The following is a 59284-nucleotide window of genomic DNA, read 5'->3' on the forward strand; positions in this document are numbered from 1 at the left end:
GCGCAAAGGTTATAAATATTTCATCACCTTCATAGATAATTGTTCCAAGTTTCTCTCTGTTTATCCAATGAAATTCAAAAGTGATTCGTTTGCATGCTTCAAACTTTTTCAAGTTTTCTTTGAGAGAGACGGAAAGAACAAGATTCTTTCACTCAGAACTGACAACGGAGGAGAATACATCTCAAAAGATTTTGAGAACTATCTTGCCACCGCTGGAATTAAGCATGAACCCGGCCCACCTCATTCCCCGGAACTAAACGGTGTAGCGGAACGTACAAACAGGACAATCAGCAATCTTGTGGCTCGTCTTTAATCCATGCAAGACTCCCCAAATCCTTTTGGGTTGATGCACTTCAACACTCCCTTTACTCCCACAACTTGATCCCCTGCAACACGCCCCAAGGGTTTCTTTCTCCCACCACGATCCTTGGACGCAAAGAAGTCGATTTCAATTCTCTGCATCCCTCTGGCTGCCTAGCTTGGTACAAAGTCCCAAAGGCGGAAAGGAAGAAACTTGATCTCAAGGGTCGCGCATCTATACTTCTCTCATACCTATCAGACGGCAACGGTTTTTGTCTCTTCAATCTAGAAAAACATTCAGTCATCAAGTCAAGAGATGTCATCTTTGACGACTCCTCCTTTCTGTATGGCACCACACTCCGTTCCTCCCTGGAACCACTCCCGGTGGAGATCTCCTGGCCCCAACCCAGCACCTTGTCACCCACGCTTCCGACATTATTGCAACAGTCCTCTCAGGAGACACTCCCACTACATCAACCAGCTGTCCCAGACACTCCATCCGCTCCCAAGCATCATTCTCCTGCAAGACCTCTCAAAAAGATTTCAACACCGGATCTCCCCCCTCTAGACGTACCTCTTTGTCCTCGCTTTGATCGCCGCCTGACCGCATCCATTCATGCACCAGGCAACGCTCCTCGTGAACCCATCTCTATCAGCTCTGACTTGGATACCTCTCCAGTTGAGCATCTATCCCCGGACATTTCCATCATTTCCCTTCCTCCCCTTTTAACTATACCTGATCGCTCTTCTTTGCACAGCTCTCCATCAACCACATCTCCCAAATCAGATGCCCAAGTCCCCCACACCAATCCATCTCCTCCCTTATCTCCAAAACCCCCGTCCCCACCTACCAAACCACCTTTGCCATCTCCTCGCCCCCCATCTCCACTCCCTAGGCAACGCTCCGGACGCGAACGCAAGGCTCCGGATCGCTATGGCACATGGTCAAAAAATGCCACAGTGAAAAATGATATCAACACGCCAAAAACCTGGCGCCAACTTCTAAAATCACCCAACAAACACTGATGGCTCAAGGCCGCCGAAGACGAATTTGCCACCCTTCTTGGCATGCAAACTTGGCGTCTTGTTCCCAGACCAGCCAAACGGAAAATTATCAAATCTAAGTGGGTATTCAAAGTCAAGCGCCGACCTGATCAAAGCATCCAGAAACTCAAGGCTTGTCTTGTCGCCATGGGTTACACTCAAGTACACGGCCTTGATTACGACAAAGTCTTCTCTCCAACACTTTGCCTTGAAACACTTTGCCTTATATTTAGCCTCCTAGCATGCCAAAACTGGAAAGGCCGTCAGGTAGATTTCAAGACTGCCTTCCTCAATGGTGACTTGGATAAACCTATCTATATGGAACAACCCCCTGGTTTTGAAGACTCTCAACACCCAGACTGGGTCTGTGAAGTGAATTGATCACTCTACAGACTCAAGCAATCCCCACGACAATGGAACATCAAGCTGCACAAGGCCCTTCTAGATCTTGGTCTCTCCAACTCCAAATATGATCCGACTCTCTACTTCAAGGTCGTTGGAGGCTCACTTGTTGGCGCTCTAACCACTCATGTAGATGACCTGGCTATTGTTGGCGAGCCCTCTTTTGTTGGCTCTCTGATCTCCTCCGTTGGCAAACACTTTGAAATTGGGGCAGACGAAGATTTACATCACTTTCTCTCCATCAGGATCACCCGCAATCTTCCAACACTTCACGTGTTCCTCAATCAGTCGCACTACATTACCAAAATCTGTCAACGCTTTCTTGACGGCAAACATGTATCAGTACCAACTCCAACCGACTGCAACTTCAAAAACTTAAGGCGTAAAACACAATCAGATCCTCCATCGCCAGGTCCATACAATCAACTTATTGGCTCCCTAGTGTGGGTGTCACAATGTACCCAACCGGACATCTCATTTGCGGTTAACCGCCTCTCACAGCACCTGAAAGACCCCTTGTCCGCTCATTGGTTTGCCGGCCTTCGTATCCTAAACTATTTGGCTTCAACCAAGGACCTGAAACTTCGCCTGGGGGGTCAACTCGAATGCTCCGGCTTCTCCGACTCTGACTGGGCTGAGGATTGTGATGACCGCCGGTCCACCTCCGCCTACACTTACCGCATTGGGGATGGCGCCATCTCCTGGAAGTCCAGAAAACAGGCAACAGTTTCCTTATCCAGCACCGAAGCGGAATACAAAGCTCTCTCCAACTCTTGTAAGGAGGGCCTTTGGATCTGACATCTCCTCAGCGAACTCCATCTTCGACCAGACACAGCAATTCCCCTTCACATTGACAATGAAGGAACCGAAGCCTTAGCAAAAAATCCTGAACACCACGCAAGAACCAAACATATCCACGCGCGCTACCACTTCATCAGAGAATGTCTTCAAGAAGGAGAAATTTCTCTTCTCCATGTCTCAACCAAAGACATGTTGGCTGACATGTTGACCAAACCACTTCCCCGTGTCTCTCTGGAAAAACACCGTCAGATGTTTGGAATTGTTAAATAACGCTCCTATCCCTAATCCTCTGCTTACCTTCTCCATATCCCCTCCACTCATTTTCTCTCCTCTCCCACTCTACTGAAGACATATCCCTTTCTTCTTATCCACAAATCTTATTTCCTTCCTTCAGTTTATCTCTCTGCTTTTCTTTCTCTCTATCTTTTTTTTTTTGTTTCACATGTATGCAGCAAGGGGGGGTGTTAAGATAGTCTAGGCTTAGTCTCTCTTTTTTTCTTTTCTGTGCTACACACATGTTTCTTTCATTTCACACACATTTCACCTGATGTATGTAGTGTACCTGAGACCGCGGGCGTGGAAGGCTCCTTTCCTCATCCTTCCACACTTCACGCTGTGGTGGCCCCTCTCGTGGCCAGCTATTCAGGAGCATCACCGCCGCCAGCAGGATCATCAAGACTCAAGTTTATTTTCACTTCCCAAGACTCAATTTCCACGCTGGGGTGGACAGAAATCCGTCATTGGGTCCCGCGACTCAATGAAAGTTGATTAGGTAATCCGACATTGGGTCCCGCGACTCAATGAAAGTTGATTAGGTAATCCGACATTGGGTCTTGCGACTCAATGAAAGTTATGGTGCAGTCCCGACTCCCCAGGCCTCAAGATCTCTTCTCATCACATTTCCACCTTCAACTGGCTCCCCTATCTCTCCTTTTCCTTCTGTCCATTTTCCCATCTCCCTTCCTTCTCAGTTCCCCATGCCTCTTCAGCTTTCTTGGTCCTAACACAGCGCCTGATGTGGGTTTATTTCCTTGTTTGTTTCTGATTTCTTTCTCTTCTGTTTGTTCTGCCTGTCTTGAGTGTTTTCTGTTTTCTCTTTCCTCTTTTTATTTTCCTCCCTCTGGTTCTTTTCTTCCTGACTCATCACGCTGTGTTTTCCTTAATTTTCCCTTGTGTTGTTTCCTTTCTTCTTTTTTATCTTGTTTGTTGTGAGTGTGTGCGCGTGTAGCGCGCGGAGGATGTGATGAAATGTATGTGACATGTCGCCCGGAGTCCAAGTTCAGCTCGAACTTGGATGATGGGTGGCCATGGCATTCTGATCCCCGGAATACGGACCATCACTGAGCTTATAGATCCTATCTTCAGAGTTTCAACTTACGGGCTCCGCCCGCCGATCATCCTTCATCAGAGTTTTCCGGATCTTTTTCCTTCCTCTTCCTTAAGATCACATCTCCCTTCCCCTCAAACAAAACAACCGCCGCCGAGGATCCAAACCCCCGGCGAACTTCTCAAAACCACCCAAAACCCAATAGCTATCCCTGATCCCCCCCATTTTCAGCGCTCATCACCACGGACCACCCAGCCACGAGGGCAGCCTAAACAGCACCCATCCCCTCACACGACTGCCTCCGCTTGTACGGACAGGAGTCTCTCATTTGGTCCCCCGAGCCGGGATCGAACCAGCGACCTCAAGATTTACAGTCTCGCACTGTGGTTTTGAGGCGCTCCGAGCGGTTCTAATTCTATCCTTTCCTCTCCCATCTTCCGCGGAGTCTTCCGGAATCGAGGCTGATCTTCGTTTTGAACATTCCGCTCCGCAACCTTGTCTATTCCGCTCCTCAACTTTGTCTATTCCGCTCCGGAACCTTGTCTATCCCCCCTCCGCAATCGTCGAGGTCCGATTTTCCGCTGTTTGTTCCGCTTGAAGCGGAGTCGTCGAGTCCTCGTTTCATTGGATCAAGTTGTTTTGGGATCGGTCCGAGATCGCTTCAAGCAACACACGTCGAGATTCAAGAGTCTTTCTTTCTGCAATCTCTCATTCTCGACCGGCGTCCCCTCCTCCGCCTTTTATCTCGAGTTGTGTTCCGCATCCTTCTTTCGACCAACCCAGAACTCGGCTGATCGACTAGAAGAATCTCCAGCCCCTCTCCTTTTCTTGTCTTCAGATCTACGGTCCCCACCTCCCTCTTCCCATTTCTAGAAGCTTGACCGGACGTCTATATCGCCCGGCCATCTCCCTCCCTTCTCCCTTCGTCACCAGGAGCTCAGCTGAGCCTCCTAATCGTCTCAGCAGGCGGACCGAGCTCTCTCTTGTCACAGGCAGCTCGTACCAGTATCCTCAGCTCGATTCAGGACCCGACGGCAATCACGACCCGCTCAAGTGTCCTTCTTCCATTCTTTTTTTTTCTCTCTGGTGTCATAAGTGGGGCACAGGAGGATCAAAGTAAGTCCCCTCCAGTCGTGCACCTCCGAAGGCTACTACTATTGTCATTGTCGCAACATCACATTCGCCACATCTGTGAGCCTCGAGCACTGTTCCGATCTCTCTTTGCAGTGTCCGCCTTCCCCAGCTTTTCAGGATGGCAAATGTCGAAGTGGCGGGAGCTCCGCCGAAGTCCACGATGGTCAGAATCGCGCCACGGAATGTTTGGTGCTTTGATGAATCTGATGGCGAAGGTTTTCTCAAAGCCTATGAAGCTGCGGCAAAGTCAAGTGGCGCCTCCGAGTGTGATAAGGAAGCTGCTCCGTGGTCACTTCGAGATCTCAAAGATTTACTCCTTTGGTGGTCTGCGAAAGAAGACATTTCCGCCGCACGGGACTACCCAATCTTTTCTCAAGCCTTCAATTCGATCGTTTCGTATTTATATCGTGAAAATCCGGCCCACGTGGAAAGAATCCCAGCGCTATGCTCTCAAGCCTTTTCTCTGGTTTCTCGACGATCACTAGCGGCCAGGCTAGCGTCTCCGGTGGAAAAAGACAAGACCTGGGTTTTCCATTGCAGTGCGGGAGAAGTTATTGACGATGTTCCGTTGTCTTTTGTGTCCTCCAAACCAATTGTGGAAGTGGGTCAATGTAATCTTGAGCATTCAAAGCAATCAACACTAGAAGCATCGCAGTCCATCAGATCACTCAATTCTGTCTCCAACACTTCAGAAAGAACGGAGTCGGAGCTAAGCCGTCTAGAGGAATTTCAAGCATTGGAGAGGAGGTTGAAGGAAATGATCTCCGTCACCGCTCTCAATCACACCGTCCGGCCCCTGCTCATCTGTTACTATTGCCATTGCAACGGGCATGGATTCGGACACTGTCCTGATCTCCAGCGGGACAAGATGGATGCCCTTGTCAAACAGAAGGGAAAGCTTTTCTTCCTTCCCAGCGGCACTCCCGTTCCCTTCGATCCTAGTCGGCCGATCCGCAGTGTGGTCATCTCCGCACAATTCAACTCCGCAGCGCTTCAGTCACAGAGGGGTCAATGGGGTCCCTCTGAGAAGAAAGGCTCCACACCCCGGACAAATCGAAGGCCACAGATTCACTCGTTGCCCTCCATCTTCTCCGCCCCCGGCGTTGCCCGGTCAGCCGTCTCACCTCCGCCCACTTCCCCGGTGTATCATTGTTTTTCTAGCCGCGGAACTGCAAGTACCGCCCATTTGGATTCAAGCACTCCGCCATGTTCTGTCGGTTCTGTACAGGCGGTGGATAGAGTTCTTAGGAAGATCCTTGATCTGATGGTTCCGGGGTTTTCCACTTCCGCTTTGGCCAACAACCACCTTCCCAAGAGTCATACCACCAAGAGGAAAAAGGCAAGAAAAGTGATTCCGCGGAGGCATAGAGGAGCGAAAGTAAGTTCTCTCCAATGTGCACCTCCGGAGCGTGATGCTACCATCTCCATCAAAACCCTATCTCGTGCCACACTCGTGAGCAATGGACAACCTTCCACCCTTGTTTCTCCAGGTGGAACAGACCCGACTCACTGCGATAACCTCCGCAAAGAGGTTAAACTATCCCCACCAATCTTTGATTCCCTGCTCCGCCCAGTGGCGGAGTCTTTGATCCCGCCTTCTCGCCTCCGAAACAAGGTTAAACTACACCCCCGTCCTTCTTTGATTCCGATTCCCAATCTCTGTTCCGGTCGCCGACTCCGCCAGGAGGCGGAGCATCTGATTCCTCCTCCTACCCTCCGAGACGAGGTAAAACTATGTTCCACCCCCGATCTCAGCTCTCAGCCCCGCCAGATGGCGGACCCATTGATCCCATCTTCCGCCCTCCGAGACGAGGTTAAACTATGTTCCAGCCCTTCCCCGACTCCAACCGCCGATCTTTGTTCTATTCGCCAACTCCGCCGGGCGGCGGAGCAGTTGATTCCGCCCTTCAGCCTCCTAGACGAGGTTGAACTAGCTTCTCAATCCGCATCCAATCTTATTTCCGAGTCAATCCATTCTCTGAATCAAAAAACCGTTCCAGACCATCTCCGCACTTCTCCTACCCTCCGAGACAAGGTTAAACTATGTTCCACCTCCTATCCGACTGCTGCTTCCAACCTCCGCTCTAGTCTTCAGCCCCGCCAGATGGCGGAGCATGCAATTCCGATCTCCGATCTCTGTTCTAGTAGCCAGCTCCGCCAGGCGGCGGAGCATTTGATTCCACCTTCTAGCCTCCAAGAGAAGGATCAACCAACCCCTTTTCTATCCAGCATTTCGGAGCCGCCCTGCGCGCTCAATGATACCGTTGCATCCCCACCATTTGAGCCCCTCTACTTGACAACCTCAGAATCCTCTTCAATCTCGACTTCACCTCGAACCCCCGCTATGGCTCCCAGTTTTGCTTCACCGCTCTTCCCAACGCGCTCCCATCTTTCCATCCAGATCCCAGTTCTGCCTCAATCCTCCAACTCAACTCCATCCGAGCTTTCTGATCTGACCCCTAGCAACTCTCAATCATCCCCCTCATCTCCGATCCACAAGTGGGGTGTACTGGGCTCTTTCCATTTGGTTGGTGGAGAAGTCGTGGTTTGTCGTGGTTATTCCCGTGGGGGCATTACTGACCAGAAGTAAGTCCCCCTCCTTAGTATGCACCGTAGGGCTTCTCTACACTGTTTGTAAGCATTACGTCGCCACGCTGTGAGCCGCCTTCGGGATCTCTGTTTGGGTTTTCTTTCCAGGTTTCCGTCTCTTTCTTTGGCCGCATGGAACGTTGAAGGAGTCTGGGGACAGACTCCAAGTGGTGGGTGGATGTGGTGGCCCCTCTCGTGGCCAGCTATTCAGGAGCATCACCGCCGCCAGCAGGATCATCAAGACTCAAGTTTATTTTCACTTCCCAAGACTCAATTTCCACGCTGGGGTGGACAGAAATCCGTCATTGGGTCCCGCGACTCAATGAAAGTTGATTAGGTAATCCGACATTGGGTCCCGCGACTCAATGAAAGTTGATTAGGTAATCCGACATTGGGTCTTGCGACTCAATGAAAGTTATGGTGCAGTCCCGACTCCCCAGGCCTCAAGATCTCTTCTCATCACATTTCCACCTTCAACTGGCTCCCCTATCTCTCCTTTTCCTTCTGTCCATTTTCCCATCTCCCTTCCTTCTCAGTTCCCCATGCCTCTTCAGCTTTCTTGGTCCTAACACAGCGCCTGATGTGGGTTTATTTCCTTGTTTGTTTCTGATTTCTTTCTCTTCTGTTTGTTCTGCCTGTCTTGAGTGTTTTCTGTTTTCTCTTTCCTCTTTTTATTTTCCTCCCTCTGGTTCTTTTCTTCCTGACTCATCACGCTGTGTTTTCCTTAATTTTCCCTTGTGTTGTTTCCTTTCTTCTTTTTTATCTTGTTTGTTGTGAGTGTGTGCGCGTGTAGCGCGCGGAGGATGTGATGAAATGTATGTGACATGTCGCCCGGAGTCCAAGTTCAGCTCGAACTTGGATGATGGGTGGCCATGGCATTCTGATCCCCGGAATACGGACCATCACTGAGCTTATAGATCCTATCTTCAGAGTTTCAACTTACGGGCTCCGCCCGCCGATCATCCTTCATCAGAGTTTTCCGGATCTTTTTCCTTCCTCTTCCTTAAGATCACATCTCCTTTCCCCTCAAACAAAACAACCGCCGCTGAGGATCCAAACCCCCGGCGAACTTCTCAAAACCACCCAAAACCCAATAGCTATCCCTGATCCCCCCCATTTTCAGCGCTCATCACCACGGACCACCCAGCCACGAGGGCAGCCTAAACAGCACCCATCCCCTCACACGACTGCCTCCGCTTGTACGGACAGGAGTCTCTCAACGCTCACTCACCTCACCTTGTGCCCGTTGCTCTCAGGTACAGTAGTTTCTTTCTCTCACTTATCATCTTTTCTATGTTTCTCTTTTCTCTTCTGCTTGTGTGTAATGAATAATCCTTCCACACTTCACGCTCACTCACCTCACCTCGTGCCTGTTGCTCTCAGGCCTAGTTCATCTTATCATGTCGTCACGCTTGACCTTCTCCTTCAGAACCCAGGCGCGGCAGCCGAAAGGTTTGAAAAACTTGATGTTCGGGTGCAGCTTCAGGAAGAGTGTTATCGGTGCTGAGCGCGATTTTGAGAGTGAGGGTAGCGAGTTGGTTATGGCTGCAGCGGTGATTACCGCCTCGCCCCACCACTTGGCAGCCAGATTGGCCTGCAGCAGAACACAGCGTGTCATCTCAATGATTGTCCTGTTCGCGCGTTCCGCGACACCGTTATGCTGAGGGGTGTAGGGTGGAGAGATGTTATGTTGTATACCCTCTTGTTGAAGAATTTTGCCAAGGGCCTTGTTGCAGAACTCCCCTCCACCATCTGTCACACTCTTCTTGACTTGATTTCCCGTCTGCTTTTCAAATTTTGTTTTGAAGTCTATGATCGAGGAAACCGCATCTGATTTTTCTTTGAGAAGGCTGATGTGAATGTAGCCGGTATGCTGATCAACAAGCGTAAGAAAGTAGCGAAATCCGCTGTTTGTGGCTGGCCAAATAGGGCCAACTAAGTCGCCATGCACAACGTCAAGAGACTGCTCAGTGGGGGAGAAATGACCCTTGAATGGTAGTTTTACCATCTTTCCTTGCATACAGGCTGAGCAGGCAGACCTTTCCCTCGTCATGTTTTGATTGCCGATGATTGCTCTGATCCTTGCTGCGCTGGCATGGCCGAATCTCTGGTGCCATGTCATGAAAGTGTTGGTTGGGGCAGTCACAACGGTGCTGAACAAAGCTTGCGTTGGTGGGATAACGCCTTCAATGCAAAATAGGTTTTCTTTGGTGTTGATTAGAAGACTATGTTCATCGTTCAGCTTGACTATCATTCTTCCATCCTTGTTGGTGATTTCAGCTTTTTCCTTGATGAGATGTGCAAATGAGACGAGATTGGTGGACAAGTTTGGGACATATGTTGATATAGTATATTAGCATTTCCTTATGTAGTATGCTTCTAACCTATACACCCACAACTTAGCCTATATTATACATGTATAAGTCTAGTTGTTCTCTTTACTGTTATCCTTCCTAACTGAATGATGATTTTACTTTGACTTACTGTGCTCGGACTTTGTCCTCAACACCTTGTCAAATCTCTCTTAGTCTTGTGTCACCCCAGTTACCCTCAACAACATAGAGGGCATTGCGCAGGATGATTGTTGGCCTGTTATTGAAATTTAGCCTCACAGTGCCTTGTTGGGTTCCAATCATTTCCGGATTTTTGGTTCCGGACCCTGTAACAATTGGAATGTTCACGTTGAATGAATCAGTGAAGTAACCAATTGAGTTGAACATGTGCTGGCTTGCGCCAGAGTCGAGAATGACCGAGTCCTTTTTGACTTTCTGCAATTAGGTTTGGTATGCAAAGCTTTGCGTTGATCCAGATCCAGCAGTGGTGGTGTGCATATTGGTGGCCTTTCTCTTTGTTGGACAAAGTTCTGGGTGTAGCGTCCAACATAGCTCTTCTGGATGCGCAGCGTCCAGATTGTGTCTTCCTTGCTTGCATGCGGCAAACGGTCTCTTTCTTGGGTTTTTTGTGGTTGAGAGTGCCGTGCCTGCCGGTGGATCGGATCCGGGCCCATTTGAGATCATCTTCAGCTTTGTTACTTGTTTGTGATTTGCAATCAATCTGAGCTTGTCCAAGAGTAGAAACGGGTTCGCCAACGTTTCCATGTCACCAAGAATTTGCTCCATGACCATGGGTCTTCTTTTGGTGATGGTTTCTATGATGCTGACACTTATGAGCTTGTTCATAACATTTAGCCCGATTGTGCTGATTTCTGCTAGCGCGGCTTTGACTTTGATGATGTACTTCAGCAAATCGTTGTTGTATGAGATTCTCAGATATTGTGACCATACTCTGTATATTCTGTAAATCGTGGCAGTGGCGTAGTTGTTCTTTAATCACATCCATATCTTGTGGGGGTCGCGACCGCACATGCTGCTGAGACTAGTCAAGATTTTGGGAATGATCTTGGAGTTTAGGTTAAGCCAAGCTTTGAGTTTTTGTTCCTTGATCTTCTTGTCTTTTGATTCCGAAATGTCTTTCTTGACTACAGACCAGAGTTTCTTGTATTCCATATATGCACTCATTGTGTTTTGCCAATTCACATAATTACTGCCGTTGAAGGTGGGAATCACTATGATGTCTTTTTCTTCTTTGGTTTTCAAAATGACTGCCGCTCCGGAGTTTGGAGCGTTGGCTGGAAGAAGTGATCCTTGGCGAGTAGCGGATGGCATCTTTGATCCTGCTCCTAGTTGCTAAGGTTGGGTTGAGGTCGTTTGAGCTATTCAAGACTGTAAATCTGTAAGATTAATTTCTATGTTAGAAACTAGCCACTTAAGAAGTATATACATGAAATGGTATGACGCTGAGAGTAACCAGTGAAACATTGGTGAGATGAAAAGATTAAGCAATATTCACCTAAGAGTAGGTGAAGAAACCTTGCTACTGAGCTGGTGTATGGAAATACGGGGAAGGAGCACAAGTTTTGGGAACTGGAAGGGATTGGCTAGAGACAGGAGAGTTAAGAGTTCTGGGGCAAAAGCATGCAAGGTATCAGCATGTTGCCTGGTTGCTTCTTAGCTAAGATGAAGAGGAAGTACCTCTTGTAGTCTGCACACTCATCTTGACGGTTATCCGTTAGACCAACAATGGAGCTGCCTGTTTAGGACTGATTGATGTGGCAACACCTGTGTTAGATATCTACGCACATTGCGGTGAATGATACTAATAGAAAGACTCACTCGTTGTTTGGTGAACTTATGCGAGTGGTTAGGCTTGAAGGGCTGGTGGTTATTCTGGTGGAGAGTGAGCCGAGTGAGTTAGGCGATGGTTAGTCTCGATGCCTCAACTCCTGGCTCGAACAACTCTCTTAAATACTCACAGGTTTGAATCTCCGAGACCTGCGGCTGCCCTGACGTTGCTGAGTTCTGAGCTCGGGTATTGCGCCCTTGGGTTCTTGTTGCTCATCTGATCTGCAGTAGCGGATGTGAGACATGTCAGTCAATTGACTGTCGCTTGTGTCTAGAGGGATGAAACAAGCGGCTTACGTTGCAGTGCATCAAAGCTTGTATCTCCCCTGCGTCTCTTGGCGCCTTGCGCAGCGGAAAATGTATTCCGACATTTAGCACAGATGATCTCTGTTACTTGATTCAGTAAACTCCGAGGTTTGATTTTCTTGGATAATTCATTTGTACCAGAAGAAAAGGTCTAACATAACTCAGATTGTATGAGATGATAGGCAAGAAGCAAGGCTTTATGCCAAGCAAGTTTTTAAGGTTAAAAATGTTGAAAGCAGGAAACTGTGATGGTTTGAAGAAACCACCCAGCCATCTTGGCACGCCAAAAAGGGGCGATAGCACGCAAGTCCGAACTTAACAAAGTCCCTCAAGACTTTGGGGCTGAACTCACGAAGCAAGCCTCCATCAGGAGGGACTTAGACCCTAGCACCCCAAGCTTGCATAGCAAGAATGGAATTTTGGGGTACTTTTTTGATTTTTTCTATAGCTCACCTATCACACCCACTCCCATGTGATTAGCTCATGGTCAGCAGAAGATGATGGAGAAAAGAGTAGAAATTATTCTACCCCCATTGATCTCCTCTACATTTTATTGTGGACAGAACTGTGGAACTGAGTTGCTTGAGCACAGACCTTTTCCATGTAAAATCCACAGATCCAGTGTTTTTGATGTTTTTTTTTTTGGAGTGGAGGGAATGGATTGAGATGCCTCAAATTCTCCAGGTTGGACGGGCAGAATCCAGTCTTCAACCTCAGCAAATTTAATCTCAAGAAGGTTTTGGCAGCAAGGAATTATACACTGTTGAAAATTCCTCCCATCAAAATCTAGAATCTTGCCCCCGCAAAAAGGGGCGATAAGGCGCAAGTCCCTCCTGCCGAGGGCTATCGGAGGCTTGCTTTGCAAGACAAGACGCCCGCAGCAGCGAGGGGCTTGTGTTAAGTTCGACGTAGCAAGGATTGAGATGGATGAAGCACTGGAGAGAGCTAGAGTTTAAAACGAGTGCGAAATGATCTGATAGGTGTACTGTGACGACCGACAATCAAGAAAGGAGCGGGAAAAAAAAGAAAAATCCTAATCGACTCAGGGCTCGATCGGAGACTTTATATCTTGGCCTCACATCACAAAAGCTTCAACTCAAGTCTCGCTGCGTTCTGGCGCATGCTCCGTTGGCAGTATAGAGTTTAATGGAGTCTGAAGAGTGAGAACATGGACTTCATTCCAATTTACAAGTTCTGGACTTCAAGCGCTTGGTGAATCTTCTCCCATGGTAAATCCTTTCTCAGTTGAGGGGGGAGCAGTTGTCGATACTTCCTACACAACTCAAGATCAGCTTGTTCTTTCATTCTTCTGGTTACAGTCCGGCCTTCCAACCAGTGTTGCAAATCACGAATATGGGAATCAGGTAGAGTTGCGTAGTATTTGTGATTATGGTGCTGCTTATTTGAACCGATAATAAACGCTAGCGCACAGTCCTCAATACATTCACAGACGTCCTTTGCTATGCACCCGCAGTTTGTATGACAACACCCCGTTTCTCTCAACAGCGTGCCATCACCGCGATAGACCGCGACCTTTCCACATTCGTATTGACAATCACAGTAAGCTTTCGGCATTTTGAGTATGATATGCTCGCCATTTGGGCCAATAATAATCACGTAAGCTGCCCCTGGGTCTTCATATTCAAGAATGTAGTTGATGAGCTTATCTTCTTCAGGAGTTACATCAGCTTCTTGAGCCGCCAGCCTATCTGCGGTGATTATTCTGGGTGGCTTTAAAATCGTATCTTGCGGTTTTGGGTCGAAGAGTTTTGTCATTGATTCCTGGTCTGGGCCAGGGATGTTGACTTCTTTATTTCTTTTTAAATGATGGAGAGGATCCAATTTCTGAAAGTATATCGTAGGATCACTTGTTCCTCCTGCGTATCGCATTCGCAAGTTATGAATCGGATAAGATTCCGAGAGGGAAAAAGGAACGGGAGAAGGTCTCATCTCCGCTTCAATTACGGGGGGGTTTGTAGCAAGACCACGAACGGGGGCGGCCATGGCACATCTTGGTACCAAGTAATAGCACAAAAGCGTTATCGCGGAGTGCCTTAACATCAGAAATTGTCTAATTAGTATATATGGCTAGAAGTAAGGGTTGAAGATGCTTGGATGCGGCGTACTGGGGGGAGGGCTGGTGAACAGATTTGGTATGTAACAAACTAGGGACGTTTGGGATGAAGATTGGAGCTCAGTGACATTTAACAGGGCCTGCTAACATAGGTGGTCAAGAAGTCCTTCTCTCGACGGTAGCAAAAAGTGTTTTTACGGTCGGTATGCTCCCGAGGTAATGTCCTGGTGTCCTACACCCTTATACTTGCAATCTCACAAGAATTACAGTCTATACGCAGGCAGTCTACGTATTCAGTTTCTCTTACGGCATGAATACGTAGACTGACTGCGTATAGACTGCAATTCTGGTGAGATTGCAAGTCACCAGGACATTACTGCGGGAAAAAAATGCACCCTGAGGGTCCAATGTACGCGATTTCAGAACCTCGAATATTTATGTCGGTAACCTGAACGTGTTGCAGGCGGCGAAGCTACCTCTGAACTCTAGTAAAGGTTTAAGCGGCGAGCAACATCGAACGTGGACAGCGCGCGTTTTACATCACAGTGCTTCGGAATACCACAGCCGCAAACTGCGGGCTCGTAATCGCCCTGGGGCTAAAAATTGACTGCCAAGGTATACCTCCGATGATACATACATGAATTCAGATTTCTGCCCCACTCGTTGTAGCTCGACATGAATATACTCTAGGATATGATCTTGCGCAGTGGTTTTAGTGAACTTCGCCAGAAGAGTAGAGGTTTGTCGCAAAATCATACTGCAAAAAAGTTGACGTTCCAGTCTCAGCGAGAATCGTCGGTGAGTCACTTCGACGAGATTCTTCTCTCGATATGAAGTTTCTGGTCTCACGCCAGCTGTTCTGATTCTTTGTCTTAGTCTAAAGGCAGCTTCAATCCTTCTTTCAGCATAGAAAATTCATATCAAAATAGATCCAGTGAATATATATCAAGCTCAAGTGACTCCTATGTTAAATTTTCCTTCAATAATACTACTATGCTCTGCGCTAAGCTTTGTCCCCGCTGCCCCCGTTGATCACTTAACACCAGCAGCTTCTTCAGAGAACATCCCGTGCACATGCCCAAGTGTGTATTTCCCAGTAGAACCACCTGCTCATTTACGAACAGGAGAAATGGATCATTCACAACCAGGAGAAATCCCCGGCCAACCATGCATAAATGGCATGTACCCACGTGACCCCCAACTGACAATGGATCCGCCCGAATACCTACCAAAGACCATTCCCAGAAAAGCTACCGATGAGGAACAAAAGAAGATTGATTATATTCTCAAGAATTATGAAACGGGGAACAATTTCATACTCAATAAATCTCCATATCCTACTCTACTAGCAAAACCTTATCTTCAGAAAGAATGGGATTTTGGGAGGGTCAGGGTCTATGGTGCGGATGGTGAACTATTACATGAGACAGGTCGTATTTATTTGAACCGGGTTTCAGCTACGAAGGCCGCAACAAATGTCATAAACTCATTTTTTGAGGCCATTAAAGAGGCCAGCAAGCGCAAGGACAGCAAGCGCAAGTATAAAAAGAAGTAGCCCAGATACGTCCAAGTCTGCCTTTTTAGTTGGAACCAACCACCATCATTTATAATCAGCTGCACTTAAGATAAATTGATTTACTAGGGGGGTTCACAATTGAAATTTACAAAAATTTGGAGTAGAGAATTGTAATGGTTTGGACCCATTGCGAGGTACCCGGCACCCGCGGCGCACCTGCCGGGCAGTGCCGGGTGCCTGTTTTTTGGGCTTGAGGTACCGCCCAAGTGCCTCCCCCAGATGCGGCAGAGGCTGGAGCCCGTTCCAAATACATAACACCCAGGAGCTGGGCTTTGACCAGCTCGCTGTGAGAAATACAAACCTCTCGGCGAGATGGATTTGTACCAGCTTGCCAAGAGGAATACATCCCTCGGATCCCGAAATTAGTCAGTCCTCCTTTCTGAGTTGGCAGGCTGGCGCCCCTTGCACGAAGCGCGAGCCTCCGTTACAGAGACCCTGCGGGGCTCTCCTCCAGAGAGGCTTGGTCAAGCTCGCTCGGATCCTCCCAGCGAGCTGGATTTTGATCAGCTCGCCAAAAGGAATACACGCCTCTCGGCGAGATGGATTCTTACCAGCTCTCCAAGAGGAATACATGTCTCCTGGAGAGCTGGAATTTGACAAGCTCCCGAGAGGAATACACACCTCTCGGCGAGCTGATCAAAGTCCAGCTCTCCAGGAGACTTGTATTCCTCTTGGCGAGCTGGTAGCCAAGAGGTATGTCTCTTGGCCAGCTGGAAAAAGTCCAGCTCGCCGAGAGGTATGTCTCTTGGCAAGCTGGTCAAAGTCCTGCTCGCCAAGAGAAATACACACCCCCTGGATAGCTGGTTAAAGTCCAGCTCGCCAAGAAGAATACACACCTCCTGGCAAGCTGAATTTTTACACCAGCTCTGAGAAAATTGGAGCAACTGAAATAGATTTCTTTATTAGATGCTGAGAGAAACTAACTAGATACAAGTAAAACAATTAAAACTTGTAGGCTAAATTTACCTGATTGAGGCGTGGTATTCTCAACCAAAGCTAGAACTGTGTGGAGTGGCAAAAATTGTGCGGAGATTGCAGCATATACTCTGGGGCGTCTATTTCAAATTGCTTGTCAATGCAGAGGCTCTGGTGCGGATGATCAACTGTCTGTTGTTGCCCCAAACATCCATGACGCGCTGGGTGGCGTTCTTGCAGTTGTTTTCCTTTGAAGTGGTTCACATGCCAGGGAAAGCGTTCACGTTACTGGACGTGCTTTCCCACATTCCGTTAGAAGACGACAAAGATTGGTTTGCGTTGGCCAAGCGGCGTATTCTCAACGTGCGGATGGAAAGTGAAGCGACTGCGCAAGAGGGCGGGGGCTTGCCAGTGAGGCAGACAGCTAGGTACAATTACTTGGCGAATTTCTTGACAAGTCTTTGCTACCCTGTGGGAATTGAGTCTACGGTGCAGCGCTGGATCAAGCGGATAGCGGCGAATTTCTTTGTACATGAGGGTTAGCTGTGGTTTCGGAGCGCACCAGTGCATCCAGTGGTGGTGGTGTGGCAGTCTTGCAGATTTTACACAAGGAATTGGGTCACCAAGGCGAAGCAGAAACCAAACAACGCATGCAGGCACGGTTTTGGTGGCCAGGCATTACGAGAAGCGTGTGGCAATGGGTAAAAAGTTGTGAGCAATGCCAAAAGTGTAGCCTGCAATTGCCCAAAGAGATTGGTAAGCCTACGGAGATGGATACACTTTTCAGTTGGATATCCATGGACGTGGTGCACATCAAGGCGGGAAAATTCAAGTACTTGATTGTGGTGCGTGACAATCTTTCTGGATGGGTGGAGGCGCAGCCGCTGGTGAATTACGGCGGCGAAAGTCAAGCAGTTTTTGGAAGAAGACTGGTTTGCAAGGTTTGGGTGTGTGTGGTTGATCACTGTGGATGGCGGCACGGAGTTTTGCGGCAGCTTGTGGAAATTAGTGGAATCGTGCAGCGCTAAGTTTGGCAAAGTGATGGAGTACTATCCGGAAGGTGCGGGAATGATTGAGCGTGGCCATCAGCAGATCAAGAGTGCTCTGGTGAAGCTGTGCGGCGAAGACGGTAAGAAGTGGCAACAGTATTTGCCTGCCGTGATGTTTGCAGACCAGATTTTCACTAAGCCAACTACAGGGTACTTGTCTTATGAGATGCTGTTTGGGTGCAAGCCAGTCCTGCCAGTGGACATAGAGATGTTCACGTACTGGGTGGTAGACTGGTGGAAAGTTAAATCAGTGGACAAATTGCTCCTGGTGCAAGCGGAGCAGCTGTTGCGGTGGGATTTGACTATTGCAAAGGTGGCGGCGCGCCTCAAGGAGAGTTGTGCTAAGGGGGTGCGCTATATTGGTATCGCCGCTGCTCCTACAGGCTGCGCAATTCACTCCGCAAGGGGGAATTGGTTCTGCTTTATAATTGTAGCCTCAAGTCGCAGTGCAGAAAGCTGTTTGCTAATTGTTGGAATGTTCCTTTTTGTGTTGTGTTGCAATTACCGGGCAGTAGTTACGAGCTGGAAGAACTGGAAGGGACGCCCTTGAAGCGGTGGGTGGCGGCTACTCACGTCAAATGGTTTTATGCGCAGGGTTCTACAGATTTTGACCAGACTTTGGAATCGGATGACTCTGAGGAGGAGGTTCAGGTTCTGGGCGATGCTTTGTCTTTGGCAAGCTCTGACAACACGGAAGGCACAGATGCAGCGGCAAGCAACGGAGATTTGGGCTCAGAGGTTGTGTCAGATGGAGAAGGTGTGGATCAGGCACCTCCACCCTTGCAGCAAAGTCAGAGATTGCGGACCGCTGGGGACAGTGGTAAAAAGGCTGGGGCGGGATTTGTGGCAGGCAGAAGCCACAAGTGATTATTGGTGAGGGGGTACGCTATCTGGTCTACAGCCAGGTTACATAGCCACCCCAGAATTTTTGTTACCCTATAGCAACAGTGGGCCACTACACTGCGCTAGAAATCAGCTATGTAACTGCCAATTACAGCGGTGCAGCTGGCAACATGATTTTCCAAACTCCCTGAATTGCGCAGTCCTAATTGACTGATCTCCCAGTGAGGCTTATGGTTCAATCCACACAAGGCAAACAGTTAAATTCTGCCAAACAGACCATGTTAGCTGAACTGTCCTCAAAATGGAATTTTTGCTCTGCATCTGGTGACCAGGATGTCCTGACTCCCTGATGCAACAGTCCTGCTCAACCATTTTGATCAGGGAGGCTCCTAGAATATCCTCACCAGTTTAAGTGGTTTGATGCTGCAGAAAGGGCCGCGTGATCTGCTGTTAGCTCATTTTTTGGCATAGCATAGTGGCCCACTGTTGCCTATAATCTGAGTTTGGTTTCTGTTTTGTTATATTTTTCACTGGCTTGTTGTCTATCTGTATTTCTAGGTGCAGGGTACGGGGATTTTTGTGCGGAAAAATCTTTCTGAGGCAGACCAGGTACCTTGCGCGTTTTGCAGGCTCTTGGATGGCAGATTGGTCTCTTCTCTGGTTTTTTTCTCTGGATTTCTCTCTTGGATTGTGGATCAGTGCCTTCTCTGGATTGTGTTACAGTAAAGCGGCGGAAAAAATATAAAATGAAATGAAATAAAAAAGAAGAAGGATAAAATAGAAAATAAGGAAGTGCAGGGACTAAAGTGATTCTCTTTCTGGGGCAGTAAAGGCACTAATAAAAATCTTGGTGGACTGCAGAGGATGGCGGACCTTTGGCTCACTATTTTGTTTGCCAGTCTCTCTCAATGTGGCGGTCATTTGTGCACGGGGCTCAGAACCTGTATGTATGTATTACAAGTGTTTTCCAGCAGGACAGGAATATATACAAGAGGGGGAGACAACAAAAGAGGAGCGGAAAATGAAAAGGGAAGCTAGGGAAGGGCGGAGTGAGAAGCGCGACGGGTGCGCTCCACAGGAGGGATGGTGCAGAGCTGTGGCGTAGACACCTGTACCGGGTGCGGCTTGTTTTGCAGCTCTCCATCTAGATCGCGCCAAGCTTGGAGGATGTGTTTGTTGGTGGGAAAAATGATGGCTAGCTCAAGGCGTTCGGCAAGTTGGTGGATTCTGGCGAGAAGAGTCACGTACCTACAACAGTGTTGAGTGGGTGACACGGCGGCTATGTAAAGTAGGTCGTGGTACATGCCGCAGAAGGCGCCCAGGTATTCGAGTACGGCAGTCGCGGGAAATACCACATCCTCCCAGATGGGATTGTTGGGGAAGGTGTCGTGCAAGTTGCGGGAAATTTCTTTGACTCGGCGATCTAACACCGCACCATGATTGATGGGGCGGTGCGGAGGCGGTACATGGATTGGCACGGACTGGGCTCAAGGGAGCGGACGCAGAGTGTCGGGATTTGACAATACGGCCGGGGTGGTAGTCTGCGGGGGCGCAAGGATTCGAGGTGCCTCTTGACAGGTATCAGCCAGCAGGGAAGGCGGGTTTGTAGACTCCACCGTATGGATTGAGGAGGCGCAGGCGGCTCGGGCTTGTGGGATCTTGGCATTTGGCATGGTCTGAGGCGACCTGTCAGGAGTATGGAATGGGCCGTTTGGCGCCATCTCGGTGTCCTCAGCTGGGGTGGCTGAAGCGGAAAAAGGGCTCAAAGTTAGAGCATTCACATTTGTCGGGTTAAGTTGACGATTTTGGGCAACTTAACCCGGCCGGCACTCGCATTGGTCCGGGCTAACCCCCGGCTAACAAGCCCCAGGCTTGATTTCTGGCTAGAGCCCGCTAAATTTAGCAAGCCTTAGCCTGAAATCAAGCCTCAGGCTGGGGCATTTTGAATATGCAATACTTAGCCTGGAAATCGCAAGGTTAACCTCCCCGAGCATTTCGGGGAAAAGAAAGGAGAGATAAAGACAAGTACATCCACACGCCAGCAAGATCAATCACGCATCCTACGATGGGACAACATCCAAACTTTTTGCCTTCCGAGGACGAGATCTTGGCGCGCTGCTGGATTGAGATATCGAAGGACACAATCTTAAACAATTCGCAGAAAAAGGATGAGTTTTGGGTCCGAATCACAAAGAGCTTCCACAAACGCACGCACACCACCGGTAGTGACAGCGCTAGACCAAAAACAACACTTTCAAACAGGTACGTGGCTAGCTCATATCTATCATATTTTGCTGCACAAACTAAAGCATTGGTTTAGGTGGGATCTCCTCCAAAAGGGTACCGTCAAGTTTTCCGGTTGTTACAACAAGATAAAGAAAAACCCACCCTCAGGAACGACCGAAGCAGACATTCTGAAACAAGCAAAAAAAGCGTCCTATGACAAGACTCACAAGATGTTCACCTACGATACAGCTTGGGCCGTTCTCCGATACCACGAGAAGTGGAGGGATGCCTCCTTTCCTAGCAGTACCAAAAAGAGTGCACCGTCGACACCTGCACCGTCGACAACCCCTGCACCTTCTTCTGAAGCCCACGCGAACACTCAAACAGCGGCATCTGACAATGCTGAGGATCCCCCTTTGAGTCTTAATGAGATGGCACCCCGACCTGTGGGTATCAAACAAGCTAAACAAAAAGCCGCTGACAACCGCTTATCCGAGAAAAAACTCAAGATTATGGAGAAGAATGCGGCTGAAGGGGCAAAGCGAAGCGCCCAATTCAAGAAAGCAAATAAATTACAAGAGCAAACAAATAAAATATCTAAACTAGAGGCCGAGTTGAAGTTGGAACAAATGAACATGTCAATTATGGATAAGGATCTCTCTACTCTTACGGACCCCTACGCAAAGGAGTACTTCATGACCAAAGAGAAAGCAATAATGGAAGAGATGCGAGAAAAGGAGTGGAAGAAACAGCAGCAATCAGAAGCTGCTTTAAATGCAATACCCTTGAGCGATGATCAGTCCAATTCCCCCAATTCCCAATCTGCATCCCAATACAAGGGTGAAGACAGCAAATTGGAAAGCGAAGACCATAACAGCGCCAATGATGAAGACACTTTGCCCTTGGATCCACTACTTGGCGAGCTTGCTTAATACACATTTCCCCCCATTTTTACTCCAGTTTTTTCATTCTCACATACTTAGTTTGTCAAAAAAAACACATTGTATTTCATTTTTTCTCTAGAAATGAAAAAAGTGAAACAAATTTTGAATTGGCTAGTCACTATTGCTGTCATCATCACTACTGCTATCACTAATATCACCAATCTGATGTTGAGTGCGGTATTGTCGATATTGCACATCTACAAGGTCTTGTAAGAGATACCTATAATGGAACTCTGAATGCATGTCCATTTGTCTGAATGAGATCTCGGTGGAGTCAAGTGTTGGCTGGTTGGGGATTGGGGGAATCACTCGGGTGTTGTATGGTAGGCAATTTGGGAGTTCAAACGGTTCTGCACATTCATCTATGATCATATTGTGCAGAATGATACAACATAACATGATATTGTTCAGTCTAAGCTTATTAAAACTACGGGCGGGGACTTCCAATATTTTAAATCTTCCTTTGAGTGCGCCAAAAGCTCGTTCAATGTCTTTTTGGGTGGATTCTTGCGCTTTTGTATATGCCTTGGATTCTGGATCGATGCTGCTTGACTTGGATTTCATCATAGTTGGCCAATTAGGATAGATTCCATCGGCAAGGTAATAACCATAGTGATATTGGTTGTTATTAATGGTGAACTCGACCTGAGGACCACGCTGTAACCCCCCGCCTTTGGGGTGTCACAAGATGGATCACAGGATCCCAAACAGACCCATACTTAGTCCAACCATTCCCCCGCCCCTCCTAGTTCAGCAGAGATGTTCCTTCCATCTCTCCTGAGCTAGGTGAGTCCGCCCAGTTTCCTCTTCTCTCTCCTTTCCTCTCAGCTTGTACATAGTCTAACAGAGATGTTCCTTCCATCTCTCCTGAGCTAGGATTGCGCAATCAAAAGAAACATTGGTTCCAGAAGTCCTCCCAAGGCCTCAGCCTTGTCCTCAGCCTTGTCCCCTTGCCCTTGTCATCGCACAGTGAAGCTCTCCTTGTTGAGAGCTTACACTTTTTTTTTCTTGAACCAACCTCGTGGCTGCCTTCCAAAAGAAGCCCGGCCTGTCCTCGCCCTCGAACCTCGCAACTGGCCCATAAAGCCCCTCGCCCTCGAACCTCGCAACCGGCCCAGAAAGCCTCCTCGTCCTCGAACTTTGCAACCGGCCCATAAGGCCCCCTTGCCCCTCGCCCTTCGCCCGTCGCTGCCCGCTCCCTGTTGACCCCCCGCCCTCGCCTGTCCAATGCCTAACCAACAATCTCAATTACTTTCCCGCCTCTCTGACCGTCTCAAGAAAAGGATTAGGTCGGGCTATGCCGCTGATTCCTTCTGAAAAGCAGCTAGGAAGGCCACCTCTTTGCGTCCAGACTACACGATAATTGACGATTTCCTTTTCTTTGATGGACGTCTGATCCTCCCAGCAGACTCAGCACTCCTACTTGAATTGGTCTTCAGAACCAATAGAAAAATGGGACACCCGGGGTTCCTTGAACTGTTTCGTGATCTTCGTGGGCCGTTCTTTTGGCCGCGCATGCGCGATGAAATCAAGATTTACACTCAAAGGTGTCCTACCTGCCAAAAAGTCCCAACACCAGCATCTCCCACCGCCGATAACCCGCCAAGAAGTAGATCCGAGTGGTGTGAACGCATCAAACCTGAGCAGAAGCCATCCCTTCACCCTCAAGACGCCAGGAATCTGAACCTTGGCCCTGCCTTGAGCTGCTTTCCCTCCAACCAGACCGCTGCCAACCACGAGGAGCGCATTGCCCGCATGGAAAAAGCCTTACTTGCCCTTTCCGCCACTCTTCCTCGGTCAGCCTCGCCACCATTGAAGGCCTTTGGATCATTTCGATATTCGCTTGACTGGGGCCTTGAGCCCCTGGTATCCAATGAGACAGTGACGTACTTGGCTACTAGTTGGCAAGAGAGGCAATCGGCGCCACGACGTTCGCCGCCTACCACTCCTTTCGCCAGGCACCGGGCCGGCAGTTACAGAAGCTACTCCACCCCCAGATCCTCTACGTCGCACTCTCCTTCGTTGGCCTCAGCATGTTCCCCACCCACTCCTACGTTGTCAGATTCCCCAACCTGTCGCAGACAGTAGTGTGAAACGTGTAAAACACGACACAAGCTACCTTGCACAGCCTGGTAAGCCACAGAGTTTCAGCTCCTTGAATATCCAAGGAATGAAAATAACTTCAGCCTCTTCTTCGGAATATCCAGGCAAAACCCGCCACAGGTATCCGAGGGAACAGGCCCAAGCCTCACGACCCACCAGAGGTGGAGGCGAGACCAAGGCGAACGAGATGGACAGAAAAACCACCTCATTACTCGCGCAAAGAATAACCTCGCCAGCGTTAGCCACCAGAATTAGTCTTAATAAAATTAAGCATTGATCAATAACATCATCGGAAGAGGCATAGTTGAACAAAGGAGACCAGTCATTCTCGTCAACCAATAAGATCAATCACAGATCTTTTTCTTGTTCCTTTTCGATCATCTTTTTTCTTTTTCAAAATCTTTCTCCGCAAAATCCTCATCTCAGTCGATCACCTCCACTTTCACCAGAAACACAGCCAAGAAGCAAACAGTCTGTTCTGCTCTTAGGTACTTAACATTTCATTTGTTTAGCTACAATGAAGTTTCTTTCTGTTTCATTGTACATAGTTAAGAAGAAACTTGAGTCTAACAATAATGAAATACTCTTAGTTGCTTGGAATTTTACAGATTTACAGTCTCGACGCACGACGCTATACCTCCTCGACCCACAGCAACAAAAAGAGCAGAGCAGATATGGCACCAGCAGCGACCAGCAAGAAAGAGGAGAAGGACATCATTGTGATTCCCTCCTTCAATGGCTCCAACTATCAAAACTGGTCGGAAACCATGCGAGTCTACCTCGAGTTCAAGAAACTATGGTCAATCTGCGAAAATCCACTTCCGGACCCGGTTCCTGAGAAAGAGCAGGAGAAAGTCAATGAAGTCTGGCTAGTTCTCAACTCGAAAATCAGCCAAGAAATCTTCAACAGCCTGTCGACCGTCTGCGGTAGGGATCCTTACAAAATCTGGAATCGCTTGAAGGACAATTATGCGGCTGCATCAATCTACAGCATCTACAGGGTCTGGTCCGGCTACTTGAACGTCCGGCTAGAGGACGATCTCCTCAAATTTGTCGTCAAAATTGAAAGCGCACTTTCAGAGGCCAGCGCCATCGGAATTGACGTCATGCAGGATATTGTTAGCTGCTCAATCATAGAGCAAGTCACCAATAAGAAACCTGATGTCATGGAAAGGCTTCTGACCGACATGACGAGTCTATCGAACCCGTACACCCTGCTTGACAAGCTTCGTCAGATCTCTAACCACGAACAAGTTCGCAAAGCTAGGAACGCTATCACTGCGGCATCTGGATCAGGATTAGCTCTAGCTACCATCTCACAGAGTCGAAAGCGCCCTTATATCAGCTGCAAAGGTGGAAAACACAACCCCGAGGCATTCCACGAAGAAAGTCAGTGTTGGACCCTGCACCCAGAGCTGCGTCCTCCCAAAAAGAACAAGGCCGCTAGCTATGCAACCACGGCCTCGGCACCAAACTCGCAGGCCGCAAGCGCTGAACACTACGCCTACCACACCGGCAGTGAGAAAACAAGCAAGAACGCGGTCATATTGGACTCTGGGGCGAGTCAACACATGTTCAACTCACTCGACTTCTTTACCGAGACGGAACCCACCTTTGTATACATCGTCACTGGATCCGGCAAAGAAAGCTCCAGCTTAATGGCAACCAGAAAAGGTACTGCCAGGTTGATGCTGAAAGATAACTCCATCATCACACTCCACGACGCTCTCTTCGTTCCCAACCCGTCCACCAATTTGGTGTCTTTTGCCCGGCTCATTCAAGAAAAAGCTGAGATTGTCTTGGAAAGCGGAATCATGTTCATCACCCTGAACGGCAAACACACTATCTGCGCAGACACAACCAAGAACGTCCTTGAAATTGTGGGCTTACTGTCTCCGTCCGAACACGCCATGTCCAGCACAACCACAATTCCTAGTGAATTCGAGAGATGGCACAAGCGCCTTGGACACGCAAGTTTTGCGCGCATTCAGGCCGTCATTGATGAACCTTTCCCCAGGAACTTAAGAGAAACATGCCAAACGTGTGTGAAAGGAAAAATGAGCAAGTTGCCATTCAAGAGCCATTTTTCGCCCACCAAACACTCCCTTGAAGTCATCCACGGAGATCTGGTTGGGCCAATCAGCCCGGCTACCAACGGTGGGGCCCGTTACTTTCTTACCTTGGTCGACCAACACACCGGCTTCATCAACATCAGCCTTCTCCGCGAAAAATCTGACGCGGTCAAGGCGATCATTGACTTCAAGACACTCTATGAGAAACAAACCGGTAACTTCATCAAAAAGCTCGTGACCGACGGGGGCGGTGAATTTTGCAATAAGTCCCTTGGCGAAATTCTCCAGCTTGAAGGAATTCAACACAACATCTCACCGCCTTACACTCCACAGCACAACGGCATAGCGGAACGGGCAAACCGCACGATCATCGAAATGACACGATGTCTTCTTCTCCAGTCCAACATGGCGGCCGAATGGTGGGGAGAGGCAGTCCTAACAGCTGCCACCACCACCAACTGTCTTCCATCCTTAGCTAGGAGCCGATCTCCCCCGATGCAGCTCTTTGTTAAACACAAACCAAATGTACATTTCCTCAAACCCTTTGGGTGTCGGGCATGGGCTCTGAAGCCGAAAGTCAATCGGGAGGCCAAATTCAATGCCATTGCCTGGGATGGCACCCTCATTGGATTCACAAATGACATGTCAGCCTACCGGATTCTTCGGCACTGCAATAACAAGGTTATTGTCTCACGTCAAGTCCAGTTCGACGAAAGCAACTTTCCAACATGTCCAGCCCTAAGCAAAAGTCACAATGTTACGCTCGAAGAATCCAGCTCATCCTTGCCGATATTCCAGTCGGAGCCACTTCTTCCTTTTGAGGAGTCAGCAATTGAGGCCTCCGACATCCCTGACGATGAACTCATTGAAGATCCGGTTGAGAATCATCCCATCAGCCCGGAGCCTGGCAAACGTTGGGTCTACGTCCAGGGCTACCAGCCTCCCAAACCAATTGAGAGCGCCATCGATGAAAGCAACATCATCTCCGGCGGTCGCACTCGTCGACAAGTGTGTTACATCTCGACATGCACTGATCCTAAGTCGCACGTCATGGCCATGAATAGCCCCGATTCGCAGCACTGGAAAGAAGCGGAACTCAAAGAAATCAACAACATGAAGAAGCATCAGGTATGGATTGAACGTCCCAAAGAATCTTCCGACTCACCAATTGCTTCCACATGGGCCTACCGAAAGAAGCTTGGCCCTGACAATCAGGTCATTGAATACAAAGCGCGCATCTGTGCGCAGGGATTTCGCCAGACCTTCGGAGTCAACTTCGAGCTCAAATACGCTCCGACAGGCAAGGCGGCATCACTCCGCCTCCTACTCTCTTTTGCTGTCAACAATGATCTTCTAATCCATCAGCTTGACGTTTGCAGCGCGTTTCTCACGTGTCCCCTCAGCAACACTGTCACTCTCACGCCCCCTCCAGGTTATCCCTGTCCGGACGGCACAATCTTTGAACTCAAGCGAGCCATCTATGGCCTCAAACAGGCCTCTTTGGTCTCGTACAAACGGCTCAATGGCTTTCTTGAATCTGTTGGCTTTCGAGCGACCCTTTCCGACCCGTGCGTCTTTCATCGGTCCGATAGTCCGAGTCGACCAGCCACGTGGATATATGCCCACGTTGACGATCTTGTGGTCATCAGCAAGGACCCCTTGGTCCTCAAATCCGAGATTGAGAAGGAATTTGACATCAAGTACCTTGGACAGGCAGAATTCCTCCTTGGCATGAACATCGACAGAACGCCGAACGGACTACACGTCCATCAAACGCAATACGTAGAAAGAAAGTTGGTTGAATACGGCCTTGACCAAACTCCTCCTGCATCCTGCCCGATCAACCCCAAGACCCATCTTCGCAAGGCTACAACAGATGAAATCGCTGAGCTTCAAAACCTTGGGGTAAACTACCGTGCCCTCGTTGGGTCACTCAACTATCTTAGCGTTCTCACCCGCCCTGATATTTCCTACGCCGTCAGTGTACTTTTGCAACATCTTGAATCTCCGGGTATTCAGCATTACCGCGCGGCTGAGCAGGTGTTTCGGTACCTATCCGGTACCAAACAAGTGGGGCTTGTGTTCTCAAAACAACCCAGCCTCGCAATCAGTGCAAATGTGGATTCTGACTGGGGTAACTGCCCCGACACCAGAAGATCGGCAACAGGATATGTAGTCATCACCAATCAACAAGTCCTTTCATGGAAAGCAAGCAGACAGGCAACAGTGTCTCTCTCATCCACCGAAGCAGAGTACAAGGCTTTGTCAGATCTCGGCAGGGAACTCAAATGGCTAGCGAATCTCATATCGGAAATTGATCTCGATTACTCTCCAATCAATATACCGGTAGGAGTAGACAATCAAGGTGCCATTGATCTAGCGCGAAGCGAAATCTCTCAAAACGGCTTCTGCACGAAGCACATGGACATTCGCCTGCACTTTGTCCGAGAGCTAGTCACGTCCAACCTCATCAAGCTGCGGTACATCAAGACAGACACCAACTTCGCGCACTTTCTCACTAAACCAACGGGACGCTGCACCATACGAAGATCGCTGGCAGCAATTGGAGTAACTGCTCCAGTTTCTGCTTCTCGCCTGGCGACTCAAAGCAACCCAGCCTGTCAGATTCCCCAACCTGTCGCAGACAGTAGTGTGAAACGTGTAAAACACGACACAAGCTACCTTGCACAGCCTGGTAAGCCACAGAGTTTCAGCTCCTTGAATATCCAAGGAATGAAACTAACTTCAGCCTCTTCTTCGGAATATCCAGGCAAAACCCGCCACAGGTATCCGAGGGAACAGGCCCAAGCCTCACGACCCACCAGAGGTGGAGGCGAGACCAAGGCGAACGAGATGGACAGAAAAACCACCTCATTACTCGCGCAAAGAATAACCTCGCCAGCGTTAGCCACCAGAATTAGTCTTAATAAAATTAAGCATTGATCAATAACATCATCGGAAGAGGCATAGTTGAACAAAGGAGACCAGTCATTCTCGTCAACCAATAAGATCAATCACAGATCTTTTTCTTGTTCCTTTTCGATCATCTTTTTTCTTTTTCAAAATCTTTCTCCGCAAAATCCTCATCTCAGTCGATCACCTCCACTTTCACCAGAAACACAGCCAAGAAGCAAACAGTCTGTTCTGCTCTTAGGTACTTAACATTTCATTTGTTTAGCTACAATGAAGTTTCTTTCTGTTTCATTGTACATAGTTAAGAAGAAACTTGAGTCTAACAATAATGAAATACTCTTAGTTGCTTGGAATTTTACATACGTTACCCACTCAAAGCCATCCTTTCCTTGCCACTCCGGGGCACCATCCACCAGCTCTTCTCCCAGCCGAAGCGGCTCCTCATCCTCTCCAGCCACGGAACCGGCTTCCTCAACATCCTCACTGGTGCCATCTCCGCGATCTGGTTCGCTTCCCCGCCCAGCCTTGGTACACTCCCCCTCCCGCCAACCAAACACTGTCCTGAAGCCACCCCTTCCCCCCAGAAGCTCCACATCCTATCCGCCATGGCACCACAGCCTCTCCACGGCCGACCCGCCCCCAACTCGCCCACCATGGTTCTCCCGCCCAGCGCCTTCGCCGCCTCCAGCTCTACGCCCAGCACGGGCACCGGCCACCGCAAGAAGGCCATCCTCAAGCCCATCTATTCCCACCACCGCCTCCCGTTTGCCTTTGCCGCCCGACCGTTGTGGTGCTCCATTCCAAACCATAAGTAGTATTTTATTGCTTTCTTTTACATATATTCATCATTACATTGAACATTTCCCCATAACCCTTCACAAATACCTCATTATTATTGCATATTCAGATTCTACATTAAATTTCACATATAGTCACTCATACATAGTATACCCTTATCTTCAATGGTTCAGTAGTTATAGAGGATATAAGACTTACAGACAACCTACAGTCTTCATTAGTTACAATACTCAATTCATTAGTAACTTACTTGAATCATTACAGTACATTACTTTTACATAATTACTTTCACATCCTAAACCCTTTACATACATTTCTCATTATGTACTATACCTATTGTACACATTACATCATTAGATCTGTGCTTACTTCTTTTCAGTAGTGCTCATCATTACAAGTTGTTACTATGTTCTCATCACTCTTCCCCATTAGTACATTCTTTTATTCCCATAACCAACATTCCCCTTTCAGCATTGCTCATCATTACACACTGTTACTATGTTCTCATCACTCTTCCCCATTTGTACATTCCTTTATTCCCATAGTCAGAATGCCTCCACTGTCTGTGCTCATCCTTTCTTCATATAAGAACTGTCCTTCCCCCCTCACTTGTACCCTATGCAGAGAACTATATGCAGATTATTAGATACAGAAATTATAGTGCCCAAATCTCATCAACCCATTGCCAGTGAATCATTGCCATTGCTTTCCCCCTTCAACCATTGCCCCAACCCTCTCATCCTCAGTAGTCAGTAGTCAGCTCATAGTACTAGCTCCTAAGATCAAGCAGAAATCAGCCACACCTTTTTCTTCTTTTTCTTAGTGTTACTCTCATCCCCTCAGCATTAGTCAGGAAGGCAGCCTCATCAGCACCCTTGCATAGCTTACATTAGTACTAGTGTTGCTATCCATTTCCCTTCCAAGCTCTATTCTCCCCCTTGAGTAGTTCCACACCGTACCTGTCCAGGGCCAACCAGCCTTGGGACGGTACCCTCGACTGTCTGCTTGCCGCACTTGCCTACGCCGCCTACGCCATTGATCTCCCCGGCATTGCCAGATTTGTGTTGCTCTTCATCCCCTCCGCTGTGTTCCGCTCCCTCACCCAACTCACCTCCAACCTCTCCAAACAAGCCCTCTCCGCGACCCGTGCCGTCAGCCACGTCCCCAGTCAAAGAAAGCACACGCCCTCCTACCCCCCAGAACTCCCCCTCCGCCTTCCAAGAGCCAATCTTGGCCACCTCTAAAGCAAGCTACCCGCCATCAACTCTATCCCTGAACATGCCCTGCCCACCTCACTCGAGCTCATCCAGAGCAAGCAGGACCTCTCCGCCCTGCTCAACATTCTCATCGGGGCCATCTACCCAATCTGCTTTGCTGCCCCGCTCAGCTGTCTTCTCACCGCCCTCGTCTCCTCCGCCGCCTGCCAGCTTGCACGCACCAGCGGCCCACTCATCCTCAGACTCATCCCCTGCCCCCTCTTCCTCATCCAGCGCGCCATCGACCCATTCAGACTCAAAGGCTCTCCTAATATGTTCAACACCCTCAACGCCCTTGCCGCCTACCTCCTCGCCTTCCGCATTGAGCTTGCCCAAGATCAACACCATCATCTCCACCAACAAGATTGCCGAGTCCCTGGCTTCTCCCATCCAAACATTACCCCCACCTCCTTCAAGTTCATGCCCCCAGCCTCCTCCTCAAGCAGACCCCAACTCAGAGGAATATCTCAGGGCCTTGGACGAAGCATGGGAGGCGTTCGAGGCTGAACTGGACCTCAAGTTTGGTACTGGTCCCAAAATCAACATCAATTCCCAGTATCAGGAAAGCCTCAAAGATGATATGACTGACTCAGCCTCACCCGCAACACCCACTCCTGCATCCACCTCCTGATTTGCTTCCCCGACCCTTTGCTCTCCGCTCCCGACACCCCAACTGCACCAAATTTCCCCGACAGCATCATCACCAACACCCTCCCCAGCTGACCAGGAAAAAACAATAGTCCCTTGGAGACAAGTGACATTTGACAGCTTTGGTTGCAGCTCCAAAGTAGCTCTGATCCTGTGCCACCTGTGTCCTTGGTGCTCAGTGTGTTTTAGTGGTTTATGTACATACATATCCTCATGGCTCAGTGCTCACTGGCCCAGCTCAAGGATCCCCAGTGCCACCCAGCATTGTTCATTCTGGCACAGTTTGAGCCACTGAGCTATGAGCCTATGACTGTTGGGTGCAAGTTCAACAAGCCTGCCTAGACCTGCGTCTTGCTATGTAGATGTACATACAGCAAAGGCAGGGAAGTTTGTGCTGTTAAACACATATGTATGTAAATACTTCCCCTGATCTGCAAAACAGGCGTTGATCAACGCATGCCCGTCCCTTGGGGGCACGCCCACGCCCACGCCCTTTGAAAAGGGTGTGCGGGGCCGCATGCCCTGTATTTGCCAAGGTCGTGCAAGTCAAAGGGCGTGCACGCCCCTGTATGGGCGTGCACCTTGCCTGCTTGCCCAGAGGGATACCTCTCGGCGAGCAGGCGTACACATCCCTGCCCGCCAAGAGCCCTTCGGCGAGCAGGCATACACATCCCTGCTCGCCGAGAGCCCTTCGGCGAGCAGGCATACACATCCCTGCTCGCCGAGAGCCCTTCGGCGAGCAGGCATACACATCCCTGCTCGCTGAGAGCCCTTCGGCGAGCAGGCATACACATCCCTGCTCGCCGAGAGCCCTTCGGCGAGCAGTGTGGTGGCCATTTTCGTGGCGCCCGTGGCGCAGCGGATTCCTCAACTTTTCAGACGTCAAGACAACAGCTCACGGGTCGTCAAGATCAATCAGCGCGCGTCGCGCGCGGCGGAATCATCAAGGCGTTTCAGGACCAGCGGTTTCCTTCCGGCGGATTTTCTTTTCTTTGGCTCTTTGATCTTATTTTCTTAAGATGTTTGTTACTCTTCCTTTTTTTTTATGTTCTCTCCTCTTTTTTTTTTTTTTCATACTGCGCGCGTTGGATGGTTAGATTGTGGTGGGTTGGTTTTGTTCTTAGCCTCTCAGTTGTTGTGTCTTTCCCTTTTCAGTTGTGGCGCGCGCATAGGCGCGCGGGTGGTTGTGATGACCTGTCACAAGATTGTCATCATCCCTGAAGTTTAAGTTCTTCGGAGCTTAGGCGGAGGGGACGGCATGGGATTTCGTCTGAACCAAAATTTTGTTTGTCAGATCATCTCATCAACTTGAATCAAAATTTTATTGATCTTTGTTCGCCGATATACTCGCGGGAGCTTCTGAGTTTCTCCTCTCAGCCCCCGCGCCGATCCTCTTCCAGATTCCTGTCCTTTAAGATCACTGTCCCCGGTCCAGTTCGCCGGCCCTTTTCCCCAGATTCTCAGAAAACAAACCACCACCGACGGGAATCTACCTCCCGTCGTCTCAAACCAAAATCCCCCCCCCTCAAATTTCCGCTATCACTCGAATCCTAGAATCTCCCCGGACCACCACGAAGGCAGCGCTCAACAGCGCACATTCCCTTCCAGTAACTGCCGCCGGCCCAGCACCGGTCGGAGTTCCACAGCAGGCATACACATCCCTGCTCGCCGAGAGCCCCTCAGCGAGCAGGCATACACATCCCTGCTCGCCGAGGGGGCTCTCGGCGAGCAGGCATTCACATCCCTGCTCGCCGAGGGGGCTCTCGGCGAGCAGGCATTCACATCCCTGCTCGCCGAGGGGGCTCTCGGCGAGCAGGCATTCACATCCCTGCTCGCCGAGGGGGCTCTCGGCGAGCAGGCATTCACATCCCTGCTCGCCGAGGGGGCTCTCGGCGAGCAGGCATTCACATCCCTGCTCGCCGAGAGCCCCTTGGCGAGCAGGTGTACGTGGCGAGCAGTTATACTTGCACCTGCCCGCCGAGGGGCTCTCGGTGAGCAGGCTCGGCGGGCAGGTGTATGTATACCTGCTCGCCGAGGGGTAAGCCCCTCGGCGAGCAGGTATACTTGCTCGGCGGGCAGGTGCATGTGTGCCTGCTCGCCGAGAGGCTCCCGCCAAGGGGCTCTCGGTGAGCAGGCTCGGCGGGCAGGTGTATGTATACCTGCTCGCCGAGGGGCTCTCGGCGAGCAGGGATGTTATGCCTGCTCGCCGAGGGGCTCTCGGCGAGCAGGGATGTTATGCCTGCTCGCCGAGGGGCTCTCGGCGAGCAGGGATGTTATGCCTGCTCGCCGAGGGGCTCTCGGCGAGCAGGGATGTTATGCCTGCTTGCCGAGAGGTATCTCTCTCGGCGAGCCTCCTGCACGCCCATGTAGGGGCGTGCACGCCCTTGCATGCCCATGTAGGGGCGTGTACGCCCTTGCATGCCCATGTAGGGGCGTGTACGCCCTTACACGCCCATACAGGGGCATGCCTTGCACCCCCATACAGGGGTGTGCACGCCCTCCGCAAATACAGGGTGTGTGGCCCTACACGCCCTTTTCGAAGGGTGTGCGGCCCCACACGCCCTTTTCAAAGGGTGTGGGCATGGGCGTGCACCAGGGGGATGGGCATGCATTTATCAACACCCTTGTCCCAGTGCCAATGTAGAGAGAGGGGTGTTGAACAACTCAAGTACCTGTTGCTTGAGCAGATTAGTCCTGAGCAGATGCACATCACAAGCTGTGTGTGCACATGGCAGAATGAGCTACACTAGCTGCTGCTGGCTGTGCAAGGCAAACAAATGTATACTTAGTTATTGCATTTGTGCTATGATGTACCAGCTGTGGATAGATGCTGGATAGAGCCAGAGCTGTTCAAATGTCACTTGCTTCCAAGGGAACATTGTTTTTTCCTGGTGCAGTCTGTCCCACCCACATCCTCAGATCTTCCTGTGCCCCGACTGCCAGATTCAATCCAAGTCTCCAGCCCACCCAACGTCCCCCCTCCTCCCATCCCCATGCACAACATTGTTATCTTCCCTTTTTTCATAGGGGGGGGAGAATGTAACCCCCCGCCTTCGGGGTGTCACAAGATGGATCACAGGATCCCAAACAGACCCATACTTAGTCCAACCATTCCCCCGCCCCTCCTAGTTCAGCAGAGATTTTCCTTCCATCTCTCCTGAGCTAGGTGAGTCCGCCCAGTTTCCTCTTCTCTCTCCTTTCCTCTCAGCTTGTACATAGTCTAACAGAGATGTTCCTTCCATCTCTCCTGAGCTAGGATTGCGCAATCAAAAGAAACATTGGTTCCAGAAGTCCTCCCAAGGCCTCAGCCTTGTCCTCAGCCTTGTCTCCTTTCCCTCGTCATCGCACAGTGAAGCTCTCCTTGTTGAGAGCTTACACACGCTTGTAAAGGGTATCTTCAAACAGCGGAGATTGGTCGAGGATGTTCAGATCATTCAAAGAGCCTGGTGATCCAAAAAACGCATGCCATATTCGTGTGTCTTGAGTGGCGACTGCTTCAAGAACAACGGTTGGATATTTTTCTTTCCCCTTGTATTTTCCTGCTAGAGAAACAGGACAGTTCTTCCAGGCCCAGTGAGTACAATCAAGACTTCCGATGCATCCAGGAAAACCTTGCTTGGCGTTATCGTAAAGAATCTTCCGGAGATCGGACACATTTGGCGATCTGAGAAACTCTTCTTTGTCAAGCTTGACAATTCCTTGTGTGAAGAGGTGCAGTGCATTGCGACTAGTCGTATCGGCAAGGCAAGAATATTCATCCATTGCATCTGAAGCAACTCTGTAAGCAAGAATCCGCAAAGCAGCTGTTACTTTCTGTTTGGTACTGAGACCCAAAACACCACAGCAGTCCTGTTCAAAGAAATTTCAGTTCAAATCCAGATTTTTTATTGTAAATACCATCAAAAGACGCACCTGTTTCTGCAAAAAATAATTATCATGATTAACCAAGTCGTTACTGATCTGCTGAAGATGCTTTTTGTGATTCTAAATCTTCTCCGGAATTTGCGGTTGGTGTAAGTTGCAGTGCCAGAAAGATAATCCGATTGCAACTTGAGCTGCCCTTTGTATTGTCTTTGATCTATGCTTGGTCCTCGGGCATTGATTGGGATATCTTCTTTGTCGCTATTGGTGAAGTATTGGAGCATTTCTTCCAGCGGATCCGGCTCGGCCATCATCCACTGGAGGGTGGTATTGAGTTGTCGAGATGGCATTTGGGGGTGTTTTCCTAGCTATTGATCAAGCCTCCCAATTTGGCTGCCTTGCATCTTTGGCTAAATTTCAGGTCAGTTGACCTTAACCTTACCCAACAAATGCGGTTGCCCGGTTTAGTTAGCCTAGGTCAGCTAACCTGCCCATAAACCCAGGCTTACTTAGCCTGAAAATCTAGCCAACGAATGTGAATGCTCTTAGCAAAGAAACAACCAGCGGATTGGAAAAGTTATGTACCTGGAGCCTGGGGAAACGTGGGCTTGGGAGATAATACAATTGGCAATGGGTATCACGGAAAAGCAAGCGGCAAGGCCCAGAGTTTGTGGAGCAGTGGAGAACGGGTTATTTGGAGATTGTCCCAGAGGGCCCTCTGAGGGTTGCTTTGAACGGGTGGTGGACGGTTCAGCAGCGGAAGACAACAAGGGTGCTTGGGGACAGTTGAGACGTTTGTCAAAGGGAGGTTGGTTGACGCCGTGATTGTTGGCCCATTCTTTGGCCTTGCGGACGTATTCCTTGGCGCTTGCGCACTTGTTTTGGACGGGCGGAGACGTCATGAGGTCTTCACCGTGTGCGGGAACTGACCAGTATGATGGACGGGGAACGTTTTGCACGAGAACTTTGAGATCCAGACAGTGGTGGGCGGTGTTTGAAAGAGCCGTCAGATTTGTGGGTGAAAGCGGTGCAGCGGCGTTTTGAGTCTTAGCAGTTGTTACAGGTGCAACCGGCGCGGGAGTAGACACAAGGGAGGTCAATTCTCATGCAGTGATTGCAAGCTACCATGGCGACAGAGAACAAAGGATGAAAAAGGATGTGGTGATGGGTGTGAAAAGAGGTGTTCAAGTGTGGGAGCGGTGTGGTGCTCCATTGGTGTGACAATGCCAAAAGCACATTTCAGAGGTATTCACCGCCCAAAAAAAGAAGGCAATGAGTGCACATTGCCGTGCTAAAATATATATATAACAACAGCTGTAAACAGAGCAAATAATGCTGAAACTTTTGTTGTATATGTTTCTTATATATTCTCAACTTTGAACCTAAAAAGATCATATGTGCTTCTTCCTACCTTCTACCTTGAAAAAACCCAAAGGTGTGCAGTTTATAATAAGATGTGTAATTATTTGTGGCCTTACATAAAAACTCACTAGAATTAGGATTCTGGCTCCCAGGAGGTTGCTTACACTGCCTTGGCGCATCTAAAATTTTGAATGTGGGTCTTGCAGCTTCTTGTGAGTCAGAACTCCACTCCCCCTCATGGAAGGGAAGTTTGAATAGAGTTCTAAAGCTCCTTTTCTCTTTTATTTTTCTTTTGGGTCATGCTAAGTGCACACCAAATTTTTACTACATGCATGCCAAAAAGGCAGACACAGGTGTGTATGCAATTGTTTTTTGGCGTGCAGGGAAAAGTACACCAAGAAACCCGCGCCAATTGCCCCCGGCGAGCTGTTCAAATTCCAGCTCGCCGGGAGAAATACATATCTCTAGGCAAAATGTATTTGTACCAGCTCGCCAGGAAGAATACATACCTCCTGGAGAGCTGAATTTGTAAACCAGATCGCCGAGGGTATTCTTCTGGGCAAGCTGGTCAAAGCCCAGCTCGCCAAGAGGGATGTATTCTTCTTGGCGAGCTGGTACAAATCCATCTCGCCGAGAGTTTTGTATTCCTTGCGGAGAGCTGTTCAAAGTCAATCTCTTTGAGAGGTATGTATTCCTCTCGGCGAGCTGGTCAAAGTAAGTCTCGCCAAGAGGTATGTATTCCTCTCGGAGAGCTGGAATTTGGGGAATTGGTGTCCCCAGTCCTGTACGCCAATTATGCAGGCGTACGGGACCAAGGACCGGGTATCTGGGTGTATGTGTCCCTCCCCGCCAAAAAATAATGGTGTACACAACTGTCTACGCTTTTTGGCGTGTGCGTAGTCAAAACTTGGATGTGAATGCAATGTCTGATGAAAGATAGTTGTACTTCCAACCAATGGGTGTACAACCTAATTTGATGGGTGTACAACCTCCATTTGATGGGTGTACAACCTCCATTTGATGGAGGTCCAAATGACGGTCGTACCTCCTTTTGAATCAAAACAGAGTTTGTACTTTGTCAGGGAGGCCAAATCAAGGCCAGGTGAATTTGGACAATCGTCCAAAGTCGCTTTTAGGGTAGATGTGCACCTAGGCTGGAACTCGCGGGGTACCCGGCCGTTTTAGGGCTGTCCTGCGACCCAAACCCACCAGGAAGGGACAGGATATACCCGTTAAGCCCTGGTACATGTTGCAGGGTTACAGCGCGCCCGGAATTGTAGCCAAGGCGTCTGGCGACCCATACCCTCCTGGATGGGACAGGCTAATACCTACTGGGATTGGTTGCAGCGCTGCAACCTCCACCCAAAGGATTTTGAACTTCCACCATCTTTAATGTGACTGATGATTTTCCAAAGTCACCTGGCCTGTTTCAACCATTTTTTACACAAAGGTATTTATTCAATTTGAAAGAGAAAATGAACTTATCATAGAAAAACAACAACTAAGCAGTGAAACTGATTTGAGAAAACACATGATTAACAATTTTATGTTCAATACAAGGAAAATTGAAGATTATTACACAGATATATATGAACTGTGTTCTCAAATCTTTTATTTTACCTCCATTTGGCTAAAATAAAACAACTAAATGGAGATTTCAGAATGATAACCCCTGCAGATAGGTTCCTAAATATGCAGCAATAATGCACTTTCAAATGAATTTAAACCAATGACAGGGTACTCCAGGGCATGATTTTTAAACCACACCAAAAAATATTTTCAATAAAATTATCAGTTGAAATTTCTTCTTGAATTTTTTATTACATGGGTTTAAATTCTGTGACAACTGAATTAAACTCCTGTAAGAGGGTTAAACTTCTGTAAAAAACTTCTGGAACAACAAGGTTGATATTCTGTAATACCTAGGTTGGCCGTGTGATATACCTTGGTATCAACAATGTATTGAACATGGCAATGTGTGCACATTGCCTTCCTTTTGGGGGTGGTGATTGGGACAGAATATATACAGCTATCATTCATCATAAGAGGAGGAAGTTATATATAACACAAGCAGGGTATGTGTACAAGGGAGGACCAATGGATTACGGATGGTGTTATCACGGATGGAATGGCAGACCAGTATTATGTAGGATGGATGGCGTAACCAGGGATGGAATGGAGGTCCATGACTAGCTGGTAGGATGGCAGGGAGGTGGAGGGATTTTATCAATAGAAGAGGTGGAAGATATTGGGAGCACATGTCTCTAAAATAATACAGAGGACTAGGATTCATTTCTCTAGATTAGACTCTGTAGCTAGTTGACAAGATTTTTCTAACTAATAATCAATAAAAAGAATTTTTTCCATTATTTACACAGGAGCAAGCGAGTGTGCTGCTCTTGACAGTTTGAGAGATAAATGAAACAGATATGAAAGCAGCAGGGGTTCCAGGTATATATTGTCTTAGCAATCTGAGCAACGTCAACATTTGTCAGCTCAATCTTCATTTGGGAGTTGCAAGTCTCTTTGAGTCTTTTCTTACGCTTTTTGAGCCTGTGGGTATTAGGGTCCGTTTGGTTGGTTCTCAGCAAAACGGCGGAGGAATAGCGCAACATTATCTAAAAACATTTATGCTGTCCTTCTAGCGCTTTGTTTCTTTTGCTGAGTTATAGAGACCTTTACTCACCGACTTTTTCCTCTTCACTTTGTGTGGGGTTGGTATGAGCAGTCTTTCTCTTTTTGACTTGGTCTAGAAGAGAGGATCAAGGTGTTAGCACTTGACTTGTTAGTATTAAAGCTAAATCATCTTTTGCTCACCTTTGGTGGGTGATGTTATTCTTGCTTTAAGGGACTGTGGCTTGGGATTTCCCGTGAGCTTGATTTTGCTTTGCGCTGGAGCCGGACCTGGATGTATCAAATTTTGATGAGTCAGTTTTACAACCCCGGGGAGCTGGTTTTGGACTACAGAATCTGGTTTGCTTTGCTTACCATTTTACGCAGCTGATTGAGTTCCCGGCCGCTTGCTCAATTTATGAGTTTGCGGCCGTTCACCTAGGCTTGTAATCTCACAGTCTCAACCAGGAATGGAAGGGAGGATGGTGTGGTGTATCAATAGAAGAGGTGGAAGGTATTGGGAGCACATCTCTCAACCAGGAATGGAAGGGAGGATGGTGGGGTGTATCAAGTAAGGCAGTGTTATAAGGGTATATTACTTGTAATATGTATCAGGGTATATTATCTTTAGAAGGGTGGTATATTGCTTTATAAGGGTCTATAATTCAGCATGATGAGATATGGATGGAAGTGTAAATTAGGTGAGGAGGAAGAAGGAAGGAAGGAGCAAGGTGGGAGGAGAGGCTTTGACCCTCAATATTCTGGATGGAAGAAGGCAACAGTGCAGGCATATGGTAGGTTACGGAAGGTTGTTTGGGTCACCTAGCAACACATGATATCATGCAGTGCAGCATATGCAGGCAGATAAGGTGTTCTAGGAGTTTTCCTGCAGAATCAATTACATCATTGTTTGGCAGGCAGTGCAACACATGCATATCTTGCTGTGCAACTGATATCCCCTGCAGAAAATAGCCCTCACAAGGAGTTCCCCTAGAGCCAAATTCCCTCACCCTTCAATATATAAGGAGGCCTCTTTCCCCCCCTCATCAGATCTTTTCTCCATCAGCCTACAGAGGTTTGGTCACAGTGGTTAGTTTAGTTACAGTGGTAGTTTAGTGGTAGTGGTAGTAGTAGTGGTAGTGTCAAGTTTGAATTAGTAGTAGTAGTAGTAGTAGTAGTCAGGAGCTCTAGTATTAATTAAAGTGCCTTATCAAGAGATTGTTAAGGAAGATATTATTACCAACTTCATCAACAACAATTATAACAACTAGTAGTAGTAGCACCAGGAAAAAACAACAGTCCCTTGGAGACAAGTGACATTTGACAGCTTTGGTTGCAGCTCCAAAGTGGCTCCAATCCTGTGCCACCTGCTTCCTTGGTGCTCAGTATGTTTTAGTGGTTTATGTACATGCATATACTCATGGCTCAGTGCTCACTGGCCCAGCTCAAGGATCCCCAGTGCCACCCAGCATTGTTCATTCTGGCTTAGTTCTGCACGATCAGTGAGCCACTGAGGCATGAGACTATGACTGTTGGGCACAAGTTCAATGATCCAGCCTGCCTCTTTGTATGTTGTTTCACTTGTAAGTGTCCCTCATCGCGAGATCCCCCTTGGCTCCGCCTTACCCGGCGGCACCCGGACTGTCACAGGCAGCTGGGGACAAGCCTGATGACCGGTGTGCAAATGGTACAAGTCATCAAGGGCATCTTGATGGCTGGTTTCCGAGATATCCGCTCATGTGAAACGGTCGGACCCTTTCCCAATGGGCTCGCCGCCTCGAGTTGTATTGTTACGCGGCCGAGGGCCCAGTTGGCTTCCCCTAGCCGCCAACAAGACGCGACCAACTCTTCTCCGCCTCCCAGCGAAGCCATCTGCAGTGTTACGCGCTTGGAAGCAGCCTGGCTCCTGCCGACAAAGCCCACGCCCGGCAAGTCCAACCACTCTCCCTCTCAAATCTGCCTCCGGGGAGCCAACAGGCTCCTGACCACACACAGCAGCCTCATCACTCCACCCACTCTCAATCAACCGCATCCTCCTCAGCGTGCCACTTGACAAAGAGAATCTTCCGACAACTGCCGGCCAATTGCTCGACAGGTCTGAAGACAAAACTACTGCATCAGTTACTGGAAGTGATGACCTTGAAAGCCCATTCATGGCTAAGCAAGTGAGTAAAAACCGCCCAAGGCAGGATGTAGATTCTGAAAACTCCCTTGACAACGATCAGTCTAAGCAAGTGTCATCCTCAGATTGGAGAAACTGGATTGGACTTGAATCTCGGAAAGTTGCAGTTATGCAAGCTAGCCTGTCCCAATTCATCACGATCTTGGCTTCAGCTCAGTCCCAAGGTACCCTCAAAAACTCAAACAGCACCTAGTTAAGTGAGGACCCCCGACAAGCCCGCAACATCTCGCGCCAAGCTCCATCACACACTCCTGAGACATGCGACCAAGGCAGGCTGTAGATTTTGAAAACTTCCTCAACAACAATCCGTTGTGGAACTACTCTTTGGGGGAATAGAGCTTAGAGAGGGATGAGTGCGTGAAAAGCTGCCTCTCAGGTTGGGAGAGTAATATGGGACAAGAATAAGAGTATGGACTCTTAAAGAAAAGTGTGGCTGATGAAGTATTGAGAATAGTGCTTTCTAGACAAAATCAAGGGGGAAAATATACTGTAAAATATGTGGTAAAATAGGCTATGTAATTCTTATTCTGTGACCAGGGATGCAAAGTGACAATCTGATGGGGGACAAACAGAATGGGCCAAAAGGCTCTACATTTATAGTGAGGGGACAACAGGTGGTTCTGAGACGAAGAGAAAGATGGGAACAGGGTACAAAAAGCCTCCAACAAGGTGACAAGGCAACAAACCAACAAGGCATCTACTACATGGCTTGGGATGACATAAGAGGAAAACAATAACCATGGCGCATCAGCCGCCATGCATCTGAGAAAGAGTTACGCCTTGCTGGAATATAGAGGAGTTAATTCTAGTGAACACTCAGGGTCCTTCCTAATAGTCTGGCTCTGTTTGATGGTGGACTTTCTCCCACTTTGACCTGATTTTGTACATATTTTATTACCCATTGTGGAGGGCCATCCATGAAAGTGAATACTGAGAAGTTGAGGCGCCTTGTAGAGATGGTTCTAGGCTATTATGAAGTGTCTGTGGGCGTGGATTACATGTACCAGAGTGATTTCTAGAGGGCGTTTGGCGGTGATTCCTTCCTGGTGAGTGTCTGAGTGATGTAATAAGGTTTTGATTAGGCTCACCACATCCACCCCCAAATTAGATGATGTCCCCATCATCCAATCTTGAGTGAGGTGTGACGAAGAATAGAAAAAGAAAATAGGGCAAGGCAAAAGAAGGCTGTGACGTGGCAAGTTTGATTGGTTTTTGTGCAGATTTTTTTTGTATGTTTGATTTTCCTTCTAGCGTAAAAAATTTGAGATGAGTTTGAAGAATAGAAAAGCTATGAACAAGTGAGGCAGAAATAAGATTTGGTTGATTTATATTCCTTTAGTGATTTTTATGCTGTTTTTCTTATTTGATTTTATAGTAATTTTCCAGGAAATAATGTGACGATGAAAAGGTATATCTAGATGAAGAAATAAAGGAAAAATGTAACAAGAATTTTTAGTGGAAATGGGTGGAGAAACCACCCCCAAATTGGTGTGATCCTTGCGGCGTAGCTATCCTTAGTTTCGTCTCCAGGGCTGTTTATGTCATCCGCGCTAGAAGTTCCAGACCTCGGCGCTCCTCCTTCGTCGTTGCTCGCGCTTCCAATAGCAATCCGTCGGCTTTCGCGCCATCAAGAGCTCCAATAGCTTTATTAGCTCCCTCCCGACTTGTGAACACAACCAGCGCAAATAACTCCATCCCAGATCCGACGTGTGGCGTAAAAGATTCTCTTATAGCTCCATGCTCTTTCAAGGCTTCCGTGATGTCTGCGGCAGACGTTCCCGGCGCGATATTAAAGAGGTAGATGGGCCAGAAATGTGCTAAAGAGGTTTCTGCTGACTGATACGCAGGGACTTTAGAATGTTCACTCATTTTGAAGGTGCTGTATTGAGTTGATCACGAAAATGTTTATCCAAATAGGTTGGCGAGATGTAAGTGTGTCGTGGTAAGAAAGCTCTCGCGAAAAGGGGGAAAGAAACTGGGGAGTGCGCTGGTCGGTCGAACCCCTCAAACAACAAGCACCACGCGAATCGTCTCCGGTCTAGCTTCTAGATGGTATTGTGCGCCGCGTTGTTAGCAAGGCCACCTTTGAACTGAGGATGGCGCTACCGCTATCGCCTCAAGCATCATTTCCAGTCCCAGTTGTGCAAGCTATGCTTGTTGTTTTCGTTTTTGGACCGGCCTAGGCCGGAAACTTGTCTTGTACGTTTGTTGATTCGATTTTGGACCGGCCTAGGCCGGAAACTTGCTTTCTTTAATTTATACCGACGTTATTGTTACTGGCCCGTCGAGAGCTCGAAGTCGGCGTGGTCGCGGAGATGTAGGCCAAAGATCATGTTACTGGCTAGACAAACGCTTGTAGTTCGGCGTGGTCGCAGAGATCTAAGCCGATGGTCTTGTTCCCAACTAGACGAAAGTTCGAAGTCCTCGGATTCTTCCGAGCAAAAGGAGAGCACCCAAAGCTATATAAAGGGGATTGAAATGATGGCAAAATCCAATCCACTAACTCCTCATTACTATCATTCCTTGCTAAGCCAACACAACCACTTCGCCTCTTTCTCCTGTTGACCATGTCTTTTATTCCTGAATCGCCTATTGATGGTGCCTGGGATCCAAACTCCCGAACAAACGCGCGCAGCGGTTACGGCGAAACCAATACTCCCTTATCTTTAGTAAATAATTATCCCCTTGGTTCACAAAATTATCCTATCTTAATCCACTCCGACGACGAAGATTTCATCGCTGGAGTACATGTAGCAGCCTCCTATGTCACTCGGGTTGTTGAACTCCCGCAACTTCATGTTTTTCGGCAACGCCTCCGCCTCCTTGTCGCCAGAACACAATTCCAACACAATCAACCGACTAGAAGAGCTCGTCGAAATGGCCGTGCCCGCGGCAGTCGTCCGGTGGTCCTGGAATTCCGCCATGTTGAGCGCGAACTTGAGGCGCTGATAAATGGTAGCTTTGAGATTCAAATGGCCTACTAAGTAAGCCCCTAATTTTTTATTTTTCACTGAAATTTACTCCTTTATTTTACTAATTTATGCTTCCTATCGGCAACACCAGTCCCCCACTTCTTTTTCTTTTTTTTTTTTCTTTTTTTTTTTTTTTTAAATCTTGAAAGCCCTTATAGATCTAACTGTCTGAAATGTGAATAGCCATAGAAAATTTAATCTTTCCCAAAAAAAGCAACAAAGCCAGAATAAAATCAGAGTTTTCTTGAATGGAACAGCTTCACATGCGGCGCCGCATACCTGCGCTTGAGTTCTTGACCTTCAAGTTCTTCTAAAGTATATGAGCCACTTTTTTCTTGTGATTTTATGCGGTACGGCCCATTCCAGCGGTTTTCAAAGAGCTTTCCCCACTGACTTTCTAGGGATTTATTGTACACAAGAACTAGGGATCCCGGCGTAAGCGGTCCTCTGTCTGGTTTCTTTTGATTCCAATATTCGACAGAATTTTCCCTGGAGTCCTTCATGTTCTTGTAGGCTTCTTGCAAAATTGATTCTCTCCTCTCCAGTTGGCGAACTCTGGCAAGGAGAAGGTCTGCGGTTGATTTTACTGACTCCCAATCAGTCCCTAAGAAAGTTTCCAGTTCGAGGTCAATTGGTAAAACCGCCGGTTGGCCAAACATGAGTTCATAAGGCGTATAACCAGTGGTTCTCTTTGTAGAAACTCTATCCGCAAAAAGGACAAGAGGTAAGTAGCTGCGCCATTTCTTTCCGTCCGTCCCAGCCAGTTTAACCAAGGTATCTTTAATGGGCTGATGACCTCTTTCTACCATCCCGTTTGCTTCCGGATAATATGGCGTAGTGACTTTTACAATGGATCCTTTCTGCTTTAAGCAATCCTGAAGTTCCTTCCCAAATTCCGCCCCGCCGTCGACTACAACTGTGTGAGGTGCGCCATATCTGAAAATCCATTCGTCCGTAAACCACTGCGCAATCTTTTTAGCTTTAAGAGTTTCCAATCCCACAGCTTCAACCCATCCGGAGAGATCATCTCTTGCAATCACTAGATATTTCCACTTTCCCGCTTTAATATGTACTGTATCCATACTGACGCGCCCAAAAATGGTAGATTTCCCTGTTGCGTGCTTATGTTCCAAAGCTTTCAAGGGGCTTCTCTTCTGACAGGCGTTGCAGGACTGGACCCAACTCTTGACTTTTCTTTTCATGTGCGGCCACCAAAACCTAAGCTTAGTCCGTTTGTAAGTTTCTTCCACTCCTCTATGGCCAAGTTGTTTGTGAAGCGCCTCCAGAATGTGTTCCTGGTATTTTGGATTGCTGATAACTAGTTGCGGGAAAGGTTTATTTCTCTTTTTAAGTTTGCCGTCAGAGACCATGAAGCCGGCAGATTTATGCTTTATTACTTTCCAATCCGCGTCAGAGGTATCTGTTGGCCTATTTAGAGTGAGCAAATATTCTTGAAGCTTGCCCCAAATTCCTTCTTGCTGAAATTGACCGCGCTCCACCCCCAAATTTAAAGTGTTAACTTCTTTGACGCCAAAACCGGGATGAGGCTTAATCCATTTCTCATCTTCGTCAAAACTGGGCTGCTCTCCTTCATCATCGTCTGGCGGTCTTCTAGATAATCCGTCGGGCATAGTGAAAGTTTTCCCAGGGACGTGAACCAAATTATAAGAGAATAATTGAATAAAAGCCACCCAACGAGTCATGGGAGCATTTGGAAGATCAGGTGAGTTAATCATTTCTATAAGGCTTTTAGCGTCCACTAAGAGGTTGAATTGCTGGCCCCAAAGCTGAGTTTGTAATTTTTTTAGGATTTTTGCGACGCCACAGAGCTCCAGTTTTGATTGAGAATATCTGGATTCCACCGGCGAAAAAACCACGGATTCGTATAAGACTGGCTTGTCTTTCTGGTTATCTTCTTGAGTGAGTACTGCTCCTGCCGCAATGTAGCTAGAATCCACCGCTAATTTTATTTTTCCTGCTCCTTCAGAGTAGTCCAATTTTTTTAGAGTTATATCATAACCTACTATCCGTTTCAAAAGATCAAACGCATCCTGGCACTCCTTTTTCCAGTTCCATTCCGCGTCTTTTCTGGTTAATTTTCTAAGCGGTGCGGCAAGCTCTGAAAGTCCTTTAATAAGCATCCTGACATAGACGCAGACTCCTAGAAAACCTCGAACTTCCGTTGCATTTTTTGGTACCGGCCATGTTTCAATTTTATTTAGCTGTTTTTTCGAAATTTTTCTGCCCTCCCTGCACACAACGTGACCCACAAGATCCAACGCGGGGACGCAGCAGGCAAATTTCTTTCCGGAAATTGTGAGTCCAGCTTCTTCTATTCTAAATAAGATCCGCTCCAGAGTGACGGCGTACTCCCAGATAAATTTCCTGATGCCAGGGTTTTCTGCCAAAGTTTCTTGATTGTAATCTGAAACAGGACATTTTATACCGCCATCATCAATGAATATACCAACATTTTGAGGAATTTCGTCTTGTAGAATCCACATCATTTGCGCCTGGTATACGGCGACAGAATTGGTTGCTCCTTGTGGTAATCTGGTAAGCTGAAATCGTCCCAGAGGAGTTTCAAAGGTGGTTAATGGCCTAGATTCTAATGATAACTCTCTTTCATCGTAGCCTCCCATTATATCTCCCAGACCGTAGCAAGCTCTCCCGGTAAAAGATTCAATTAATTCTTCCGGTGAAGGCGGTATTCCAGAGTCCTTAATTGTTACTTTATTGAGTTTTTGTAAGTCGTGGACAATCCTGAGCCTTCCATCTTGTTTTTTGACGCAAAAGACCGGGCTAGAGTAAGAGGAATAAGACTGCTCATAAAGACCTGTTCGGATGCGCTCCCGTACTAACTCTATGAATTGATCTTTAATTGCGGCAGGAATTGGAATAGGTCGCTGCTGCCAAGGTTCGTGGGCGATGACGGGAATGATGTAAGGTTTCCCGTAAGTGTGTTTGAGAAGTCCTCTCTCTTCCTCCCGAAAAGCAAGTCCTCCCTGCCGCATTACGATGATATGTTTGAATAATTTAAGTTCTTCAGGTTTGAGCCACCCGGGTGGACCGAAATTAATGACTTTAAGGCGGTCTTCTGTGATTTTCCAAGTAGGGGTAAAATTAGGCGGTTGAGGAGTTAAAGGTGTTACATAAGGATCTCTAGATAAAGGAGGACTACATAAGGGTGAGTTTATGTTCTGCGGCATGAACTGATTTACTGGCTTGATTTTTTTTGACATTGATTTATATTTTGCCGCAAACACTAACTTTTCTTCTACACTATATTTGGGCACCTTCCAATCACCTACTTCTGGAAGGTGCCAGAAGCTAAAAAATGACTCGAAGTTGTGGCGGAATTGACAGGAAAAGTGGTCTCGTATTTTTGGTTTGATGGGTTTAAAATTGGAACCAGGTAAGTCTGACCATTTTTATTTATTGAGAGGGATTCCACACCGCTGTCCTTGAATTGAATAGTAGCTGAGACGTCTATCAACCATGGTTTTCCTAGTATAGGCTGTACCGCTGCAGAAGAGACCCAGAAATGCACTTCTTTCGTAATATTTCCTACTTTAACCGGTACATTTTCCGCAATTCCCAGAATGTCACTCTTGTGTCCGCCAATACCGCGCAGTTTCATAGGTTTTTGAGTAATTATAAGCCCCATTTTCCCCGCTAGATCCCTAGGTAAAAGATTAACTTGAGAACCGTTGTCTAAGAGCGCCTGAATTTGCTTCCCATTAATGGTGACAGCAACATATCCTAAGGGGCAAGCGTAATGCGCTGGACCGCTATCTTGCGCTTCCTCCTCTTCGTCTTCAGAGTTGACGTCGACAGCGTTGGTTGTCTTAGGTTGATCTATAGGAACTCTTTTAGGACTAATCTTCTTTTTGAATGCATCCACGGCGCCGTTAGATATGGCAAAAACTTCTCCAATGGTGAGTTGAATTTTCTCATTTAACATTTGTGAGACCAACTTCTCTTCCGTGTCGGGGAACTGTGTAGCTAATGGTCTTTCCACATAGGTTTTGCGGGCAGGTTTCTCCTTTGTTGGCGCGCTGGTAGAGTCCTGAGGCGTGAGGATTTTAACCTTCTTCGGTGCGGGGTTTTCTTTTCTTGAAGATGCAGGAAGAGGAACTGGGTCATAATCATCCTGTCGAGCAATCTCCAAGATCCTCTCGTCGTCGACGTCCATGAGCTCTTCCTTTGTGTTTCTGACTTTTTTTGCTTTCGAATTGTCTGACCCTTCAGGATATTCTGCACCACTTCTGGTTCTCTTTCCAATGTCGCAGTCAAAAGTGTCTTCCTCCGCATATTCAACCTCCTCAAGCTTTCCAAAAGAGGTCTGGACTTCTGGTGCGCTATCTTCCTTTTTTCCCGTATGCGTTCCTGGCGGTAGATTGATAACTCCCGCTGTTTGTGCTCTGCTTTGGTGATAAGTGTCAACTACGGTTTTAAAAGGCCTGGTTCTATCATAAGGTATTTGAGTTCCGTCTGGTAAAATAACATTGGTTCCTTCCTTCTTTACTAATCCGTTGATTTCGTCCAAGTTAACTTGATTGCACCTGTGGATGGTATGTCCAATCATGTGACAGTAATTACATTTATAGCTAGATGGGGACCGGTCTAGTTGGGCGGGTTTATAAGGAACGTGACTTGACGACACAAATGGAGACGGCTGCTTTTGTACATTCCAGCTAGAGAGGCTTTTAGTAAGTTGATCCATAGCATTATCTTTTGGTTGAGCTTTCTGCGCCGGTGGCTGAATTGTTTGAATTTCTTTCTGAATGTTTTCGTCGTTTAAAATAGCCATAGTCCTAAGTTCTCTATTAATATAGTCCAAGATAGTGTTATACGGCGGAAGAATGTGAGATCCATCCAAGGCCATTTCCATGTGGTTATCTCTTATGAGTTCGCGGTTTACGGCGATCCGGATAGGAAAAGATAAGCAATTTAGAACCAAGTGCCTGATTTCTTCCGCGCTAACCATGTGTCGACAGCGTACTAAGTAGGCTACTAAGTTTTCTAGCTGGATACTGAAATCCTGGAACTCCTTCTGGGTTTTGATTCCCTTCGCCATCGTGGTTGAAATAAGTTTGTCCAAATCATTCCTTGTGTACTGCAGAAGCGGAAGCATTTTTCCCCAACGTTGAACTAATTTAAGCTTGAGTTTTTCCCAGTCGTGTCTTTCCCGCTCCGCCATTTCCTGTACTTCTTTGATTAAAGATTCCCCTTCCAAGAAGAATATAATTTGTAGAGCAATATCAGATCCTTGGGCGCCATCCAATCTAGCCGTATATTCCAGGCGCTTAATAAAATCTCCAATGTCCATGTTTGTACCATCAAAGATAAGTCCTTTGGCGCCAGCTTTGATTTTAACTGGTTTCCTTCCAAATGGTTCTGGGTTATAGGCGGGGAGCTGAATGCTAGTTTGTAAGAAGTGTGGCGTAATTTGAGCTGCTGCGCCTGATTGGCGAGTCTGGTTTACGTATTGCGGCGCAGGGCGGTATTGACTGTTTAAAAAGTTATTTCCTAGGAGTGGATCCAACGCTGCGCTTCCTGTGGTCGAAGGGCTAGTATTTCTCATTGGTCCAGGATTAAATGGCACTGAGGGCGCTTGATTTGATGAAAATGTAAGCCCGCTATTCACTATTGGCATAGCTCCGACGTTCCTCGGCGTAACTGACGATCCAGCGTTCCCCGGCGGAACCGACGATCCAACGTCCATCGGCGCAGGCGCTAATCCAACATTTGCTTGTCTAGTATTTCCTCCAAACGGCGGAATTTCCATATTAGATAAATGGAACCTAGGGTACGGTCCGGAGAAAGAGCTTCGTCTGCCGGCGTGAGGCATTTCTTGCGGTATTTCTACGGTTAAGTTTCTAGAGTCTACTAAGTTGATGATATAGTTATTTAAGGTAGAAAGACTTGGGTGCGTCGAGTTTAAAGGTATTTCAGAAGAATTCTAGGTCGGAATTTTGTTTGAAAAGATTTTAAACTAAGAGTAAGAGTAATTTTTCTACTAAGATCAATAGAATTTTTAGAGTAATTTTTAACTAATGTATTTATTTAGCCTAGAAATGACGAGACTATAAATCTAAAGATCTTCAGGCCACTGTTGGGACACCACTTGTGGAACTACTCTTTGGGGGAATAGAGCTTAGAGAGGGATGAGTGCGTGAAAAGCTGCCTCTCAGGTTGGGAGAGTAATATGGGACAAGAATAAGAGTATGGACTCTTAAAGAAAAGTGTGGCTGATGAAGTATTGAGAATAGTGCTTTCTAGACGAAATCAAGGGGGAAAATATACTGTAAAATATGTGGTAAAATAGGCTATGTAATTCTTATTCTGTGACCAGGGATGCAAAGTGACAATCTGATGGGGGACAAACAGAATGGGCCAAAAGGCTCTACATTTATAGTGAGGGGACAACAGGTGGTTCTGAGACGAAGAGAAAGATGGGAACAGGGTACAAAAAGCCTCCAACAAGGTGACAAGGCAACAAACCAACAAGGCATCTACTACATGGCTTGGGATGACATAAGAGGAAAACAATAACCATGGCGCATCAGCCGCCATGCATCTGAGAAAGAGTTACGCCTTGCTGGAATATAGAGGAGTTAATTCTAGTGAACACTCAGGGTCCTTCCTAATAGTCTGGCTCTGTTTGATGGTGGACTTTCTCCCACTTTGACCTGATTTTGTACATATTTTATTACCCATTGTGGAGGGCCATCCATGAAAGTGAATACTGAGAAGTTGAGGCGCCTTGTAGAGATGGTTCTAGGCTATTATGAAGTGTCTGTGGGCGTGGATTACATGTACCAGAGTGATTTCTAGAGGGCGTTTGGCGGTGATTCCTTCCTGGTGAGTGTCTGAGTGATGTAATAAGGTTTTGATTAGGCTCACCACACCGTCTAAGCAAGCTTCATCCTCAGATTGGAGAAACTCAATTGGATTCAAATCTCGGGAAGTTGCAGTTATGCAAGCTAGCCTGTTTGCCCGTCCCAATGCATCACAATCTTGGCTTCAGCTCACTCCCAAGGTACGCTCAAAAACTCAAACAGCACCTAGTGAGGACCCCCGACAAGCCCGCAACATCTCGCGCCAAGCTCCATCACACACTCCTGAGCCGCGCCAGATAACAAGTACTCCCTCGCCTCACGTGCCAGCAAAGAAACATCTCCATGTGCCTGTCGAGTTTCTTGGATAGTTCCCAAATGCCTTGGCACCTCTACATCCTTATCGCGAAGGTGATGAGGTTGAGGGACTTCAAAGACCAAGAGCCGATCATGATAGCATGCTATCTTTGTCTTCTCTCCTGCTCTCGTCTTTTGTAGCTACTCCCACTAACATGCTCGGCACCTTTGGGGCAGCCAACAATACAGCTACCCCCAGCTCCAATCTCTTTGGACAGAAGCCGGCCGCTCCAACTCTTACATTCTACCACGAATTGTTTTGGAGCCAACCTGTTCAACCGCTTGTTCCACGCTATGGCGCTTCTACCTGTGCGCGGTAGACAGCGGGTTGAGGGGATGGTGCAGAAAAAGCTGCCCTCGTGGTTGATCCGGATGTGAGTCGTAGAATCAGAAAGATAGCGCTGGGAGGTAGGGATTTTGAGAGGTCGAGGGGAATGGAATACCCCTCGGCGGTTTGAGGTTTTGTTAGGGAAAAAAAAGGAAAGGGTGAGGAAGTTCTTCTTGTGAAAGTATGCGGAAAAGGATTCGGGAGTATCCGCGAAGTGCGTCGGCAAAAGAAACTCAGACAGGTGCAATAAACTCAAGAGTATCGGGCTCTCAAACTCTGACAGAAAAATAAACTCCAGAATCGTGATGATACTTTTCTTGGATCAGAAAGAGGTACCATGCCGACCCCTCCTCTAAGTTTGGCTGAACTTAAGCTCAGGGTCGGCGACAGTCCTTGCGACAGGCTGCGCGACAGGCCCTCGTGCCCGCCGCGCGCGCTACAACCTAGGAAAAAGAGAAACGGAGACCGCAACAATAGAAGGGAACCCCACCACACACAAAATACAGAAAAACCGACAACCAACAAACAAAAGCTAAAACCAAAAAGAAAAAAAAAAACCAACCCGCCTCCTGCACTCCCATCCAACGCGCGCAAAAATGAGAAACAAAAAGAGAAAAGAGAACAAAGAAGAAAAGAAACAAAAAAAAAAAAAAAAAAAAACAAAGGAACAAAAGAGAATAAGACCGGAAAAACTGAAGACGGGAAAAGAAAATTGAGGAGAGAAACAGAAAAGACAAAAGGGATAGAAGGGGGGGACCAAGAGAGCCGGACGGAGTCTGGATCCTGAAACGCCGGGGCTTGATGAGACCGTGCCTCTGAGTTAATCTTTCGACTGTCGTGGGTCTCCACCGAATTGTCCACCACATCCACCCACCATTTGCAGACTGTCCCTAGTCTGCTCCTGGCGCCGCGTCCACCTAAGAAGCGAAAAGAAGGGGAAGGAACAAAACAAAAGAGGGTCCTAGGGGCTCACATGTGTGGCGAATTGTGATGCTTTGACAAAAGGCGGTAGAGATACCCGAGGTGCACACTTATGGGAGGACTTACTTCTGCTCTCTCAAGCCTCCGCGAGACCGATATTTCTTGACTTGATCCGCTGCAAAGCGCCGCTTGAGCTCGGTGCCATCCAATTCAGCCAAGACGTAGGATCCGCCTTCGACTTGCTTCACCACGCGGTAGGGCCCATTCCACTTGTGCGCGAAAAGTTGGCCCCACTGCGTCTCGAGAGTCCGGTTATACGCCAAAACCATGTCGCCTGGCTCGAGGGGGTCGCGCACCCGACCCGCGCGCTCCTCTTCCCAGTAACGGATCGCATCGCCGCGAGATTCCATCATTTTCCGATACGCCACTCCACGAGTCTCTTCGCTTCGCTCCAGCTGGATAGATCGGGCCGCTATCAGATCCGTCGTCGACTTCACCGAGTCCCAGTCAACGCCTAAATACGACTCTATTTCTAGATCCAGAGGCAAAGCCGCGCGCTGCCCAAAAACTAGCTCATAGGGAGAATACCCCGTGGTTCGCTTTGTTGAGATCCGGTCCGCGAACAGAACTAACGGGAGGAATTTTCGGCAGTTCTTGCCGCTTTCGCCAGCCAACTTGACCAAGGCTGCTTTCAAAGGCCCGTGCCCACGCTCCACCATACCCTGCCCTTCGGGGTAGTAGGGAGTAGAAACGCGATGCTGGCCGGGAAGTTGCCTCAACATCTCTGCCAATGCGCCGCCGAACTCGGATCCGCCGTCCGTAGAGTAAGATTTGGCGAGTCCATACCGCATGGTCCAGTTCTCCTGTAGGAACGCCGCCACCGCCTCAGATGTAAGATTGTTGAGAATTTTGGCCTCAACCCAGCCGGAGAAGTCGTCTCGGGCGACAATGAGGTACTTTGCTCCGCTCGCCTTGAGGTGGACCGCGTCCATCGAGACGCGCCCAAAAATCGTGGATTCGCCAGTTGGATACCTCAACTCCTGAGGCCGCCGTAAATCGCGCCGTTGGCACGCGTCGCAACTCTGACACCAACGCGCAACTGCCTGCTTCAATGATGGCCACCAGAATCGCTCTGACACACGCCTATACGTCTCTGCCACGCCACGATGTCCCAGGTCTTCGTGAAGCTGTTGGAGGATCGAGTCTTGCTTGCCTGGGATGGTGACGACAATGCGAGGTAAAGGGGTTCCACGCTTCATGAGCCTACCCTCTTGCAGGAAGAACTCAACCGATTTCCGCCTTAAAGCGCGAAAGTCCTTTGCGTCCAGATCTTTTGGCCTCTCTAGCGTCGCCAGATACCGCTCTAATTCACGCCAGTAGCCTTCTTGGTAGCCTGTGTACTCCTCTGAACGAGCCGAAAAGGTGCGCACAGGTCGAATATGAGGAGCCTCTTCATCAAAATCGGAGGGCGGGTCGGATTCGTCGTCGCCTTGGGGGCGCCGCGACAAACCATCGGGCATGGTGAAAGTCTTGCCAGGCCAATGCACAATGTCAAAAGAAAACAACTGGATGAACGCCACCCAGCGCGTCATGGGCGCGTTGGGTAAACTCGGGGCATTGATCATTTGAACCAAAGACTGCGCATCCACCTGCAGCTCGAAATGCTGTCCCCACAGGACTGTCTGGAGTTTCTTCAGAATCCGCGCAACCCTGCATAACTCGAGTTTCGCCTGAGAGTATCAAGTTTCGACATCAGAGAAAAGAAGAGATTCATAGAGAGCAGGCCGGTCGAGCCCGTTTGCATCCGTCTGAGTAAGAACCGCCCCCGCCGCGTGGGAACTAGAATCGACAGCAAGCTTGATCTTACCCGCCTCTGGCCCGTAGTCCATCTTTACCAGGACAATATCCTGCCCTACGATGCGCTTGAGCTCCTGGAACGCCTCTTCGCAAGCATCAGTCCATTCCCACTCAGCATCCTTCCGCGTCAGTCGCCGGAGGGGCAAGCAGATCCGAGACAAGTCCGGGATAAAGATTCGAACGTAGACCACGACACCCAAGAAACCTCGCACTTCTGTCGCATTGATGGGAGTCGGCCAACACGTGATCTTATTGACTTTGGTAGCCGCCATCTTCCGGCCCTCTTTGCAGACTACATGGCCAACAATTTCAAGCGCAGGAACGCAGGCCGCGAGCTTAGAAGCAGAAACTGTCAAACCAGACTCTTCGATCCTGAACAGAATGCGCTCCAGAGTTTCGGCGTATTCCCAAATGAACCTACGGATACCGGGGTGCCAGGGTACGCGCTTGTTGTTGTAATCAGACGTCGGGCCCTTGATTCCCCCGTCGTCAATGAAGATGCCAGCGTGATCTGGAATCTCGGCCTGAAGGATCCACATCATCTGTGCCTGGTAAACGGCAACAGAGTTTGTGGCTCCTTGCGGCAACCGAGTGAGCTGGAATCGTCCCAAAGGCGTATCAAAAGTGGTGAGGGGGCGTGAAATGGGGTCCAGAGCGCGCTCATCGTAGCCGCCCATGATATCGCCGAGCCCGTAACACGCGCGCCACGAAAAAGACTCCACGAACTCTTCCGTAGCCGGCGGGACTCCCGCGTCGCGTACAGTGACCTTGTTGAGAGGTTGTAAGTCGTGAACCACCCGAAGCTTGCCGTTGCCTTTGAGGACACAGAAGACAGGGCTTGAATACGATGACGTCGACTGCTCATACAAGCCGGTCCTTATACGTTCCCAAATGAGCCGAGTGTATTCCTCAAGCTTGGCCGCGGGTATCGGAATCTTCTTCTTCTGCCATGGTTCGTGCTCAACCACTGGGATGATATACGGGAGTCCATAGGACTCCTTCAGTAAGCCCCGCTCTTCTTCATTGAAAGCAATCGACAGATTCCGCTTGGCCAGAACGTTTTTTATCAAGTTCAGCTCGTCCGGGTAGAGCCAACCCTCTGGTCCGAAATTCACTACCGCCAATCGCTCTTCTGTAACTCGTCCTTTAGGTATGAATGGTCCCGCCAAGGTGCGAGAGAGACCCCGGTATGGGTCTCGAGAGAGAGGAGGTCGTCGGAGCGGTGGATTCAGCCCTTGCAGCATTGCTTGATTGACCGGCTTGACCTTCTTGGCGACCGGCTTGTATTTAGCCGCGAAAGCCAAGAACCCGCCGGCCTTCCACGCATCCAAAAGTTTCAACTGTGCCCGAAATCCGAGTCCACTCTCCAACAACAGGCTCGTCCGATGCTCCGCGCGGTCCTTGAATGCTGCCTTGTCTGTCAAGGAAAAGCCAAATGGTGGTTCTTCGCTCACGTATGTGGCACACGGCAGGGTTTTCGACAAGAGGGGAGCATCACGCCTCGGAGGTGCATATTGGTGGGAACTTACTTTTACCCCAAATGCCCTCCACGATGGCCCAAAGAATACCATTACCCCTTCGCCGAGTACTTGATGGGAACATAGTTTAAGCTCGTTGCGGAGCACCGCATCGTATCCTTTATCCGTCGGAAGAGATAGTTTATCCTCTTTACGGAGACTTTCCAGCTCATACTCCCTACAGGGCGAAGGAAGTTTATGCTCATTGCGGAGCGGTACTAGTTTAGGCTCGTTGTGGAGTAGCACGAGTTTACCCTCATTGTGGAGCTGAAGAAGTTTATTCTCGTTACGGAGACGATTGTGTAAATCTTCCTGAAGCGAGAACTGAGAGAGAGCAGAGGGTTCCTTAGACCGGGCTGAGTCCTCTTTGAGGTGAAACGCGGATAATTTCTTCTCTTCATGGCGAGTTGAATCCGTCGAAGGCAGTTTCTGGATTCTGCGAACAGAGGCGGACGAATAGGGGCGGCTCACAAGAGTGGCACGAGGCAGGGTTTTTACAAAGGTAGTAGATACCCTGGAGGTGCATAAACTGGGAGGACTTACTTTTGCTTCAGTTTGCTCCCACGGAATTCCAGCATCCTCCTCCGCCGCACCTCTTCTAATGCACACTTGCGATTGAAAACTGAATTGAAATTGAGATGAAATGTTCTTTTTGACGATTTTGAGTATCTTGAGATGTTTTTCGGGTTTTCTATTTTTCTGATTGATAACAAATGATGAGATTGGGAAATCGGGCCAATGATCCTCTAGCGTTTGAGCTGATTCGACGGCAAGAATGCGAGGACCTAAATTAAGACCGCCGTAAATCGAACCAGCAGAGCTCATAAAAAAGGACGATCCTCGTTAGAATCGTCAAGAAGCCGCGCCGCATGCGCCAGCACACCCTTCCGTCCCTGACCCGGAAATTCACGTTCCCATCGCCCAGACCCAGTTGAACACAGTGATAACTCGATGTCGCGACCACTGGAATCCGGAATGATGATCTTTTCGCCGGATTGCGGATTGAAAGAAAGGGTGGCTGCCACATCCATCAGAAAAGGACGACCCAAGATCAAAGGTCCTTCGTTACGCGTGATCCAAAAGTGACAAGTCCTATCAATAGTCTTTCCGACGCGAATCGGAACATCCTCAGCCACGCCTATCAATTCGCAGGCCTGGTTATTGATACCATAGACTGCAGACTGAAAGTTAACTCTCGGGGTCAAATTAAACTGATTTGCCATCGTGTCGGATATCAAATTAAGCTGAGAACCGGAGTCAATAAGTGGCTTTGCCGGAGTTTCTCCATCGCCTATGAGACAAGACAGATACCCTAGAGGGCAGGAATAAAGGTTTAAATCCGCCCCCAAATCCCTTACTTCGTCTCCCTCGGCTAGAGTGCCCGAGTGAACCTTGAGCTCTTCCGCGCCGACTTCCACGCGCCTTCGCGACACCCACTTTTTTACGCCCTCCGCAACGGTAGGCGCAAGAGCGAGCAGCTCCGCCACGGTCATGTGTGGGACGGGCAAGTCGAATATCTTCTTCAGCGCGCCATCGAGTACAGCATTAGGATGATCGCGAGCAACGTCCCGCTCGAAACGGACCTTTGGGCCGACAGGCTTCGCCGCCTGAGACGGAGTATCCGGGCGTGAATCTGAGTCCTTCTGTGCTTCACCAGAACCACGCTCGAAAAGCTCTGGTTCTTCCTCCATCGCCTGCGTTTCTTGGGGTTCTTTTGGAACCGAGGTGCGTCTGATTGGTCGCTTCGCCGCGCTACTAGGAACAGAAGGAGCCTTATAAAGCTTGGGATCTTCGTGCCGCTTCCGGCCAACTGGATCCGCCTCGTACGCGCTTGAGAATGACTGGGAGGAAACTGCGGGCGGATACCACTGTTGGAGAGAGCCGCACCCTGCCTTATATTCTCCCGAAGGTTCCGCGGTTGCCTGGTTCACGCGCTGCGAGGGAAAGGAAGCCACAACGTGTCTAATTGGTCGACTAGAATCCCAGGGAATAAGCGCGCCGTTCGGCAGGAAAAAATTTGTGCCTTTCTGTTCGACGAGCTTCTCCTCCTTGTCTTTCTGGAGCTCGAAACAGCTCTTGGTCCCGTGACCTTCTCGATGGCAATAGAAACACACCATCGGCGGTCGTCCTCCCTGATTCTGAGGCGGTTTTCCCGAAACTGCAGCGATCTTCTGGTCTATCTTTTGCTCGAAAGCCTCGAACAACCTGGACAACTCGTCCATGCTTGTGGCGGGCTTATTCGCAGAAACTACTTCCTGAGGACGCTGCGCTTCTCCCATCTTCTTCATCACGGAGTTCCCTTCTTGAAACGGCGACGAAAGGACGGGTTGACTGGTCTTCGACTCCTCAAAGGTGAGTGCGGTCTGTTCCTTCATCACGGCATCCGCTGCCTCCTTGAGAATCTTGAACGTAGGTAGCTTAAAACGATTATCGAGAGTGGTAACCATTGTCCCGTCCCTGATCAACTTCCTTCGAATCTCTTCCTGAACCGAGGTAGCAAACGATTGGTAATACGAGTTCCGGATCTCCTCGACCGAATCAATATGCGCTTTGGATAAAAGGTAAGACTGAATAGGCTCCCAGCTCTGCCGAAAAACCTGATAGTCTGCCGCCGAGGCGACTCCGCCTTTCGCCGACCAATTCTGAACGAGGGAGCTTAAATCACGCGTCGTGAACCTGGCGGTATCCACCTTTCCCCAGTAGGCGACCATTGCTGCCTTCAGCTTGGGCCAGTCCGGAGGATTGAAGCCGTCCAAGGTCTCAAGAACGTCCAAAAGGTCATCGTTTGCTAGAAAGAGGCGGATTTGCTTCGCCATATCAAGCTCCGTCGCCTCATCCAGGCTGGCGACCATCTCGTAGGTCTCAATGAACCGCTCGACTTTAGTACCGTCGAAACAGAGCCGTTTGTTTGGAGCCTTGATCTTGACCATCATGAAACGTCCTGAGATGGAAGGAAAACAGACGACAGAGG

The 59284-nt window shown here is 48.5% G+C and overlaps 4 protein-coding genes across 4 annotated transcripts; 3 read left to right on the plus strand and 1 right to left on the minus strand.

Annotated features, from left to right (window-relative positions):
- Positions 1 to 13269: 13269 nt before the first annotated feature.
- PtA15_14A44 (uncharacterized protein) lies at positions 13270 to 14088 on the minus strand (the record flags this gene model as incomplete). The annotated part of the gene is made up of 1 exon (XM_053163167.1): positions 13270 to 14088. One exon carries the CDS (start codon positions 14086 to 14088, stop codon positions 13270 to 13272), a length of 819 nt encoding a protein of 272 aa, XP_053026719.1.
- A 1277-nt stretch (positions 14089 to 15365) lies between these two features.
- PtA15_14A45 (uncharacterized protein) lies at positions 15366 to 15713 on the plus strand (the record flags this gene model as incomplete). Its single annotated transcript, XM_053163178.1, has 2 exons — positions 15366 to 15588; positions 15616 to 15713. 2 exons carry the CDS (start codon positions 15366 to 15368, stop codon positions 15711 to 15713), a joined length of 321 nt encoding a protein of 106 aa, XP_053026720.1.
- Positions 15714 to 20997: 5284 nt separating this feature from the next.
- Positions 20998 to 21699, plus strand: PtA15_14A46 (uncharacterized protein; the record flags this gene model as incomplete). The annotated part of the gene is made up of 1 exon (XM_053163189.1): positions 20998 to 21699. The coding sequence occupies one exon, from the start codon at positions 20998 to 21000 to the stop codon at positions 21697 to 21699; it is 702 nt and encodes a 233-aa protein (XP_053026721.1).
- A 7705-nt stretch (positions 21700 to 29404) lies between these two features.
- PtA15_14A47 (uncharacterized protein) lies at positions 29405 to 31484 on the plus strand (the record flags this gene model as incomplete). Its single annotated transcript, XM_053163200.1, has 2 exons — positions 29405 to 29562; positions 31181 to 31484. 2 exons carry the CDS (start codon positions 29405 to 29407, stop codon positions 31482 to 31484), a joined length of 462 nt encoding a protein of 153 aa, XP_053026722.1.
- Positions 31485 to 59284: the final 27800 nt, after the last annotated feature.

Source organism: Puccinia triticina, chromosome 14A (assembly GCF_026914185.1).
Source record: "Puccinia triticina chromosome 14A, complete sequence".
Taxonomy (NCBI): Eukaryota; Fungi; Basidiomycota; class Pucciniomycetes; order Pucciniales; family Pucciniaceae; genus Puccinia; species Puccinia triticina.